Genomic DNA, 72089 nt, shown 5'->3' with positions numbered 1-72089 from the left:
GCTACGAATGTCGTGAGCCCACAAAATCTCAGGAAGATCTTCTACATCCTCTCAAGCACGTTTGTTGATGATCCAGAGCATTCGAAGAATCGACAGACATCGATCGAAGGAGTTCGATCAGCATCGACCGTCAAAAGAGCTCTACAATGAGCTAGCACTCGTGAGGAGTCGATCAGACCAGGAGCTTTATGTGGACGATCCACAGAGGTCAGACATACTGTGTGGCTGCATCGCAATGATCAGACTCTCCTGACGGTGATCAAATTACGGTAATCTACTACCCGCACAAGGTATTGTGTTCTGAACACATTACAGTAAAGTATTTACTGTTTGAATTTGAAATTCAAATTTAAATGAATGCATGCTATATATCATATTTAGATCCTAGTGTAGGATAAATTTATGTTAATTAATTAGATTAATTAATATTTTTCCACTGTAAAATCATAATTTTGAAAAAATTTTAAAATTACCATTTTACCCCTGCACTAAATTATCCCCACAAATGGTATCAGAGCGGGTTCTCAGATATGATATATATATTTGCATGCATAGATTAAGTTATAATCTAAAAGTTTAAATTTAAAATTTAAAATTTAAAATTTAAAATTTGAATTTTGAAAGTTGTTTGAAATTCAAAATTCAAAAATTTGAAATTCAAAATTTAAAATTTCAATTTTAAAATTTGAAATTCAAAAATTTGAAATTCAAAATTTGAAATTTGAAATTTGGTTGAAATTTTAAATTTAAAATTCAAAATTTGAAATTCAAAATTTAAAAATTTAAAATTTGAAATTTATTTGAAATTTGAAATTCAAAATTTAAAATTTAAAATTTGAAATTTGAAATTTAAATTTTGAAATTGGTATATTTAGATATACTTGATCCAAGTAGCAAGTAATCAAACTGGGTTGGTTGCCATGGCCGTCCGGTCATAGGAGAAAAGTAGGGTTTAAAGGCCCTCTCCTCCCATTCGATGGGGTCTCCTATGGCAGTAGGGGTGCCGCTGCAATTATATCCCATGCAGATGAAGCAGCAAAAAGAATTAATTATAAAGATTCTATTGTAAAATTTATCATGAATGTGTTAGATTAGATCTAAAGGAATATTCATGATTTATTTTGATTGAGTTATTTTCTGTTATGTAATTAGCAATAGGATTGCTATTTATGAAATGTACTGATCTATTTGTGAAATGAGTCAACATATTTGGTGAACAGAAAATAAAACCTTTCAAATTTGAAAATTATTTTTGAAATGCCAAACCCTGACCCATCAGTCCAAATACTTAATTAAAAGAATTAAGTGTTGTCTAGTAGGTCTAGAATTATGAATTAAGATCTAAGACAATTGCATAAACTTATGGGCCAATGGGTTAGATGGATTAGGTCCATAATTGGGTTAGACCTAAGGTTAGCTTAAAGAAATGGATTAAATTAGAGTAATTGATCAAATCTAATCAAAAGTTGAATTAGATTAGGTCAAGGATACTCTAGACTCAACTCCAATAGTTGTAGTTGAATGGGTCCATGTCTTTAACTAGACCAAGATGGACTTAATTCATGGCTACACGGTGGAACCCTATTTACTAAGTTGATCAAATTAAAACTAATAAATCGGTTGGTGTCTAAGGTAAGTTTGATAGTTTGACCAGTGGTTTTTAAGCGGGAGCTACTCGCAGTGATTCGATCTCTGACGAGTTAATGGCTTATCCCCACCACTGATCTCACTTACCTGGCCAACTTGGTGAATTAGATTTTGATTAGATCACTTGGTGATTAGAGCTCACCCATGTCATTAGGTAAATCAGTTTGACTGATTTAGGTGCTCCTGATGCCAGCTTTAATTAAATCTTTTTTTTTAATCTGACTTGGTGAAGTCAGTGGGAGGATTGAAATTGGCTGGATATTTTCTTCTCATCTATCCTTTAATAAAATCTTCAAAAATTATTAGGTCCCTAAAAATGATTAAGTTATATTAATAACTAAGTCATAGCCTCCCATTAAGTGAGTGATAATGAGTCCATTAGTTTAATAATCATTGAAGGCCCAAAGGCCTGGTGCTTATTGACTAATAGAATTATCATTCATAATATGATAATTTGGTTTGAGTCTTTCTGATGGTGGTCAGGTTGGCCGGCTAAAGTCGAGCCTAATCATTTATTGGTCCGATTCACCAAATCAAATCATGTTAATGGTTGGACCTAATCAGATCTTTTCAGTGGAGGCCAAAGCCTACTGATTAGGTTCTGGAACAAAATCAATTACTAGAAGTTGTTTAGAGAAACAACTGGTTATGAACCTACCCATAGATGCACATGGGTTGACCAACCAAAGTTGGGCTCGTGTGTAGTTTGTGTGGATTCTAGTACCCACTAAGGAATTAAAGTAATTCCTCGAATTGGAGGTTGAGGCTACCAGTTCGTAAAAATACCAGGAGAAACTTTAGACAAAAGTCTAAGTCTTTAGTATTAATAATTTATGTACTAATATAGGTCTGGTTTTTCTTTATGCAGCTATGGCCACTATCCTGTCGCTCCGATCATTATTAGATAATGACAAGCTCATGGGACCTAATTTTGATAGCTGGTATCGAAAATTAAAAATCATCTTTGAGTATGAGCGGATCCTTTATGTAGTAACGGATCCGGCACCTGAGGAGCCAGTCCTGAATGCTAGAGGGACGGTCCGAGACACTTACCAGAAGTGGCTCAATGATCGCACCAACATCTGGTGCATAATGCTGGCGGTAATGAATGATGAGTTCAGTCACAGGTTCGAGAATGCCCAGCCACAGGAGATGCTTCAAATGTTGAACGACTCTTTTGGCATGCCTGATGATGTTGAAAGGCACAAAACTAGTTGTGCCATTTTCAATGCTCGGATGAGGGATGGAGCCTCAGTCACTAATCATGTACTGTACATGATCGAAATGATTGAGTGCTTAAGTAAACTGGGCTTTCCCTTACACGAGCAGCTCAGTAAGGATGCGATCCTTAATTCTCTGCCCAAGTCCTACCTTCCCTTCCTTACTCATTTTCGAATGACAAAGCCTGCAGTGAACTACCACGGCTTGTTGGGGTTGCTGCAGAACTTTGAGAAGGATCACCAGCTCCATAAGGAGTCAGTGAATGTTGTGGGAGGATCTTCTTCTGATCGTCGACCCTTTAAGAAAGGGAAGAAGAACAAGAAGAAGAAGAATAAGAAGGTGCAGCTGCATGTTGGAACGTCTGCACAGGGTCAGATCAAGAAGCGCAAGCCTGACCAGAGTCAGGCGGAGTGCTACTTTTGCAAGAAGCAGGGGCATTGGAAGAGGAACTATCCTCTATACATTGCCTCCCTGGACCCAAACAGGACGAAGAAGAAGCAAGGTACTTATATGATACCACCTTGCAACTTTTCCATTTGTGATAGTACTGTCTGGATATTGGATACCGAAAGCCCTTATCATATTTGCAATTCGATGCAGGGTCTGCAGGTCAGTAGGAGATTGATGAAGACGAGAGATTCCTGAACGTTGGAGATGGAAGCAAAGTTTCAGTTCTAGCATTAGAATTATGAACCTTGTAATCAATTCTCAAAACATAATTCTGAGTGAATGTCACTATTGTCCAAGCTTTTTATTAAATATTACTTCTGTAGGCCTTTTGGCCATGAACAGTTATCAATTTTTAATAAAAAAAAATATTTGCAATATCATTTTGAATGGTGTTACAATATTTGTTGGACAACTTAATAATAAAATTTACTTTCTATCACAACCTGTTAATGTGGTTCAAACCTCCAGTAAATGCCCTAGAATAGATAATGTGTCAGAAGTCTACCTTTGGCACTATAGGCTAGGTCATATCAATAAGAACAGGATAAACAGATTGGCTCAAGAAAGAATTCTTGAAGTAGGTGATTGTGAATCACTTCCAACCTCTGAGTCCTATCTTCTTGGTAAAATGACCAAGTCACCTTTTACTGGAAAAGGTGAGTGAGCCAGTGAACTCTTGGCTCTGGTACATTCTAATGTATGTGGACCCATGAGCTCAAGTGCAAGAGGTGAATATTTCTACTTCATAACCTTCACAGACGATCTATCAAGGTATGGGTATGTCTATTTAATGAAGCATAAGTCGGAGTCGTTTGAAATGTTCAAACTATTCCGAAATGAGGTAGAAAAATAAACTGGAAGGTGTATTAAAACTCTTCGATCTAATCGAGGAGGTGAATACCTTTCCAATGATTTTCTGACATATCTTGGGGAGAATGGGATTCTCTCTCAGTTGACACCTCCGGGAACACCACAGCATAATGGTGTGTCGGAAAGGAGGAATCGGACCTTGTTGGATATGGTTCGATCCATGATGGAGTTTGCTGGTCTGTCGATCTCCCTCTAGGGATATGCACTCGAATCAACTTGTTACCTTCTAAATAGAGTTTCGAGTAAGTCTGTAACTAAAAGCCATATGAGATATGGATAGGACGTAAGCCAGTACTCTCGCACCTTAGGATTTGGGGGTGTCCGGCTTATGTTAAACGTTTAATTACGAACAAGCTAGGACCTAGGTCTGACAAGTGTAATTTTATAGAGTATCCAAAAGAGATCAAAGGGTATTACTTCTACCTAGCTGATGAGCAAAAAGTATTTGTCAGCCTTAAGACAATCTTTTTGGAAAAGGAGTTCCTTGATGAAGGGACTGTTGCCTCTAAGATCGAACTTGACGAAGTTCGGCAGGTGGAAAAACTGACACAATTGTTGAACCTGAACCAGATTTGATTAGATCAGATCCGGAGCCCATTGTTCAAGCACTCTTAAGGCAATCTGGTAGAGTACCACGTCAATCGGATAGATACTATGGTTTCTTGGTCCGAGATGACGATCCTATCGAACTTGATGAAAACGATGAGGATCCGATCACCTACATGGATGCAATGCAGAGACCCAACTTTGAGAAATGGCTAGAAGCCATGAAATCCGAAATGGAGTCCATGAAGGTCAACGATGTGCGAACATTGGTTGACCCACTCGAAGGAGTAAAATCCATAGGGTGTAAGTGGGTCTTCAAGAGGAAGAGAGGCGCAGATGGAAAGGTGAAAACCTATAAAGCCCATCTGGTTGCCAAGGGATATCGTCAACGTTATGGTATAGACTATGACGAGATGTTTTCTCCTGTGGTAATACTCAAATCCATTCAGATTATGCTTGCGATAGCTGCCCATCTGGACTATGAAATCTGGTAGATGGATGTGAAGACAGCTTTCCTAAATGGAGAGCTGGATGAAGAGGTGTATATGATACAACCTGAAGGATTCACATCCACAGATGAGTCTAAGGTGTGCAGGCTACAGAGGTCCATTTATGGACTTAAGCAGGCATCACGGAGTTGGAACATACATTTTGATAAGACGATCAAAATGTATGGCTTCGTTAAGAACAGAGAAGAGCCCTGCATTTATAAGTGGGCTAATGGTCCAGTAGTAGTATTTCTTGTATTGTATGTGGATGATATTCTCTTAATCGGAAATGATGTCCCTACATTATAGGGAATAAAGATTTGGTTGTCGTCACAGTTCTCCATGAAGGATCTGGGAGAAGCTTCCTACATCCTAAGGATGAGGATCTATAGGGATAGATCTAAAAAGTTGCTTAGTTTATCACAGTCCACGTACATTGATACTATGCTGAAGAGATTTAGCATGGATAATTCCAAGAAAGGCTATCTTCCGATAGGCCATAAAATTTCTCTCTCGAAAAGGGATTGTCCGACAACACCGCAAAAGAGAGAGCGTATGGGTAGGATTCTATATGCTTCGACAGTAGGATCTATCATGTACGTCATGACATGTATATGATCAGATGTGGCATACTCACTAGGGGTAGTGAGTAGATACCAATTTGATCCAGGGGAGAATCACTGGAAGGTTGTTAAAATCATCTCGAAGTATTTAAGAAATACTAAGGACCAGTGGCTTGTTTATGGTGAATCGGACTTAAGACTTATAGAGTTTACAGACTCTAGTTTCCAGTCTGATCACGATGACAGCAAAAGTGTGTCGGGATTTATTTTTACCCTTAATGGTGGGGCTATCTGCTGGAAAGGTTTCAAGCAGCACACTGTGGCTGATTCAGTTTGCGAGGTAGAGTATGTCGCTGCATCAGATGCTGCCAAAGAAGTGGTGTGGCTGAGAAAATTCATCATCGAGCTCGGAGTAGCACCCTCCATTGTTGGTCCAGTTCTGCTCTACTGTGACAGCTCTGGAGTCATTGCTCAGGCGAAGGAACCAAAGGCACACCAGCGGATGAAGCATATTCTGCACCGCTACCATCTCATCCGAGAAATTACGGATTGAGGTGACGTCGATCTTTAGAAGATCGACGAAAAGGAGAACCTGGCCGACCCATTCACTAAAGCCATTGCGGTGAAGGAGTTCAATAACTACAAGTTGAAGATGGGTGTTAGATACTGCACCAATTGGCTTTAGGCCAAGTGGGAGATTGTTGGAAATAGTATCCCAAAGCCAATCGTCAGCCTGTTAACGGTTGTGCTCATTTTTGTATATGTACATGAATTATGAATTAATAAAAATTATTTTGGCACTTTTCATCACAAAATATTTCATCTTCTAATGAACTCCTATGTTGTGGTGAAGTCCTTAGGACTATTTAGACTCGACAAAGGAGGATTTGTTGTTTAGTCCTTAAATCTGTTCGCGACCAAATGATACGTTGTTACCAAGGATGACAACGTTTATCAAACATAGGTCGTTGTGTGCCATATAGGTTGGTTGTCCTCTTAACCAATGAGTGTGGAGACACTGGTATGGAATACAAGTGAGATGTAAGGGTACATCTGCACTAAACGTGACCGACTCCGGAGTTTTTTCTGCTGTCAAGATTTACTCCGATGGAATATGGGTATAAATATCCCTCCGACCTGAGACCGTCACGGTGAATTGCAAACAACTCGCTGCACTTACGCACTGGACTCCCTGAATTTCTAATTCAGTGATGGAAGGCTGCTGGGTGTAGTCAAGTACTTGACTTGTCGGTGCGTGTGACAAGATGGGATTGACCACTCCAGTTTAGGAGCTGTGTATAGTCGTGTTTCAATTTAGCAAAACCTTGGCCAGGGTAGTCCTTGTGAGGAGTCACAGGACTGTTTGAGTTAAGCATGATTCGGATGATCTAATCAGGGTTGACAGTTTAACCCTGAGTCATCCTAAACACAGGGGTCAAAAGGATGAATTATACAATAACCATATTCATGTAGGTTTCGAGTGTTGTGATTATGACTCTTCAACCTATCCGGATGTCGGGTACTATTGCTAGATGGTCACTTCGATTAGTACAGGAATTGGTTCCTGTGCTACCGACTTAGGTTCGAACCTGCGGGGTCACACACATTAGAGGTTCCTATCTGATCTGATGGCTGATGTAGAATCTTACATGTTTGGGACTCAGTGATCGAGAATCAGGATTCTCTGATCATGAGTTCCACACATTATGGGTAATAGGGACAAGAGTCCCACTGGTTGGGACTTTTCGATCAGGGTTACATATCGATAAATTTTGATGCCTGATTGTCCATCGGATTTGGACTCAGTATTTATGAGAGGTTTAATTAGTGATTTGATCACTAATTAACTCAATTTGATTGAGTAATTATTTTTGGATCAAGTCCAATTGAATTGGATTCAGTTGGGTTTGACCCGATTAGGTTAAGAGTTGACCTAATCGTCGAGATGGTTTGGTCCCTGATTTGATCAGGGGTTGGGATTAGTCAATTCTTGATTTGATTAGAATTTTATTGAGTCTAATTAAACCTAATTTAGTTGGGTTTAAATTAGTCTAATTGGACCTAAATTATTTGGTTCAATTAGGTTGGTTTAAATAATTAAACCACCTTGACCCAATCTCCATGCGCCACCTCACTTCCATTGCACCCATTTGAATTCATGAGAAGGAACTTCTCATGAATTATTTCCTCACGCCAAGCCCTCTCCATGCCCCACTTTAATGTACCATATGAATGGATAAGGATAATTGGTTGGCCATTCAAATTCAAAATAAAGTTTGAATTTGAATGGGCAATCAATCTTTGCACCTTATCTTTTTTTTATGCCCCATTTATTACATGAGAAAAGATTTCTCATGAAATCTCTCCATGCATAATTTAAGCCACGCCTCACGTCTTTAGTGGATAAGGGATGAGTTGGTGTCCATTTGAATTCAAAATTTGATTTGAATTCAAATGTGCAATTACTCATCTTTATCCTTTCTTTTGGATAAGACATTTGATGTTGTTATAAAAGGAGGAGAAGAGTGGGGCGTGCAATAAGTAGAAGATTTTTAGAGAAAAATTTTGAGGTGTGAAAAGTCTTGTGCATGAGAAGGAAGTCCATATCCTTCCAAGAGAAAAAGAAAGAAAAGAAAGAAAAGTGGGTGCAAGGTTTTCGATGAGTTCCCTAGAGTTTTAGCCTGAGGTTCGGGAAGAGAGAAAGTGAGCTACGAGTGTCGTGAGCCCACAAAATCTCAGGAAGATCTTCTACATCCTCTCAACACATCTATTGATGATCCAAAGCATCCAAAGAATCGACAGACATCGATTGAAGGAGTTCGATCAGCATCGATCGTCAAAAGGGTTCTACAACGAGCTAGCATTTGTGAGGAGTCGATCAGACCGGGAGCTCCGTGTGGATGATCCGCGGAGGCCAGATACACTGTGTAGCTATATCACAATGATCAAACTCTCCCGACGGTGATCAGATTACGGCGATCTACTACCCGCACAAAGATATTGTGTTTTGGACATATTACATAAAGTGTTTACTGTTTGAATTTGAAATTTAAAGTTAAATGAATGCATGCTATATATCATATTTAGATCCTAGTGTAGGGTAAATTTATATTAAGTAATTAGATTAATTAATATTTTTCTGCTGTAAAATCATAATTTTGAAAAAGTTTTAAAATTACCATTTTAACCCTGCACTGAATTATCCCCACAATACTGTGCTGATCCTCCTTCGATGGTCGATCAGATGCCTCCTTCTTCTTGATTTGGACTCTTCCAAAGATGAGAAGTTGGAGAAGGAGCTTTAGATGTGAGACACTCTCAGAAAACTCACAGATAGAGGAAGGAAAGAGGTGAACACAGCAACCCTAGAAGAAGACCCTCTTCTTCTCCTCATTGCTCAAACCCAGACACAGTTTTGTGTCTATTATATCTCCACACCCCAACACTCTTTCTTTCTGATTTTCACATGCCTCAAAGGTCTCTTAATGCTCTATAATCACAAAAATTTTAAGAAGAAATTCATCTTAAATAATAAGATATGAAGAATACTTGTCTAGGTCAAATATCTAGTCAAGAAAAATCCAAACAGGGCATGACAAGTGGTGCCCAACTCTTGGGTGCCTACTCTTTTTTTTTCTACCATGGACTACCAGCAAAGGGTGAATAATATGTACCATAAAACCATGAAAATCTCAAAAAAAATTTGGATAAAATCAGTGCCATAAGGAAAGAGTTTTGGTTTCCTAAAATTCTATCTCATAGAATTTGAAATCCAAACTAATTTCTACTCCGACTTGGTCCACCAACCATATTCCATGTAAGAGAGAAAGAGAGAAAAGCTTTAGGCATGTGTGAAGGCTTGGGAGAGAAGGTTTTGTCACATAAAATAAGAGAGAGTGGGCATAGGGGGCTAAGGTGGCGCAAGGTGGAATTCTAGTCTTACTAGGATTCAATCTATGACTTGTTCAAATTTGGTTTCTCAAATCAAATCATACCAAAACCAAATCAACCTAATTAAAATAGGTCATAACCCAATTAAATACCTAATTTAATCAGATTAAATTAGATTTAAATCTGATTTAATTTTTTAATTGAATTAAAAATTAGGTTGACCCAAGTCCTAATTGAATTAAGACTAGTTTTTTCTTACACTTGGCTTATCCAATAAATCAATTGCACTTGATCCAATCAAGACCAAACTAAATCTAATTAAATAATATTTAATTAGACTTAATCTTAGCCTATTGGCTTAGTCAAATTAAGTCAATTAGCAATTAAATTGCTAATCGATCCTCCTGCAACACTTGTACTAGGTTAAATGTCAATCGTATTGATCGTTCAACCCTAGAATAATTCTTAATCATTGATCAACCATCCGATCAGATCATGAACTCTAATGTGAGTGACCTCATAGATTCGAATCTAAATTGCTAAAATAGTAATAAATTTTTATACCAATCAAAGTGACCATCTAGCAATGGTATCCGACGGTCGGATAGGTCGAATGTATAGAACAACATCCTTAGAACCCATACGGATATAGTTTTCATATAATTCATCCCTTGACCAAAATGCTCATAGGACACCTCAGAGTTCAACTGTCAACTCTGATCAGGTTGTCCACATTATATTTCAAAATATCAAATCCATCTGATGGATTATCCTAGCCAAGATTTTGCTAAATTGAAACATAGCGACTCATTCTTCTCCAACACTTGAAGTGGTCAATCCCATCTCGATCACACTCTGACTTTGCAAGTACTTGACTGTGCCCAAAAGCCTTCCATCACTGAATTAGAAATTCAGTTAGTCCAGTACCAAAGCACAGTGAGTTGCTTGCAAGTCACTGAGGCAATCTCAGGTCTAAGGGATACTTATACCTATATCCCATCAGAGACATTCTCGACAGCAAAATGCTCTGGAGTTGATCACGTTCAATGACGATGTACCCTTACATCTCATCTGTATGCCATATCAATGTCTCCACACTTCTTGGTTAAGAGGACAACCAACCCATATGGCCTACAGCGATCTATGCTCGATAGAAGCTGTCGTCCTTATTAACAACCTATCATTTGGTCGTGAACAGTTTTAAGGACTAATTGATAAATCCTCTCTTTATCGAACCTAAATAGTCTTAAGGACTTCATCACAACAATGGAGTTTATTAGAAGATAAAAACTTATGATGAAGATGCCAAAAAATATATTTTATTTATTAACAAATCAATTACAATACAAGGTTGCTCAACCGTCAACAGTTTGATGATTGGCTTTTGGGATATATTTTTCAACAACTCTCACTTGTCCTAAAGCCACTCGGTACAGTATCTAATACCCATCTTCGACTTATGGTTGTTGAACTCTTTTATCGCGAGGGCTTTAGTGAAGGGGTCGGCCAGGTTCTCCTTTCCATCGATCTTTTGAAGGTCGACGTCACCTCGATCCACGATCTCCCAGACCAGATGGAAGCGGTGCAAAATGTGCTTCGTTTGCTGGTGTGCTTTGGATTCCTTCGTCTGAGCAATGGCACCAGTGCTGTCACAGGAGAGTAGGATCGAACCATCGATGGAGGGTGCTACTCCGAACTCGGTGATGAATTTTCTCAACCACACAGCTTCCTTCGCGGCATCCGATGCTGCGATGTACTCCACCTCACAAACAGAGTCTACCACAGTATGCTGCTTGGAACTCTTCCAGCAAATGGCTCTATCATTCAGAGTAAAGATTAACCCGACACGCTTCTACTGTCATCATGGTCAGATTGAAAGCTGAAGTTTGTGAACCCCACAAGTTTCAGATCTGACTCGCCATAAACCAACCATTGGTCTTTAGTATTTTTCAAATACTTAAGGATGGCTTTAACCACTTTTCAGTGATTTTCTCCAGGATCATATTAATATCTACTCACTACTCCTAGTGAGTTGCCACATCTGCCTTGTACATATCATGGCGTACATGATAGATCCCACGATCAAAGCATATAGGACTCTACTCATACGCTCTCTCTTCAGGAGTTGTCGGACAATCCTTCTTAGAGAGAAATTTTATGGGCTATCGGTAGATAGCCCTTCTTGGAATTCTCCATGCTGAACCTCTTCAGCACAGTGTCTATGTACGTGGACTGGGATAACCTAAGCATCTTTTTAAATCTATCCCTATAGATCTTCATCCCTAGGATGTAGGATGCTTCACCGAAATCCTTCATGGAGAACTATGATGACAACCAAACTTTTATTCCCTGTAGTGCGGGGATGTCATTCCCGATTAAGAGAATATCATCCACGTACAAGACAAGGAATACCACAACTAGACAATTAGCCCATTTATAGATGCAAGGCTCTTCTCCGTTCTTAATGAAGCCATACATTTTGATCATCTTATCAAAATGCATGTTCCAACTCCGAGAAGCATACTTCAATTTATAAATGGATCTCTAAAACTTGCACACCCTGAACTCATCTGTGGATGTAAACCCCTTAGGTTGTATCATATACACCTCTTCGATCAACTCTCCATTCAGGATTCAACTGCTAGATCTCATAATCCAGATGGACAGCTATTACAAGCATTATCCGAATAGATTTGAGTATTGCCACAGGGGAGAACATCTTGTTATGGTCAATACCATAATGTTGACGATACCCCTTGGCAACCAGATGGACTTTATAGGTCTCTACCTTTCTGTCTACGCCCCTCTTCCTTTTGAAGACCCATTTACCCCCAATGGATTTAACCCCTTCAGATGGGTCAACTAATGTCCATACATCGTTGACCTTCATGGACTCCATTTCGAATTTCATGAATTCAAGCCATTTCTCAGAATTAGATCTCTGTATTACATCCATATAGGTGATCAGATCCTCATCGTTCTCATCGAGTTGGATGAGATCACCGTCTCGGACCAAGAAATTATAGTATCTGTCCGACTGACGTGGTACTCTATCGGATTGCCTTAATGGTGCAAGTACATTGGGCTCCGGATCTAATCTAATCAAATCCGACTCAGATTCAGCTATTGGTGTTGATCCTTCTACTTGTTGAACTTCATCAAGTTCAACCTTAGAGGCAACGGTTCCTTCACCAAGAAACTCTTTTTCTAAAATGGTTGCTTTATGACTGACGAACATCTTTTTGTTCATCAGCATGGTAGAAAAAATATCCTTTGGTCTCTTTGGGGTACCCTATGAATGTGCATTTGTCAGACCTAGGTTCAAGTTTATCTGTAACTAACCGTTTGACATAGGTCGGGCACCCCCAGACCCTAAGGTATGAATGTGCTTGCTTACGCCCTGTCCATATCTCATATGGAGTTTTAATTACAGACTTACTTGGAACCCTATTTAACAGATAACAGGCTGATTCGAGTGCATATCTCCAGAAGAATATCGACAAGCTGGCAAAACCCATCATGGAGCGGACCATGTCTAACAGAGTCCGATTTCTCCTTTCAGATACACCATTATGCTGTGGTGTTCCTGGAGGAGTCCATTGGGAGAGAATCTCCCAGATATATGAGAAACTCACCAGAAAAGTATTCTCCTCCTCAGTCAGACTGAAGAGTTTTAATACTCTTTCCAGTTTGTTTTTCTACTTCACTTCAGAATCATTTGAATATTTTAAATGAATCCGACTTATATTTTATCAGATAGACATATCCATATCTGGATAGATCATCTGTGAAAGTGATAAAGTAGAAATATCTACCTCTAGCACTTGTGCTCATGAGCCCGCATACATCAGTATGTACTAGGCCCAAGAGCTCAGTAGCTCTCTCACCTTTTTCAGTAAAAGGTGACTTGATCATTTTACCAAGAAGATAGGACTCGCAGGTTGGAAGTGATTCACAATCACTGACTTCGAGGATTCCCTCTTGAGTCAACCTGTTTATCCTGTTCTTGTTTATATAACCTAGCCTACAGTGCCATAAGTAGATATCTGATACACTATCTAATCTAGGGTGCTTGCCTGTAGAATAGACTACGTTAACAGGTTGTGATAACATATACACACCATTGTTCAAATGTCTACAAAAAATAATAACACCATTCATAATGATATTATAAACTTGTTTCTTTATTGAAATTTCATAATCATTTTTTGTCAGAAGGCTTACAGAAATAATATTTAAAAAGAAACTAAGACAAAAATGTCAATCATTAAGAATAATGGTATGGGACTCAAATACAAGTTTTAAGATTCTTAATGCTAAACTGAAACTAGTCTTCCATCTCCAACATTCAGGAACCTCTCATCTTGCTCGAATCTCCTACTGACCTGCAACCCTTGCAACAAATTACAAATATAGTAAGGACTACCGGTATCCAATACCTAGTCAGTTATATCATAAATAGAGAAATTACAAGGAGTTATCATATAAATACCTTATCCAGCAACAGCTTGCTTCTTTCTCTGCCTGTTCGGATCTAGGGAGGCAATGTACTAAGGACAGTTCCTCTTCTAGTGCCCCTGCTTCTTGCAAAAGAAGCATTCAGCTTGACTCTTATCAGACTTGATCTTTCTAATCTGATCCTGCACTTATGTCCCAACCTGAACTAGCACCTTCTTCACTTTCTTCTTCTTATTCTTCTTCCCTTTCTTAAAGGGGCGAGAACCAGAAGACGAACCTCCCACTAAGTTCACCGACTCCTTGTAGAGTTGGTGATCCTTCTCAAAGTTCTGAAGCAACCCCAGTAACTCATGGTAGTTTACTTCAGGCTTTTCATTCTATAATGAGTGAGGAATAGAAGATAAAACTTAGGCAGCGAGTTCAGTATTGCATCTTTCCCAAGCTGCTCATACAAGGGATGTAGTGAATTTTCAGTGCAGGGGTAAAATAGTAATTTTATAACTTTTCAAAATTATAATTTTACAGTAAAAATTATTAATTAATCTAATTAATTAATATCTATTAATCCTACACAAGGATCTAAATATGATATATATGGCATGCATTTAAATTTAAAATTTAAACTTCTACGGTAAACGTTTTACTGTTATGTGTTCAGAATACATTACCTTCCTGCAGGTAGTCGATCACTGTAGTCCAATTATCGTTAGAATGGTCTGATCATTGCAATGTAGTCACACAGTATGTCTGGCCTCTGTAGATCATCCACACAAAGCTTTCGATCTGATCGACTCCTCACGAATGCTAGTTCGTTGCAGAATCCTTTCGACGGCTGATGCTGATTGAACTCCTTCGATCGGTGTCTGCCGACTTTTCAGATACTCCAGATCATCAGCAGAGATACTTGAGAGGTTGATGAAGCTCTTCCTAAAATTTGGTGGGCTCAAGACACTCATAGCTCACTTTCTCACTTCCCGAATCCTAGGCAGAAACCCTAAGGTACTCACAGAAAATCCTACGCCCACTTTCTTTCTTTTCTTTTCTCTCAAAATTTTTTTGAACTTCTAATCTCACGCACAAGGCCTTCTCACACAACCTTCTCTCTCAAATAAAATTGTGTGCATGCCCCACCTTCTCTTTCCTTTTAAAACAGTGCAAGATCGCATCTTCACCGTGTGAGAGGATAAAGCTAGGTGGTTGCTCACTTAAATTCAAATCGAATTTGAATTCAAATGCCAATCAACTTATCCTTATCCACTCAAGGCGTAAGAAGGGAGGGGTGTGGGATTCTTTGTGCATGGAGAGTTTACATGAGAAACTTTTTCTCGTGTGGAGGAAGTGGTGCACAAGTGGATAAGGTGGCGCATGGGATTAGTTGTCCATTCAAATTCAAACTTCATTTGAATTTGAATGTCCAACCAACCATCTTTATCCAATCAGATTGCACACATAGGAGGGGTGTGGGAAGGCTTCTGCATGGAAGAAAATTCACAGAACTTGTTTCTCGTGAATTCAAATAGGCGTAGGTGAGGTGAGGTGGCGCAGGGAGATAAGTCAAGGTGGTTTCAAACCTAATTGAACCAACCTTATCAAAATAGGTTAGGTACAATTAGACTAAGTTAAATCTAATATAATTAGGTTTAATTAGGCTCAATAAAATCCAATCAAATCAAAAATTGACTAAGCCCAACCCCTGATCGATCAGGGATCAAACCACCTCGACGATTAGATCAACTCTTAACCTAATCGGATCAAACCCAATTGAATCCAATTCAATTGGACTTGATCCAAAAATAATTACTCAATCAAATTGAGTTAATTAGTAATCAAATCACTAATTAAACCTCTTATAAATACTGAGTCCAAATCCAATGGACAATCAAGCATCAAAGTCTATCGATATGAAACCATGATCGAAGAGTCCCAAATCAGTGGGACTCTTGACCCCGGTACCCAAAATATGTGAAACTCATGATCAGAGAATCCTGATTCTCAATCACAGAGTCACCAAGCATAAGGACTCTGAAGGAACCAGATCTATGGTTTCAGGATTAGATCTTGAAGCTTTTTCAAGATCATACAGCGGAAGACTAAAATAAATCAAAATTTATTTTCTAAAACTAAAGAATTCCTAGATCTAAGATCTTATTACATGATTATTATATAGCATTAAATCAGAAATTAAAATATATATATACAGTATGAACTACATGTTGATCATATCAACATATTTTTATACTACATCTAATGTATGTACTAAATAATAGATCAGATCTATTACCTTACAAGTTAGATGTTCTAACCTCACCGATCCGGGCTTCAGGATGATGTTGCAAGCCGCATATGCGTCCGACCTCTAGGAGTCATCCACACGAGCCCACGAATCTCGATCAGAAGTCCTACTTCAGAAAATCAGCACAATATGCTAGTACTGCGCTGATCCTTCTTTGATGGTTGATCAGGTGCCTCCTTCTTCTTAATTTGGACTCTTCTAAAGATGAAAAGTAGAAGGAGGAGTTTTAGATCTGAGACGCTCTCAGAAAACTCAAGAGGGAGGGAGAAAAGATATGAAAACAAATAACCTTAGAAGAAGACCCTCTTCTTCTTCTCGTTTCTCTCTCTAGACACCCTATCTTGTGTCTATTATATCTCCACGATCCAAAGGTCTTTCTCTCTAATTTTTGGATGGCCCAAAGGTCTCTAAAATCTCTATCTTTTTCAAAAATTTTATAAAGAAACTCATTTTATACAGAGAGATATGATAGAGTCCTTGTCTAGGTCAAATACCTAGTCAAGGCTTATCCAAACATAGCAAGATAAGGGGCGCCCAACTCTTGAGCACCTCCTCCTTATTTTCATGCATAGATCACCAGCAAAATGTACACAATATGTACCCTAAAAATTGTGAAAATTCTAAAAAAAAATTGGATAAATTTGATGCAAAATTGAAAGAATTTTGGATTTCTAAAACTCTATCTCAAAGAATTTGAAATCCAAACTTATTCCTCTTTGATTTGATCCAAACCACCTTCCATGTAAGAAAGAAGAGAGGAAATCTTTTGTGAACATGGGAGAGACCTGGAAGAGGGCTTTTGTCACAAAAAATAAGAGGAGATTGGCATTGAATGAGAGAGAGAGCGTGGGGAAGGCTTATGTGGCGCAAGATGGAATCCTAGTCTTACTAGGATTCTATCTTATGACTTGTTTTAATTTGGTTTCTCAAATCAAATCAAACCAAAATTAGATCAACCCAATTAAAATAGGTCTTAACCCAATTAAAAACTTAAAATTTAATTTAATCAGATTAAATTAGATTTAAATCTAATTTAATTTTCTAATCAAATTAGAAATTAGATTGACCCAAGTCCTAGTTGAACTAGGACTAGTTTTTTCTTGCACTTGGCTTATCCAATAAATCAATTGAACTTGATCCAATCAAGCCCAAACTAAATTTAATTAAATAATATTTAATTAGACTTAATCTCAGCCCATTGGCTTAATCAAATTAAGTCAATTAGCAATCGAATTGCTAATCGATCCTCCTGCAACACTTGCACTGGATTAAATGTCAATCGTATTGATCATTTAACCCTAGAACGATTCTTAATCGATGATCAACCATCCGATCGGATCATGAACTCTGATGTGTGTGACCTCATAGGTCCGGACCTAAGTCGGTAGCACAGAAATAAATTTCTGTACCAATTGAAGTGACAATCTAGCAATGGTACCCGACGACCGGATAGGTCAAATGTGTGGAACAACATCCTTAGAACCCATGCGGATATAGTTTTCATATAATTCATCCCCTTGACCAAAAAGATCATAAGACACCTCAGAGTTCAACTGTCAACTCTGATCAGGTTGTCCATATTATATTTCAAAATATCAAATCCATCAGATGGATTATCCTGGCCAAGATTTTGCTAAATTGAAATACAGCGACTCATTCTTCTCCAACTCTTGGAGTGGTCAATCCCATCTCGATCACACTCTGACTTCGCAAGTACTTGACTGTGCCCAGAAGCCTTCCGTCCCTAAATTAGAAATTCAGTTAGTCCAGTACCAAAGCACAGTGAGTTGCTTGCAAGTCACTGAGGTGATCTCAGGTCTAAAGGATACTTATACCTATATCCCATCAGAGACATTCTCGACAGCAGAATACTCTGGAGTTGGTCACGTTCCATGATGATATACTAGTACATCTCACCTGTATGTCATATCAGTATCTCCACACTCTTTGGTTAAGAGGACAACCAACCCATATGGCCTACAGCGACCTATGCTCGATAGAAGCTGTCATCCTTATTAACAGCCTATCATTTGGTTGTGAACTATTTTAAGGACTAATCGATAAATCCTCTCTTTATCGAATCTAAATAGTCCTAAGGACTTCATCATAACAACGGAGTTCATTTGAAGATGAAAGCTTATGATGAAAATGCCAAATATATTTTATTTATTAACAAATCAATTACAATACTTGATTGCTCAACCGTCAACAGCTTGACGATTGACTTTTTGGGACACATTTCCCAACAACTTCCACTTGTCCTAAAGCCACTCGGCATAGTATCTAATACCCATCTTCGACTTGTGGTTGTCAAACTTCTTTATCGCCAGGGCTTTAGTGAAGGGGTCGGCCAGGTTCTCCTTTTCATCGATCTTCTGAAAGTCGACATCACCTCGATCCACGATCTCTAGGACCAGGTGGAAGCGGTGCCAGATGTGCTTCATCCGCTGATATGCTTTGGATTCCTTCACCTGAGCTATGGCACCAGTGCTGTCACAGTAGAGCAGGACTGGACCATCGATGGAGGGTGCTACTCCGAGCTCGTTGATGAATTTTCTCAGTCACACAGCTTCCTTCGCGGCATCCGATGCTGCGATGTACTCCGCTTCACAAATAGAGTCCGCCACAGTATGCTGCCTGGAACTCTTTCAGCAGATGACTCCACCATTCAGAGTAAAGATATAACCCGACATGCTCCTGCTGTCATCATGGTCAGATTGAAAGCTAGAGTCTGTGAACCCCACAAGTTTCAGATCTGACTCGTCATAAACCAACCATTGGTCCTTAGTATTTCTCAAATACTTAAGGATGGCTTTAACCACTTTCCAGTGATTTTCTCCAGGATCAGATTGGTATCTACTCACTACTCCTAGTGATAGATCCCACGGCTGAAGCATATGGGACTCTACTCATATGTTCTCTCTCTTCAGGAGTTGTCGGACAATCCTTCTTAGAGAGAAAAATTCCATGGCCTATCGGTAGACAGCCCTTCTTGGAATTCTCCATGCTGAACCTCTTCAGCACAGTGTCTATGTACATGGACTGGGATAACCCAAGCATCTTTTTAGATCTATCCCTATAGTCTTCATCCCTAAGATGTAGGATGCTTCACCCAAGTTCTTCGTGGAAAACTGTGATGACAACCAAACTTTTATTCCCTGTAGTGCGAGGATGTCATTTTCGATTAAGAGAATGTCATCCACGTATAAGATAAGGAATACCACAACTGGACCATTTGCCCATTTATAGATGCAGGGCTCTTCTCCATTCTTAATGAAGCCATACGTTTTGATCACCTTATCAAAACGCATGTTCCAACTTCGAGAAGCTTGCTTCAATCCATAAATGGATCTCTAAAGCTCGCACACCTTGGACTCATCTGTGGATGTAAACCCCTCAGGTTGTATCATATTCACCTCTTCGATCAGCTCTCTATTCAGGAAAGCTGTCTTTACATCCATCTGCCAGATCTCATAATCCAGATGGACAGCTATTACAAGCATTATCCGAATGGATTTGAGCATTGCCACAGGAAAAAATGTCTCATCATAGTCAATACCATAACGTTGACGATACCCCTTGGCAACCAGATGGGCTTTATAGGTCTCCACCTTTTCGTCTGCGCCCCTCTTCCTTTTGAAGATCCATTTACACCCAATGGGTTTAACCCCTTCAGGTGGGTCAACCAATGTCCATACATCATTGACTTTCATGGACTCCATTTCGAATTTCATGGCTTCAAGCCATTTCTCAGAATCAGGTCTCTGCATTGCATCCATATAGGTGATTGGATCCTCATTATTCTCATCAAGTTCGATGGGATCACCATCCCGGACCAAGAAACCGTAGTATTTGTCCGGCTGATACGGTACTCTACCGGATCGCCTTAATGGTGCAGGTACATTGAGCTCTGGATCTGATCTAATCATATTCGACCCAGGTTCAGCTATTGGTGTCAGTCCTTCTACCTGTTGAACTTCATCAAGTTCAACCTTAGAGGCAACGGTTCCTTCACCAAGGAACTCTTTTTCTAAAAAAATTGCCTTAAGACTGACGAACACCTTTTGTTCATCAGTATGGTAGAAAAAATATCCTTTTGTCTCTTTGGGGTACCCTATGAATGAGCATTTGTCAGACCTAGGTCCAAGTTTGTCTGTGACTAATCGTTTGACATAAGCCGAGCACCCCCAGACCCTAAAGTGTGAAAGTGCTGGCTTACGTCCTGTCCATATCTCACATGGAGTCTTAATTACAGACTTACTTGGAACCCTATTTAACAGATAACAGGCCAATTCAAGTGCATATCCTCAGAAGGATATCGGCAAGCTAGCAAAACCCATCATGGATCGGACCATGTCTAACAAGTCCGATTCCTCCTTTTAGACACACCATTATGCTGTGGTGTTCCTGAAGGAGTCCATTGGGAGAGAATCTCATTCTCTCCTAGATATGTGAGAAACTCACTAGAAAGGTATTCTCCTCCTTGATCAGATCGAAGAGTTTTAATACTCTTCCCAGTTTATTTTTCTACTTCACTTCAGAATCGTTTGAACATTTCAAATGAATCCGACTTATGTTTCATCAGATAGACATATCCATATCGGGATAGGTCATCCGTGAAAGTTATGAAGTAGAAATATCCACCTCTAGCACTGGTGCTCATGGGCCCGCATACATCAGTATGTATTAGGCCCAAGAGCTCAGTAGCTCTCTCACCTTTTCCAGTAAAAGATGACTTGATCATTTTACCAAGAAGACAAAACTCACAGGTTGGAAGTGATTCACAATCACTGACTTCGAGGATTCCCTCTTGAGTCAACCTGTTTATTCTGTTCTTGTTTATATGACCTAGCCAACAGTGCCATAAGTAGATAACTGACACACTATCTAATCTAAGGTGCTTGCCAGTAGAATAGACTCTTATCGGGCTTGATCTTTCTGGTCTGGCCCTGCACTGATGTCCCAGCTTGAACATGCACCTTCTTCACTTTCTTCTTCTTGTTCTTCTTCCCTTTCTTAAAAGGTCGAGAATCAGAAGACGAACCTCCCACTAAATTCACCGACTCCTTGTGAAATTGGTGATCCTTCTCAAAGTTCTGAAACAACCCCAGTAACCCGTGGTAGTTCTCTTCAGGCTTTGTCATTCTATAATGAGTGAGGAATGGGAGATAAGACTTGGGCAGCGAGTTCAGTATTGCATCTTTTCCAAGCTGCTCATGCAAGGGAAAGCAGAGCTTGCTCAATCGTTCCATCAGCTCGATCATGTACAATACATGATCAGTGACAGAGACACCATCCCGTATTTTGGCGTTGAAGATGGCACAACTAGTCTTGTGCCTCTCCACGTCATCGGGTGTGCCAAAGGCATCCTCCAACACTTGAAGCATGTCCTTTGGCTGAGCCATCTCGAATCTGCGATTGAACTCGTCGCTCATGGCAGCCAGCATGATACAGCGCACTGTGATCCGTCACTGAGCCACTTCTGGTAAGTGTCTCTGACTATTCCACGTGCATTGACAGCTGGCTCCTCAGGTGCAGGATCCATTATCACATATAGGATCCGTTCATGTTCCAGGACTATCTTCAACTTTTGGTACCAGCTACCGAAGTTGGGTCCTACCAACTTATCATTGTCCAACAATGATCGGAGCGATAGGAAAGTGGCCATATTTGCACAAAGGAGAACCATAACCTAATTAGTAATTGATTTATTAAACCTAAAGATTTGGACTTTAATCAAAAGGTTTCTCCCACTATTTTATTCGAATTGGTAGCCTCTACCTCCAATTCGAGGAATTATCCTAATTCCTTAGTGGGTACTAGAATCCACTTAGACTGCACACAAGCCCAACTTTGGTTGGCCAACCCATGTACATCTAAGGGTAGGTTCATAACCAATTATTTCTTTAAACAATTTTTAGTAATTTTAATTTTGCCCCAGAAACCTAATCAGTAGGCTTTGGCCTCCACTGTAAGGATCCGGTTAGGTCCAACCATTAACATGATCATACTTGGTGTATCTAACCAACGAATGATTAAGTCCAACTTTGGTTGGCTCACCTAACCACCATTAGAGAGACACTTTCAAGTCATCATATGATGAGTGATAATTTCATTAGTCAATAAGTACCAGGCCTTTGGGTCTGCAATGATTATTGAGTTAATGGACTCATTATCAAACACCTTAATAAGAGGTTATGACTCAGTTATCTCCATAACTTTGTCATTTTAAGGACCTAATAATTTTAGAGGATTTAAATAATTTAGAGGATGAGGTCAGATGAACCAGCTTATCATGATCCTCCCACTGACTTCACCAAGTCAGCTTAAGGGAGACCATTAAAAGGGCTGGTCTAGGAGCACCTAAATCAGTCACACTGATTTACCTAGCTGACATGGGTCAGCTCGAATAGTCAAGTGATCCGATCAAAACATAATTTCACCAAGAGGTCAGGTAAGTTCGATCAGTTGGAAGGTCTGCCAAAGCTTGCCTTAGACACCATCAGAAATGGCTAGGTAAGCGGGCTCCCAATTAAAAACCACCGGTCTGGTTTACCTTAGACACCAACTGGTTTAATTAGTTTTGATTAGATCAACCTAACAGTTTGTGCTAGACCGCTTAGCCAAGAATCAAGTCCATTTGGTTCTCGTTAAAGACATGGACTTGACCAACTACAACTATTGTAATTGATCGAGAGAATCCTTGACCTAATCTAAGAGACAACAATTGATTAGATTTAGTCAATTCTCTAATTAAGTCCATCTTTAGTCTAACCATAGGTCTAACCCAATTAATGGACCTAATTCCCACTAACCCATTAACCCAATGTGTTATGGTTTGTGTCTTAGGTTCTTCAATTCACAATCCTAGAACCTAATCAAACAACTTCTTAATTCTTAATTAGGTTTTGGGCTGAGGGTTGGGTTCGACTTTTCAAAAAATAATTTTTATATTTATAAAATAATTTTACAATATGATTCTACCAACCATATTGCATGTTTGGTTCTTAATCAAGATACAAGTGAAATAAACATGAAACTACTTTAGATCTAATCTAAACAGGTTCATGTAATTGAAAAAATTTCAACTTTAAATAATTTCTTTGCACAAAAATTATTAATAAAGAGATTTTATTTCAGATTTAAATACCTTTTAAATCTAATAAATCATAAATTTAATGTAGATCATATCTAACAAATTTATGATTAAAGATAGATCTACACAAACTAGGACAACCTTTGCACTGTAAGGGGTAAACCTTACAGCAGGACAACCTTGCAATTTGTGATTGATCTAAAATTTTAATTTCAAATTTAATAATCAGATTATAAATTAAATCTAAACTAAGAAATAATCTAAGCATGTATAAATAATCATGTAATAAAGAACCTGGCTCTGATACCAATTGAAGAAACCAGATCTAGGGTTTCAGGGTTGATCTTGAAACTTTTTCAAGATCATACAGCGGAAGACTAAAATAAATCAAAATTTATTTTTTAAAATCAGAGAATCTCTAGATATAAGATTCTATTACATGATTATTACATAGTATTAAATCAAAAATTAAAATATATATATACAGCATGAACTACATGTTGATCATATCAACATGTTTCTATACTACATCTAATGTATGTATTAAACAATAGATCAGATCTATTACCTTGCAAGTTAGACGTTCTAACCTCGCTGATCCGGACTTGAGGATGATGTTTTAAACTGCACATGCATCCGGTCTCTAGGAGTCATCCACACAAGCCCACGAATCTCGATCAGAAGTCCTGCTTCAGAAAATCAGCACAGTATGCTAGTACTGCGCTGATCCTTCTTTGATGGTTGATCAGGTGCCTCCTTCTTCTTGATTTAGACTCTTCCAAAGATAGAAAGTAGGAGGAGGAGTTTCAGATCTGAGATGCTCTCAGGAAACTCAAGATGGAGGGAGGAAAGATATGAAAACAAACAACCCTAGAAGAAGACCCTCTTCTTCTTCTCATTTCTCTCTCTAGACACCCTATCTTGTGTCTATTATATCTCCACGACCCAAAGGTCTTTCTCTCTGATTTTTGGATAGCACAAAGGTCTCTCAAATCTCTATCTTCTTCAAAACTTTTATGAAGAAACTCATTTTATACAGAGAGATATGATAGAGTCCTTGTCTAGGTCAAATACCTAGTCAAGGCTTATCCAAACATGGCAAGATAAGGGGCGCCCAACTCTTGAGCACCTCCTCCTTATTTTTGTGCATGGATCACTAGAAAATGGTACACAATATGTACCCTAAAAATTATAAAAATTTTGAAAAAGAATTGGATAAATTTGGTGCAAAATTGAATGAGTTTTGGATTTCTAAAACTCTATCTCATAGAACTCGAAATCCAAACTTATTCCTCTTTGATTTGATCCAAACCACCTTCCATGTAAGAAAGAAGAGAGGAAACCTTTTGTGAATGTGGGAGAGACCTGGGAGAGGGTTTTTGTCACACAAAATAAGAGGGTATTGGCATTGAATGAGAGAGAGGGCGTGGGGAAGGCTTATGCGGCGCAAGGTGGAATCCTAGTCTTACTAGGATTCTATCTTATGACTTGTTTTAATTTGGTTTCTCAAACCAAATCAAACCAAAATTATATCAACCCAATTCAAATAGATCTTAACCCAATTAAGAATCTAATTTAATCAAATTAAATTAAATTTAGATCTGATTTAATTTTTTATTCAAATTAGAAATTAGATTGACCCAAGTCCTAGTTGAACTAGGACTAGTTTTTCCTTGCACTTGGCTTATCCAATAAACTAATTGGACTTGATCCAATCAAGCCCAAACTAAATCTAATTAAATCATATTTAAGTAGACTTAATCTCAGTCCATTGGCTTAATCAAATTAAGCCAATTAGCAATCGAATTGCTAATCGATCCTCCTACAACACTTGCACTGGGTTAAATGTCAATCGTATTGATCATTTAGCCCTAGAACGATTCTTAATCATTGATCAACCATCCGATCGGATCATAAACTCTGATGTGTATGACCTCATAGGTTCAACCTAAGTCAGTAGTATAGAAATAAATTTCTGTACCAATCGAAGTGACCATCTAGCAATGGTACCCGACGATCGGATAGGTCGAATGTTTAGAACAACATCCTTAGAACCCATGCGGATATAGTTTTTATATAATTCATCCCCTTGACCAAAATGATCATAGGACATCCCAGAGTTCAACTGTCAACTCTGATCAGGTTGTCCACATTGTATTTCAAAATATCAAATCCATCTGATGGATTACCCTGGCCAAGGTTTTGCTAAATTGAAATACAGCGACTCATTCTTCTCCAACTCTTGGAGTGGTCAATCCCATCTCGATCACACTCTGACTTTGCAAGTACTTGACTGTGCCCAGAAGCCTTCCGTCTCTGAATTAGAAATTCAGTTAGTCCAGTACCAAAGCACAGTGAGTTGCTTGCAAGTCATTGAGGCGATCTCAGGTCTAAGGGACACTTATACCTATATCCCATCAGAGACATTCTCGACAGCAGAATACTCTGGAGTTGGTCATGTTCAATGATGATGTACCAGTACATCTCACCTGTATGCCATACTAGTGTCTCCACACTCTTTGGTTAAGAAGACAACCAACCCATATGGCCTACAGCGATCTATGCTTGATAGAAGCTGTCGTCGTTATTAACAGCCTATCATTTGGTCGTGAACTGTTTTAAGGACTAATTGATAAATCCTCTCTTTATGAATCTAAATAGTTCTAAGGACTTCATCATTACAAAGAAGTTCATTTGAAGATGAAAGCTCATGATAAAAATATCAAATATATTTTATTTATTAACAAATTAATTACAATACTTGGTTGCTCAACCGTCAACAGCATGATGATTGGCTTTTTGGGACATATTTCCCAACAGACTCTTGGTCGAAGAGTCTCAGTCCAGTGAGACTCTTCACCAGCCATCAGATCAGATAGGAACCTCTAATGTATGTGACTCCGCAGGTTTGAACCTAAGCCGGTAGCACAGGAATCAATTCCTGTACTAATCAAAGTGACCATCTAGCAATGGTACCTGACATCCAGATAGGTCGAATAGTCACAATCGCAATATTCAGAACCTACGCGAATATGGTTACTGTATAATTTATCTCTTTTGATCCCTGTGTATAGAATGACTCAGGGTTAAACTGTCAACCCAGATTAGATCATCCGAATCGTGCTTAACTCAAATAGTCTTGTGACTCCTCACTAGGACTACCCTGGTCAAGATTTTGCTAAATTAAAACATGACTGTACACAGCTCTTGAACTGGAGTGGTCAATCCCATCTTGACACAAGCATTGACAAGTCAAGTACTTGACTACACCCAGTAGCCTTCCGTCACTGAATTAGAAATTCAGGTAGTCCAGTGCCTAAGTGCAGTGAGTTGCTTGGAAGTCACCGTGGTGGTCTCAGATCGGAGGGACAGTTATACCCATATCCCATCGGAGCAAATTTTGACAGTAGAATAAGCTCCGAAGTCAGTCACGTTCAGTGCAGATGTACCCTTACATCTCACCTGTATGCCATACCAGTGTCTCTACACTCCTTGGTTAAGAGGACAACTAACCCAGATGACACACAATGACCTATGCTTGATAAACGTTGTTGTCCTTAGTAACAACGTATCATTTGGTCGCGAACTGGTTTAAAGACTAAACGACAAATCCTCCTTTGTCGAGTCTAAATCGTCCTAAGGACTTCACCACAACACTGGAGTTCATTAGAAGATGAAACAATTTATGATGAAAAATATCAAAATAACTTTTATTCATTTATTTATAATTCATAAACTAATACAAGAAAGAGCACAACCATCAACAAGCTGACGATTGGCTTTGGAACACTATTCCCAACAATCTCTCACTTGGTCTAAAGCCAATCGGTGCAGTATCTAATACCCATCTTCGACTTGAAGTCATCGAACTCCTTCACCGCAATGGCTTTAGTGAATGGGTCGGCCAGATTCTTCTTTCCATCGATCTTCTGAAGGTCGACGTCACCTCGATCCATGATTTTTCGAATGAGATGATAGCGATGCAGAATATGCTTCGTCCGCTGGTGTGCCTTCAGTTCTTTCGCCTGAGCAATGGCTCCAGAGCTGTCACAATAGAGCAGAATTGGACCAACAAGGGAGGGTGCTACTCCAAGCTCGATGATGAATTTCCTCAACCACACCACTTCTTTGACAGCATCTGATGCAACGACATACTCTGCCTCGCAAATTGAATCAGCCACAGTGTGCTGCTTGGAACTCTTCCAGCAGACAGCCCCACCATTAAGGGTAAAAAAAAATCCCGACACACTCTTGCTGTCATCATGATCAGACTGAAAACTAGAGTCTGTAAATCCTGTAAGTCTCAAGTCTGATTCACCATAAACAAGCCACTGATCCTTAGTATTTCTTAAATACTTCAGGATGGTTATAACAACCTTCCAGTGATTCTTCCCTAGATCAGATTGGTATCTACTCACTACCCCTAGTGAGTATCCCACATCTGGTCGTGTACATGTCATGGCGTACATGATAGATCTCACTGTCGAAGCATATAGAATTCTACCCATATGCTCTCTCTCTTGAGGTGTTGTCGGACAATCCCTCTTCGAGAGAGAAATTTCATGGCCTATCGGTAGATAGCCTTTCTTGAAATTCTCAATGCTGAACTTCTTCAGCATAGTATCAATGTACGTGGACTGGGATAAGACAAGCAACTTTTTAGATCTATCCCTATAGATCTTCATCCCTAGGATGTAGAAAGCTTCTGCCAGATCCTTCATGGAGAACTGTGACGATAGCCAAATCTTTATTCCTTGTAATGCAGGGATATCATTTTCGATTAAGAGAATGTCATCCACATACAATACAAGAAATACCACTACTGGACCATTAGCCCACTTATAAATGCAGGGCTCTTCTCCGTTCTTAACGAAACCATACATTTTGATCGTCCTATCAAAATGTATGTTCCAACTCCGGGATGCCTGCTTAAGTCCATAAATGGACCTCTGTAGCCTGCACACCTTAGACTCATCTGTGGATGTGAACCCTTCAGGTTGTATCATATACACCTCTTCGCCTAGCTCTCTATTTAGGAAAGCTGTCTTCACATCCATCTGCCAGATTTCATAGTCCAGATGGGCAGCTATCGCAAGCATAATCCGAATGGATTTGAGCATTGCCACAGGAGAAAACATCTCGTCATAGTCTATACCATAACGTTGACGATATCCCTTGGCAACCAGACGGGCTTTATAGGTCTCCACCTTTCCGTCTGCGCCCCTCTTTTTCTTGAAGACCCACTTACATATTGGGAATAGAGTCCCAAAGTCAATCGTCAGCCTGTTGATGGTTGTGCTTATTTTTTGTATATGTACATGAATTACGAATTAATAAAAATTATTTTGGTATTTTTCATCACAAAATATTTCATCTTCTAATGAACTCCAATGTTTTGGTGAAGTGCTTAGGACTATTTAGACTCGACAAAGGAGGATTTGTCGTTTAGTCCTTAAATCTATTCACGACCAAATGATACGTTGTTACTAAGGACAACAACGTTTATCAAGCATAGGTCCTTGTGTGCCATATGGGTTGGTTGTCCTCTTAACCAAGGAGTGTAGAGACACTGATATGGCATACAGGTGAGATGTAAGGGTACATCTGCACTGAACGTGACTGACTTCGGAGCTTATTCTACTGTCAAAATTTGCTCCGATGGGATATGGGTATAACTGTCCCTCCGATCTGAGACCACCACGGTGACTTCCAAGCAACTCACTGCACTTAGGCACTGGACTACCTAAATTTCTAATTCAGTGACGGAAGGCTGCTGGGTGTAGTCAAGTACTTGACTTGTCGGTGCGTGTGTCAAGATGGGATTGACCACTCCAGTTTAGAAGCTGTGTATAGTCGTGTTTCAATTTAGCAAAATCTTGGTCAGGATAGTCCTTGTGAGGAGTCACAGGACTGTTTGAGTTGAGCACGATTCAGATGATCTGATCAGGATTAACAGTTTAACCCTGAGTCGTCCTAAACACAGGGGTCAAAAGGATGAATTATACAATAACCATATTCATGTAGGTTCTGAGTGTTGCGATTGCAACTCTTCGATCTATCCGAACGTCGGGTACCATTGCTAGATGGTTACTTCGATTAGTACAGGAATTGATTCACGTGCTACCGGCTTAGGTTCGAACCTGCGGGGTCACACACATTAGAGATTTCTATCTGATCTGATGGCTGATGTAGAATCCTACATATTTGGAACTCAATGATCGAGAATCAGGATTCTCTGATCATGAGTTCCACACATTTTGGGTACCGGGATCAAGAGTCCCATCGGTTGGGACTTTTCGATCAGGGTTACATATCGATGAATTCTGATGCCCGATTGCCCATCGAATTTGGACTCAGTATTTATGAGAGATTTAATTAGTGATTTGATTGCTGATTAACTCAATTTGATTGAGTAATTATTTTTGGATCAAGTCCAATTGAATTGAATTTAGTTGGGTTTGACCCGATTAGGTTAAGAGTTGACCTAATTGTCAAGATGGTTTGGTCCCTGATTTGATCAGGGGTTAGGCTTAGTCAATTCCTGATTTGATTAGGATTTTATTGAGCCAAATAAAGTTTAATTTAGTTAGATTTAAATTAGTCTAATTGGACCTAACTTATTTGGTTCAATTAGGTTGGTTTAAATAATTAAACCACCTTGACCCAATCTCCATGCGCCACCTCACTTCCATTGTACCCATTTGAATTCATGAGAAGAAACTTCTCATAAATTATTTTCTCATGCCAAGCCCTCTCTACGCCCCACTTTAATGTGCCATATGAATGGATAAGGATGATTGGTTGGCCATTCAAATTCAAAATAAAGTTTGAATTTGAATGGGCAATCAATCTTTGCACCTTATCCCTTTTTTTATGTCTCATTTATTACATAAGAAAAGATTTCTCATGAAATCACTCCGTGCATAATTTAAGCCACGCCTCACGCCTTTAGTAGATAAGGAATGAGTTGGTGTCCATTTGAATTCAAAATTTGATTGGAATTCAAATGTGCAATTACTCATCTTTATCCTTTCTTTTGGATAAGACTTTTGACGTTGTTATAAAAGGAGGTGAAGAGTGGGGCATGCATGAAGAAGATTTTTGGAGAAAAATTCTAAGGCATGAAAAGTCTTGTGCATGAGAAGGAAGTCCATATCCTTTCAAGAGAAGAAGAAAGAAAAGAAAGAAAAGTGGGTGCAAGGTTTTCGATGAGTTCCCAAGAGTTTTAGCCTGGGGTTCGGGAAGTGAGAAAGTGAGCTACGAGTGTCGTGAGCTTATAAAATTTTAGAAAGATCTTCAACATCCTCTCAAGCACATCTGTTAACGATCTGGAGCATCCGAAGAATCGACAGATATCGATCGAAGGAGTTCGATCAGTATCGGCCGTCAAAAGGACTCTACAAGTGAGGAGTCGATCAGATCGGGAGCTTCGTGTGGACGATCCGCAGAGGTCAGACATACTGTGTGGCTACATCACGATGATCAAAATCTTCCAACGATGATCACATTGTGATGATCTACTACCCGCACAAAGGTATTATGTTCTGAACACATTACAGTAAAGTGTTTACTGTTTGAATTTGAAATTCAAATTTAAATGAATACATGCTATATATCATATTTAGATCCTAGTGTAGGATAAATTTATGTTAATTAATTAGATTAATTAATATTTTTCTATTATAAAATTATAATTTTGAAAAAGTTTTAAAATTATCATTTTACCCCTGCACTAAATTTTTCCCACAAATGGTATCAGAGCGGGTTCTTAGATATGATATATATATTTGCATGCGTAGATTAAGTTGTAAATTGACTAAATATTTCCCACAAATGTATCAGTGGGAGGATTGAAATTGGCTGAATATTTTCTTCTCATCTATCCTTTAATAAAATCCTCAAAAATTATTAGGTCCCTAAAAATGATTAAGTTATATTGATAACTAAGTCATAGCCTCCCATTAAGTGAGTGATAATGAGTCCACTAGTTTAATAATCATTGGAGGCCCAAAGGCCTGGTGCTTATTGACTAATGAAATTATCATTCATAATATGATAATTTGATTTGAGTCTTTCTGATGGTGGTCAGATTGGCCGGCCAAAGTCGGGTCTGATCATTTATTGGTCCGATTCACCAAATCAAATCATGTTAATGGTTGGACCTAATCAGATCTTTTCAGTGGAGGCCAAAGCCTACTAATTAGGTTCTGGGGCAAAATCAATTACTAGAAGTTATTTAGAGAAACAACTGGTTATAAACCTACCCATAGATGCACATGAGTTGTTCAACCAAAGTTGGGCTCGTGTGTAGTTTGTGTGGATTCTTGTATCCACTAAGAAATTAAAGTAATTTCTCGAATTGAAGGTTGAGGCTACCAGTTCGTAAAAATACTGGAGAAACTTTAGACTAAAATCTAAGTCTTTAGTATTTATAATTTATGTACTAATAGAGGTCTGATTTTTCTTGATGCAGCTATGGCCACTACCCTGTCGCTCCGATCATTATTAGATAATGACAAGCTCATGGACCTAATTTCGATAGCTGGTATCGAAAATTAAAAATCATCCTTGAGCATGAGCGGATCCTTTATGTAGTAACGGATCTGGCACCTGAGGAGCCAGTTCCGAACGTTAGAGGGACGATCCGAGACACTTATCAAAAGTGGCTCAACGATCGCACCACTGTTCGATGCATAATGCTAGCAGCAATGAGTGATGAGTTCAGCCGTAGGTTCAAGAATATCCAGTCTCAGGAGATGCTTCAATTGTTGAACGACTCCTTCGGCACGCCTGACGATGTTGAAAGGCACAAAACTAGTTGTGCCATTTTAAATACCCGAATGAGGGATGGAGCCTCAGTCACTGATCATGTACTGTACATGATCGAAATGATTGAGCACCTAAGTAAACTGGGTTTTCCCTTGCACGAGCAGCTCAGTAAGGATGCGATCCTTAATTCATTGCCCAAGTCCTTCCGCCCCTTCCTTACTCATTTTCGGATGACAAAGCCTGCAGTGAACTACCACGGCTTGTTAGGGTTGCTGCAGAACTTTGAGAAGGTTTACCAGCACCATAAGGAGTCGGTGAATATGGTGGGAGGGTCTTCTTCTGATCGTCGATCCTTTAAGAAAGGGAAGAAGAAGAACAAGAAGAAGAAGAATAAGAAGGTGCAACTGCATGCTGGGACGTCTGCACAGGGTCAGACCAAGAAGCGCAAGCCCGATCAGAGCCAGGCGGAGAGCTTCTTTTGTAAGAAGCAGGGGCACTGGAAGAGGAACTATCCTCTATACATTGCCTCCTTGGACCCGAATAGGTCGAAGAAGAAGCAAGGTACTTATATGATAACACCTGGCAACTTTTTCATTTGTGATACTACTGCCTGGGTATTGTATACCGGAAGTCCTTATCATATTTGCAATTCGATGCAGGGTCTGCAGGTCAGTAGGAGATTTGATGAAGGCGAGAGGTTTCTGAATGTTGGAGATTGAAGCAAAGTTTCAGTTCTAGCATTAAGAATCATGAACCTTGTAATCAATTTTCGAAACATAATTCTGAGTGAATGTCACTATTGTCCAAGCTTTTTATTAAATATTATTTCTGTAGGCCTTTTGGCCATGAACGGTTATCAATTTTTAATAAAAGAAAATATTTGCAATATCATTTTGAATGGTGTTACAATGTTTGTTGGACAACTTAATAATGAAATTTACTTTCTATCACAACCTGTTAATGTGGTTCAAACCTCCGGTAAACACCCTAGAATAGATAATGTGTCAGAAGTCTACCTTTGGCACTGTAGGCTAGGTCATATCAATAAGAACAGGATAAATAGGTTGGCTCAAGAAAGAATTCTTGAAGTAGGTGATTGTGAATCACTTCTAATCTTGAGTCCTGTCTTCTTGATAAAATGACCAAGTCACCTTTTACTGGAAAAGGTGAGCGAGCCAGTGAACTCTTGGCTCTGGTACATTCTGATGTATGTGGACCCATGAGCTCAAATGCAAGAGGTGGATATTTCTACTTCATAACCTTCACAAACGACCTATCGAGGTATGGGTATGTCTATTTAATGAAGCATAAGTCGGAGTCGTTTGAAATGTTCAAACTATTCTGAAATGAAGTAGGAAAACAAACTGAAAAGTGTATTAAAACTCTTCGATCTGATCGAGGAGGTGAATACCTTTTCAATAATTTTCTGATATATCTTGGAGAGAATGGGATTCTCTTTCAGTGGACACCTCCTGGAACACCACAGCATAATGGTGTGTCTGAAAGGAGGAATCGGACCTTGTTGGACATGGTTCGATCAATGATGGGGTTTGCTGGTCTGTCGATCTCTCTCTTGGGATATGCGCTCGAATCGACTTGTTACCTTCTAAATAGAGATCCGAGTAAGTCTGTAACCAAAACACCATATGAGATATGGATAGGACGTAAGCCAGTACTCTCGCACCTTAGGGTTTAGGGGTTTTCGGCTTATGGTAAACATTTAATTACGGACAAGCTTGGACCTAGGTCTGACAAGTGTAATTTTATAGGGTACCCAAAAGAGACCAAAGGGTATTACTTCTACCTAGGTGATGAGCAAAAAGTATTTGTCAGCCTTAAGGTAATCTTTTTGGAAAAGGAGTTCCTTGGTGAAGGAACTGTTGCCTCTAAGATTGAACTTGACGAAGTTCGACAGGTGAAAAAATCGACACAAGTTGCTGAACCTGAATCGGATTTGATTAGATCAGATCCGGAGCCCATTATTCAAGCATCCTTAAAGCGATCTGGTAGAGTACCACGTCAACCGGACAGATACTATGATTTCTTAATCCGGGATGACGATCCTATCGAACTTGATGAAAACGATGAGGATCCGATCACCTACATGGATGCAATGCAGAGATCCGACTTTGAGAAATGGTAAGAAGCCATGAAATCCGAAATGGAGTCCATGAAGGTCAATGATGTGTGGACATTGGTTGACCCATCTGAAGGAATAAAACCCATAGGGTGTAAGTGGGTCTTCAAGAGGAAGAGAGGCGCAGACGGAAAGGAGGAAACCTATAAAGCCCGTCTGGTTGCCAAGGGATATCATCAACGTTATGGTATAGACTATGACGAGACATTTTCTCCTGTGGTAATGCTCAAATCCATTCAGATTATACTTACGATAGCTGCCCATCTGGACTATGAAATCTGGCAGATGGATGTGAAGACAGCTTTCCTAAATGGAGAGCTGGATGAAGAGGTGTATATGATACAACCTGAAGGATTCACATCCACAGATGAGTATAAGGTGTGCAGGCTACAGAGGTCCATTTATGGACTTAAGCAGGCATCACGGAGTTGGAACATACATTTTGATAAGACGATCAAGACGTATGGCTTCATTAAGAACGGAGAAGAGCCATGCATTTATAAGTGGGCTAATGGTCCAGTAGTAGTATTTCTTATATTGTATATAGATGACATTCTCTTAATCGGGAATGATGTCCCTGCATTATAGGGAATAAAGATTTGGCTGTTGTCATAGTTCTCCATGAAGGATCTGGGAGAAGCTTCCTACATCCTAGGGATGAGGATCTATAGGAATAGATCTAAAAGGTTGCTTGGTTTATCTCAGTCCACGTACATTGATACTATGCTGAAGAGGTTCAGCATGGAGAATTCCAAGAAAGGCAATCTTCCCATAGGCCATGAAATTTCTCTCTCGAAGAGGGATTGTCCGACAACACCTCAAGAGAGAGAGCGTATGGGTAGGATTCCATATGCTTCGGCAGTGGGATCTATCATGTACGTCATGACATGTACACGATCAGATGTGGCATACTCACTAAGGGTAGTGAGTAGATATCAATCTGATCCAGGGGAGAATCACTGGAAGGTTGTTAAAACCATCCTGAAGTATTTAAGAAATACTAAAATCCAGTAGCTTGTTTATGGTGAATCGGACTTGAGACTTATCGGGTTTACAGACTCTAATTTTCAGTCTGATCACGATGACAGCAAAAGTGTGTCGGAATTTATTTTTACCCTTAATGGTGGGCCAATCTGCTGAAAAAGTTTCAAACAGCACACAGTGGCTGATTCAGTTTGCGAGGTGGAGTATGTCGCTGCATCAGATGCTGCAAAAGAAGTGGTGTGGCTGAGGAAATACATCATCGAGCTCGGAGTAGCACCCTCTCTTGTTGGTCCAGTTCTGCTCTACTGTGACAGCTCTGGAACCATTGCTCAGGCGAAGGAACCAAAGGCACACTAGCGGACGAAGCATATTCTGCGTCGCTAATATCTCATTCGAAAAATTATGGATCGAGATGATGTCGATCTTCAGAAGATCGATGAGAAGGAGAACCTGGCCGACCCATTCACTAAAGCCATTGCGGTGAAAGAGTTCGACAACTACAAGTCGAAGATGGGTATTAGATACCGCACTGATTGGCTTTAGGCCAAGTGGGAGATTGTTGGGAATAGTATCCCAAAGCCAATCGTCAGTCTGTTGACGGTTGTGCTCATTTTTTGTATATGTACATGAATTATGAATTAATAAAAATTATTTTAGTATTTTTCACCACAAAATATTTCATCTTCTAATGAACTCCTATGTTGGGGTGAAGTCCTTAGGACTATTTAGACTCGACAAAGGAGGATTTATCGTTTAGTCCTTAAATCTATTCGCGACCAAATGATATGTTGTTACCAAGGATGATAACGTTTATCAAGAATAGGTTGTTGTGTGCCATATAGGTTGGTTGTCCTCTTAACCAATGAGTGTGGAGACACTGGTATGGCATACAGGTGAGATGTAAGGGTACATCTGCACTGAACGTGACCGACTCCAGAGCTTTTTCTGCTGTCAAGAATTGCTCCGATGGAATATGGGTATAAATATCCCTCCGACCTGAGACCGCCACGGTGACTTGCAAGCAACTCACTGCACTTAGGCACTGGACTACCTGAATTTCTAATTCAGTGACGGAAGGCTGCTGGGTGTCGTCAAGTACTTGACTTGTCGGTGCGTGTGTCAAGATGGGATTGACCACTTCAGTTTAGGAGTTGTGTACAATCATGTTTCAATTTAACAAAACCTTGGCCAGGGTAGTCCTTGTGAGGAGTCACAGGACTATTTGAGTTGAGCACGATTCGGATGATCTGATCAGGGTTGACAGTTTAACCCTGAGTCATCCTAAACACAGGGGTCAAAAGGATGAATTATACAGTAACCATATTCATATAGGTTCTGAGTGTTACGATTGCGACTCTTCATCTTATCCGGATATCGGGTACCATTGCTAGATGGTCACTTCGATTAGTACAGGAATTGGTTCCTGTGCTACCGGCTTAGGTTCGAACCTGCGGGGTCACACACATTAGAGGTTCCTATCTGAACTGATGGCTAATGTAGAATTCTATATGTTTGGGACTCAGTGATCGAGAATCAGGATTCTCTGATCATGAGTTCCACACATTATGGGTACCGAGGTCAAGAGTCCCACTGGTTGGGATTTTTCGATCAGGGTTACATATCGATGAATTCTGATGCCCATTTGCCCATCGAATTTGGGCTCAGTATTTATGAGAGGTTTAATTAGTGATTTGATCACTAATTAACTCAATTTGATTGAGTAATTATTTTTGGATCAAGTCCAATTGAATTGGATTCAGTTGGGTTTGACCCGATTAGGTTAAGAGTTGACCTAATCATCGAGATGGTTTGGTCCCTGATTTGATCAGGGGTTGGGCTTAGTCAATTTTGATTTGATTAAGATTTTATTGAGCCTAATTAAGTCTAATTTAGTTGGGTTTAAATTAGTCTAATTGGACCTAACTTATTTGGTTCAATTAGGTTGGTTTAAATAATTAAACCACCTTGACCCAATCTCCATGCGCCACCTCACTTCCATTGCACCCATTTGAATTCATGAGAAGAAACTTCTCATAAATTTTTTCCTCACGCCAACCCTCTCCACGCTCCATTTTAATGTGCTATATGAATGGATAACGATGATTGGTTGGCCATTCAAATTCAAAATAAAGTTTGAATTTGAATGGGCAATCAATCTTTGTACCTTATCCCTTGTTTTATGCTCCATTTATTACATGAGAAAAAGTTTCTCATGAAATCACTCCATGCATAATTTAAGCCACGCCTCACGCCTTTAGTGGATAAGGGATGAGTTTGTATCCATTTGAATTCAAAATTTGATTTGAATTTAAATGTGCAATTACTCATCTTTATCCTTTCTTTTGGATAAGACTATTGACGTTGTTATAAAAGGAGGTGAAGAGTGGGGCGTGCATGAAGAAGATTTTTGAAGAAAAATTCTGGGACGTGAAAAGTCTTGTGCATGAGAAGGAAGTCCATATCCTTTCAAGAGAAGAAGAAAGAAAAGAAAGAAAAGTGGGTGCAAGGTTTCTGATGAGTTCCCTAGAGTTTTAGCCCGGGGTTCGGAAAGTGAGAAAGTGAGCTACGAGTGTTGTGAGCCCATAAAATTTTAGAAAGATCTTCAACATCCTCTCAAGCATGTCTGTTGACAATCCAGAGCATCCGAAGAATCGACAGACATCGATCAAAGGAGTTGATCAGTATCGACCGTCAAAAGGGCTCTACAACGAGCTAGCACTCGTGAGGAGTCGATCAAATCGGAAGCTTCGTGTGGACGATCCGCAGAGATCAAACATACTGTGTGGCTGCATCGTGATGATCAGAATCTTCCAACGATGATCACATTGTGATGATCTACTACCCGCACAAAGGTATTGTGTTATGAACACATTACAGTAAAGTATTTACTGTTTGAATTTGAAATTCAAATTTAAATGAATGCATGCTATATATCATATTTAGATCCTAGTGTAGGATAAATTCATGTTAATTAATTAAATTAATTAATATTTTTCCACTGTAAAATAGTAATTTTAAAAAAATTTTAAAATTACCATTTTACCCCTGCACTGAATTTTCCCATAAATGGTATCAAAGCGGATCCTTATATATGATATATATATTTACATGCATAGATTAAGTTGTAATCTAAAAGTTTGAATTTAAAATTTGAAATTCAAAATTTGAAATTTGAATTTTGAAAGTTGTTCGAAATTCAAAATTCAAAAATTTGAAATTTAAAATTTGAATTTTGAATTTTGAAATTTGAAATTCGAAATTCAAAATTTAAAAATTTGAAATTAAAATTTGAAATTTGAAATTTGGTTAAAATTTCAAATTTGAAATTCAAAATTTAAAATTCAAAAATTGAAATTCAAAAATTAAAATTCAAAAATTTAAAAATTTGAAATTTATTTGAAATTTAAAATTCAAAATTTAAAATTTAAATTTTGAAATTGGTATATTTAGATATACTTGATCCAAGTAGCAAGTAATCGAATTAGGTTGGTTGCCATGGCCATCCGGTCATAGGAGAAAAGTAGGGTTTAAATGCCCTCTCCTCCCATTTGATGGGGTCTCCTATGGCGGTAGGGGTGCCGCTGCAATTATATCCCATGCAGATGAAGCAGTGAAAGAAATTAATTATAAAAGTTTAATTATAAAATTTATCATGAATGTATTAGATAAGATCTAAAAGAATATTCATGATTTATTTTGATTGAGTTATTTTCTATTATGTAATTAGCAATAGGATTGCTATTTATGAAATGTGCTGATCTATTTGTGAAATGAGTCAACATAGTTGGTGAACAAAAATAAAACCTTTCAAATTTGAAAATTATTTTCGAAATGCCAAATCCTAACCCATCAGCCCAAATACTTAATTAAAAGAATTAAGTGTTGTCTAGTAGGTCTAGAATTGTGAATTAAGACCTAAGACAATTGCATAAACTTGTGAGTCAATGGGTTAGATGGATTAGGTTCATAATTGGGTTAGACCTAAGGTTAGCTTAAAGAAATGGACTAAATTAGAGTAATTGATCAAATCTAATCAAAAGTTGAATTAGATTAGGTCAAAGATACTCTAGACTCAACTCCAATAGTTGTAGTTGAATGGGTCCATGTCTTTAACTAGACCAAGATGGACTTAATTCATGGCTACGTGGTGGAACCCTATTTACTAAGTTGATAAAATTAAAACTAATAAACCGGTAGGTGTCTAAGATAAGTTTGGCAGTTTGACCAGTGATTTTTAAGCGGGAGCTACTCGCAGTGATTCGATCTCTGACGAGTTAATGGCTTATCCCCACCACTAATCTCACTTACCTGGCCAACCTGGTGAATTAGATTTTGATTAGATCACTTGGTGATTAGGACTCACCCATGTCATTAGATAAATCAGTTTGACTGATTTAGGTGCTCCTAATGCCAGCTTTAATTAAATCCTTTTTTAATCTGACTTGGTGAAGTCAGTGGGAGGATTGAAATTGGTTGAATATTTTCTTCTCATCTATCCTTTAATAAAATCCTCAAAAATTATTAGGTCCCTAAAAATGATTAAGTTATATTGATAACTAAGTCATAGCCTCCCATTAAGTGAGTGATAATGAGTCCATTAGTATAATAATCATTAGAGGCCCAAAGGCCTGGTGCTTATTGACTAATAGAATTATCATTCATAATATGATAATTTGGTTTGAGTCTTTCTGATGGTGGTCAACTTGGCCGGCCAAAGTCGGGCCTGATCATTTATTGGTCCGATTCACCAAATCAAATCATGTTAATGGTTGGACCTAACTAGATCTTTTCAGTGGAGGCCAAAGCCTACTGATTAGGTTCTGGGACAAAATCAATTACTAGAAGTTGTTTAGAGAAACAACTGGTTATGAACCTACCCATAGATGCACATTGGTTGACCAACCAAAGTTGGCCTCGTCTGTAGTTTGTGTGGATTCTAGTACCCACTAAGGAATTAAAGTAATTCCTCGAATTGGAGGTTAGGCTACCAGTTCGTAAAAATACTAAGAGAAACTTTAGACTAAAGTCCAAGTCTTTAGTATTTATAATTTATGTACTAATAGAGGTCTGATTTTTCTTTATGCAGCTATGGCCACTACCCTGTCGCTCCGATCATTATTAGATAATGACAAGCTCATGGGACCTAATTTCGATAGCTGGTATCGAAAATTAAAAATCATCCTTGAGCATGAGCGGATCCTTTATGTAGTAACGGATCTGACACCTGAGGAGCCAGCCCCGAACGTTAGAGGGACGGTCCGAGATACTTATCAGAAGTGGCTCAACGATCGCACCACCATTCGGTGCATAATGCTGGCGGCAATAATGATGAGTTTAGCCACAGGTTCGAGAATGCCCAGCCCAAGAGATGCTTCAATTGTTGAACGACTCCTTTGGCATGCCTGACGACGTTAAAGGCACAAAACTAGTTGTGCCATTTTAATGCTCGGATGAGGGATGGAGCCTCAGTCACTGATCATGTACTGTATATGATCGAAATGATTGAGCTCCTAAGTAAACTGGCTTTCCCTTGCACGAGTAGCTCGATAAGGATGTGATCCTTAATTCATTGCCCAAGTCCTTCCTCCCCTTCCTTACTAATTTTCGGATGACAAAGCCTGCAGTGAACTTCCACGGCTTGTTGGGGTTGCTGTAGAACTTTGAGAAGGATCACCAGCTCCATAAGGAGTCGGTGAATGTTGTGGGAGGGTCTTCTTCTAGTCGTCGACCCTTTAAGAAAGGGAAGAAGAAGAACAAGAAGAAGAAGAATAAGAAGGTGCAGCTGCATGCTGGGACGTCTGCATAGGGTCAGACCAAGAAGCGCAAGCCCGACCAGAGCCAGGTGGAGTGCTTCTTTTGTAAAAAGCAGGGGCACTAGAAGAGGAACTATCCTCTATACATTGCCTCCCTGGACCCGAACAGGCCAAAGAAGAAGCAAGGTACTTATATGATAATACCTTGCAACTTTACCATTTGTGATACTACTACCTGGGTATTGGATACCGGAAGCCCTTATCATATTTGCAATTCGATACAGGGTCTGCAGGTCAGTAGGAGATTTGATGAAGGCGAGAGATTCCTGAACGTTGGAGAGGGAAGCAAAGTTCCAGTTCTAGCATTAGGAATCATGAACTTTGTAATCAATTCTCGACACGTAATTCTGAGTGAATGTCACTATTGTCTAAGCTTTTTATTAAATATTATTTCTGTAGGCCTTTTGGCCATGAACGGTTATCAATTTTTAATAAAAAAAATATTTGTAATATCATTTTGAATGGTGTTACAATATTTGTTGGATAATTTAATAATGAAATTTACTTTCTATCACAACCTGTTAATGTGGTTCAAACATCCGGTAAATACCCTAGAATAGATAATGTGTCAGAAGTCTACCTTTGGCACTGTAGGTTAGGTCATATCAATAAGAACGGATAAACAGGTTGGCTCAAGAAGGAATCCTTGAAGTCGGTGATTGTGAATCACTTCCAACCTGTGAGTCCTGTCTTCTTGGTAAAATGACCAAGTCACCTTTTACTGGAAAAGGTGAGTGAGCCAGTGAACTCTTGGCTCTGGTACATTCTGATGTATGTGGACCCATGAGCTCAAGTGTAAGAGGTGGATATTTCTACTTCATAACCTTCACAGACGATCTATCAAGGTATGGGTATGTCTATTTAATGAAGCATAAGTCGGAGTCATTTGAAATGTTCAAACTATTCCGAAATGAGGTAGAAAAATAAACTGAAAAGTGTATTAAAACTCTTCGATCTGATCGAGGAGGTAAATACTTTTCCAATGATTTTCTGACATATCTTGGGGAGAATGAGATTCTCTCTCAATGGACACCTCCTGGAACACCACAGCATAATGGTATATCTGAAAGGAGGAATCGAACCTTGTTGGACATGGTTCGATCCATGATGGGGTTTGCTGGTCTGTCGATCTTCCTCTGGGGATATGCGTTCGAATCGACTTGTTACCTTCTAAATAGAGTTCCGAGTAAGTCTGTAACCAAAACGCCATATGAGATATGAATAGGACGTAAGCCAGTACTCTCGCACCTTAGGGTTTGGGGGTGTCCGGCTTATGTTAAACATTTAATTACGGATAAGCTAGGACCTAGGTCTGACAAGTGTAATTTTATAAGGTACCCAAAAGAGATCAAAGGGTATTACTTCTACCTAGCTGATGAGCAAAAAGTATTTGTCAGCCTTAAGGCAATCTTTTTGGAAAAAGAGTTTCTTGGTGAAGGGACTGTTGCCTCTAAAGTCGAACTTAATGAAGTTCGATAGGTGAAAAAACCAACACAAGTTGCTGAACCTGAACCGAATTTGATTAGATCAGATCCGAAGCCCATTGTTTAAGCACCCTTAAGGCGATCTGGTAGAGTACCACATCAACCGGACAGATACTATGGTTTCTTGGTCCGAGATGACGATCCTATCAAACTTGATGAAAACGATGAGGATCCGATCACCTACATAGATGCAATGCAGAGACCCGGCTCTAAGAAATGGCTAGAGGCCATGAAATCCAAAATGGAGTCCATGAAGGTCAATGATGTGTGGACATTGGTTGACCCACCCGAAGGAGTAAAACCCATAGGGTGTAAATGGATCTTCAAGATGAAGAGAGGTGCAGACGGAAAGGTGGAAACCTATAAAGCCCGTCTGGTTGCCAAGGGATATCATCAACGTTATGGTATAGACTATGATGAGACGTTTTCTCCTGTGGCAATGCTCAAATCCATTCAGATTATGCTTGCGATAGCTGCCCATCTGGACTATGAAATCTGACAGATAGATGTGAAGACAGCTTTCCTAAACGGAGAGCAGGATGAAGAGGTGTATATGATACAACCTGAAGGATTCACATCCACAGATGAGTCTAAGGTGTGCAGGCTACAGAGGTCCATTTATGGACTTAAGCAGGCATCACGGAGTTGGAACATACATTTTGATAAGATGATCAAGACGTATGGCTTCGTTAAGAACGGAGAAGAGTCCTGCATTTATAAGTGGGCTAATGGTCCAGTAGTAGTATTTCTTGTATTGTATGTGGATGACATTCTCTTAATCGGGAATGATGTCCCTGTATTACAGGGAATAAAGATTTGACTGTCGTCACAGTTCTCCATGAAGGATCTGGGAGAAGCTTCTTATATCCTAGAGATGAGATCTATAGGGATAGATCTAAAAGGTTGCTTGGTTTATCACAGTCCACATACATTGATACTATACTGAAGAGGTTCAGCATGGAGAATTCCAAGAAAGGCTATCTTCCGATAGGCCATGAAATTTCTCTCTCGAAGAGAGATTGTCCGACAACACCTCAAGAGAGAGAGTGTATGGGTAGGATTCCATATGCTTCGACAGTGGGATCTATCATGTACGCCATGACATGTACACGAAAGATGTGGCATACTCACTAGAGATAGTGAGTAGATACCAATCTGATCCAGGAGAGAATCACTGGAAGGTTGTTAAAACCATCCTGAATATTTAAGAAATACTAAGGACCAGTGGCTTGTTTATGGTGAATCGAACTTGATACTTATAGGGTTTACAGACTCTAGTTTTCAGTCTGACCACGATGACAGCAAAAGTATGTCAGAATTTATTTTTACCCTTAATGGTGGGGATGTCTGTTGGAAAAGTTTCAAGCAGCACACAATGGCTGATTCAGTTTGCGAGGTGGAGTATGTCGCTGCATCAGATGCTGCCAAAGAAACGATGTGGCTGAGAAAATTCATCACCGAGTTCGGAGTAGCACCCTTCCTTGTTGGTCCAGTTTTGCTTTACTGTGACAGCTCTGGAGCCATTGCTCACGCGAAGGAACTAAAGGCACACCAGCGGACGAAGCATATTCTGCACAGCTACCATCTCATCCGAAAAATTATGGATCAAGATGACGTCAATCTTCAGAAGATCGACGGGAAGGAGAACCTGACCGACCCATTCACTAAAGCCATTGCGGTGAAAGAGTTCGACAACTACAAGTCGAAGATGGTTATTAGATACTGCACCGATTGGCTTTAGGCAAAGTGGGAGATTGTTGGGAATAGTGTCCCAAAGCCAATCTTCAGCCTGTTGACGGTTGTGCTCATTTTTTGTATATGTACATGAATTATGAATTAATAAAAATTATTTTGATATTTTTCATCACAAAATATTTCATCTTCTAATGAACTCCTATGTTGTGGTGAAGTCCTTAGGACTATTTAGACTCGACAAAGGAGGATTTGTCGTTGAGTCCTTAAATCTGTTCGCGATCAAATGATACGTTGTTACCAAGGACGATAACGTTTATCAAGCATAGGTCATTGTGTGCCATATAGGTTGGTTGTCCTCTTAACCAATGAGTGTGAAGACACTGGTATGGTATACAGGTGAGATGTAAGGGTACATCTGCACTGAATGTGACCGACTATGGAGCTTTTTCTACTGTCAAGATTTGCTCCGATGGAATATGAGAATAAATGTCCCTCCGATCTGAGACCGCCACGGTGACTTGCAAGCAACTCACTACACTTAGGCACTGGACTACCTGAATTTCTAATTCAGTGACGGAAGGCTGCTGGGTGTGGTCAAGTACTTGACTTGTCGGTGCGTGTATCAAGATGGGATTGACCACTCCAGTTTAGGAGCCGTGTACAGTCATGTTTCAATTTAGCAAAACCTTGGCCAGGGTAGTCCTTGTGAGGAGTCACAGGACTATTTGAGTTTAGCACGATTCGGATGATCTGATCAGGGCTGACAGTTTAACCCTGAGTCGTCCTAAACACAGGGATCAAAAGGATGAATTATACAGTAACCATATTCATGTAGATTCTGAGTGTTGCGATTGCGACTCTTCAACCTATCCGGACGTCGGGTACCATTGCTAGATGGTCACTTTGATTAGTACAGGAATTGGTTCCTGTGCTACCGGCTTAGGTTCGAACCTGCTGGGTCACACACATTAGAGATTCCTATCTGATCTGATGGCTGATGTAGAATCCTACATGTTTGGGACTCAATGATTGAGAATCAGGATTCTCTGATCATGAGTTCCACACATTATGGGTACTGGGGTTAAGAGTCCCACTGGTTGGAATTTTTCAATCAGGGTTACATATCGATGAATTCTGATGCCCGATTGCCCATCGGATTTGGACTCAGTATTTATGAGAGTTTAATTAGTGATTTGATCGCTAATTAACTCAATTTGATTGAGTAATTATTTTTGGATCAAGTTCAATTGAATTGGATTCAGTTGGGTTTGACCCGATTAGGTTAAGAGTTGACCTAATCGTCGAGATGGTTTGGTCCCTGATTTGATCAGGGGTTGGGCTTAGTCAATTGCTGATTTGATTAAAATTTTACTGAGCCTAATTAAGTCTAATTTAGTTGAGTTTAAATTAGTCTAATTGGACCTAAATTATTTGGTTCAATTAGGTTGGTTTAAATAATTAAACCACCTTGACCCAATCTCCATGCGCCACCTCACTTCCAATGCACCCATTTGAATTCATGAGAAGGAACTTCTCATGAATTATTTTCTCACACCAAGCCCTCTCCATACCCCACTTTAATGTGCCATATGATTGGATAAGGATGATTGGTTGGCCATTCAAATTCAAAATAAAGTTTGAATTTGAATGGGCAATCAATCTTTGTACCTTATCCCTTTTTTTTTACGCCCCATTTATTACATGAGAAAAGATTTCTCATGAAATCACTCCATGCATAATTTAAGCCATGCCTCACACCTTTAGTGGATAAGGGATGAGTTGGTGTTCATTTGAATTCAAAATTTGATTGGAACTCAAATGTGCAATTACTCATCTTTATCCTTTTCTTTTGGATAAGACGTTTGACATGGTTATAAAAGGAGGAGAAGAGTGGGGCGTGCAAGAAGAAGATTTTTAAAGTAAAATTTTGGGGCGTGAGAAGTCTTGTGTGTGAGAAGGAAGTCCATATCCTTCCAAGAGAAAAAGAAAGAAAAGTGGGTGCAAGGTTTCCGGTGAGTTCCCAAGAGTTTTAGCCTGGGGTTCGGAAGAGGAAAAGTGAGCTACAAGTATCGTGAGCCCACAAAATCTCAGGAAGATCTTTAACATCCTTTCAAGCACGTCTGTTGACGATCCAGAGTATCCGAAGAATCGACAGACATCGATCGAAGGAGTTTGATCAGTATCGACCGTCAAAAGAGCTCTATAATGAGCTAGTACTCGTGAGGAGTCGATTAGATTAGGAGCTTCGTGTAGACGATCCGCAGAGGCCAGACACGCTGTTGTTGCGAAAATTTAGTGCAGGGGCAAAATAATAATTTTAAAACTTTTTCAAAATTATTATTTTATAGTGAAATTATTAATTAATCTTATTAATTAATACTAATTAACCCTACACTAGGATCTAAATATGATACAACAGCATGCATTTAAATTTGAAATTCAAATTTGAATCAGTAAACCTTTTACAGTATTGTGTTCAGAACACATCACCTTTTGCGGGTAGTCGATCACTGCAATCTTATCATTGTCGGGGGGCTCTGATCGTCACGTCACAGCTACACAAATGTCTGGCCTCTACGGATCATCCACACGAAGCTCCCGTCTGATCAGCTCCTCACGAATGCTAGTTCGTGATTTCACCCTTTTGATGGCAAATGTTGATCGAACTCCTTCGATCAATGTGTACCGACTCCTCGGATGCTCCAGATCATTTGCACGGTTGCTTGAGAGGCTGATGGATCTCTTCCTGAAATTTGATGGACTCATGACACTCGTGGCACACCAATCTCACTTCCCAAACCCTAGGTAGAAACCCTAGGATACACACTAGAAATCCTATGCTCAATTTTCTTTCTTTTCTTTCTTCTTCTCTCGGAAGGTTTTGGACCTTCACCTTGCGCACAAACTTTTCTCATGCCCCAAAGTTTTTCTCCTAAAATTTCTACGCACGTCCCACCTTTCTCCTCTTTTTAAAACAACATCGAACGTGTCTTATCCACGTGAGAGGATAAAGATAAGTGGTTGCACATTTGAATTCAAATCAAATTTGAATTCAAATGCAAAACCAACTCATCCCTATCCACTTGTGCATGAGAAGAGAAGGGGCATGAGTTATTTTGTGCATGGAGAGTTTACACAAGAAATATTTTCTCGTGTAAAATATGGGGCGCACAAGATAAGACCATGGTGCATGGATTAGTTGGTTGCTCATTCAAATTCAAACTTTCTTTTGAATTTGAATGGCCAACCAACTTATTTTTATCCAGATTTTTGGCACACAAGGGTGGGCATGGGATGGCTTCTGCATGGAGAAAATTTATGAGAAGTTGCTTCTCGTGAATTTAAATATGCACAGAAGAAGTGAGGTGGCGCAGGGAGAAAAGTCAAGGTAGTTTGAACCTAATTGAGCCAACCTAATCTAAATAGGTTAAGCACAATTAGAATAAATTAAATTTAACTTAATTAGGCTTAATTAGGCTCAATAAAATCCTAATTAAATCAGGAATTAACTAAGTCTAACCCCTGATCAAATCAGGGACTAAACCACCTTAGCGATTAGGTCAACATTTAACCTAATCGGGTCAATCCAAACTGAATCCAATTCAATTGGACTTGATCCAAAAATAATTACTCCATCAAATTGAGTTAATTAGTGATCAAATCACTAATTAAATCTCTCATAAATACTGAGTCCAAATTCGATGGACAATCAGGCATCAGAGACCATCGATATGAAACCTTGATCAAAGAGTTCAAATTTCAAATTCAAAATTTAAAATTCAAAATTTTGACTCCGGTATCCAAAATGTGTAGAACTCATGATCAGAGAATCCTAATTCTCAATCACAGAGTCTCAGACACATAAGACTCATAATCAGCCATCTGATCAGAAAGGAACCACTAATGTGTGTGACCCCGCAGGTTCGAACCTAAGCCGGTAACACAGAAACCAATTCCTGTACTAATCGAAGTGACCATCTAATAATGGTACCCGATGACCGGATAGGTCGAATAATCGCAATCGCAACATTCAGAACCTACATGAATATGGTTACCGAATAATTCATCCCTTTTGACCCCTGTGTTTAGGACGACTCAGGGTTAAACTGTCAACCCTGATGATATCATCCGAATCGTACTCAACTCAATTAGTCCTGTGACTCCTCACTAGGACTACCCTGGCCAAGGTTTTGCTAAATTGAAACACGACTGTACACAACTCTTAAACTGGAGTGGTCAATCCCATCTTGACACACGCACCGACAAGTCAAGTACTTGACTACACCCAGCAGCCTTCTGTCATTGAATTAGAAATTTAGGTAGTCCAGTGACTAAGTGCAGTGAGTTGCTTGCAAGTCACCGTGGCGGTCTCAGGTCGGAGGGACATTTATATCCATATCCCATCGGAGCAAATTTTGACAGCAGAAATAGCTCCGGAGTTGGTCACGTTCAGTGCAGATATACCATTACATCTCACCTGTATGCCATACCAGTGTCTCCACACTCTTTGGTTAGGAGGACAACCAACCCATATGGCACACAACGACCTATGCTCGATAAATGTTGTCGTCCTTGGTAACAACGTATCATTTGGTCGTGAACATGTTTAAGGACTAAGCGACAAATCCTCCTTTGTCGAGTCTAAATAGTCCTAAGGACTTCACCACAACACAGGAGTTCATTAGAAGATGAAACATTTGTGATGAAAAAATATCAAAATAACTTTTATTTATTTATAATTCATGTACTAATACAAAAGGAGCACAACCGTCAACAGGCTGACGATTGGCTTTGGGACACTATTTCCAACAATCTCCCACTTGGCCTAAAGCCTATCGGTGCAGTATCTAATACCCATCTTCAACTTATAGTCGTTGAACTCCTTCACCACAATAGCTTTAGTGAATGGGTCGGCCAGGTTCTCCTTCCTGTCGATCTTCTGAAGGTCGACGTCACCTCGATCCACGATCTTTCGGATGAGATGGTAGTGGTGCAGAATATGCTTCGTCCGCTGGTGTGCCTTTGGTTCCTTCGCCTGAGCAATGGCTCCAGAGCTGTCGCAATAGAGCAGAACTGGACCAACAAGGGAGGATGCTACTCCGAGCTCGATGATGAATTTTCTCAGCCACACCGCTTCTTTGGCAGCATTTGATGCAGCAATATACTCAGCCTCGCATACTGAATCAGCCACAGTGTGCTGCTTGAAACTCTTACAGCAGACAGCCCCACCATTAAGGGTAAAAATAAATCCTGACACACTCTTGCTATCATCGCGATCAGACTGGAAACTAGAGTGTGTAAACCCTATAAGTCTCAAGTCCGATTCACCATATATAAGCCACTGATCCTTAGTATTTCTTAAATACTTCAGGATGGTTTTAACAACCTTCCAGTGATTCTCTCCTGGATCAGATTGGTATCTACTTACTACCCCTAGTGAGTATGCCACATCTGGTCGTGTATATGTCATGGCGTACATGATAGATCCCACTATCGAAGCATATGGAATCCTACCCATACGCTCTCTCTCTTGAGGTGTTGTCGGACAATCCCTCTTCGAGAGAGAAATTCTATGGCCTATCGGTAGATAGCCTTTCTTGGAATTTTCCATGCTGAACCTTTTCAGCATAGTATCAATGTACGTGGACTGGGATAAGCCAAGCAACTTTTTGGATCTATCCCTATAGATCCTCATCCCTAGGATGTAGGAAGCTTCTCCCAGATCCTTCATGGAGAACTGTGACGATAGCCAAATCTTTATTCCCTATAATGCAGGGACATCATTCCCGATTAAGAGAATGTCATCCACATACAATACAAGAAATACTACTACTGGACTATTAGCCCACTTATAAATGCAGGGCTCTTCTCCGTTCTTAACGAAGCCATACGTTTTGATCGTCCTATCAAAACGTATGTTCAAACTCCGAGATGCCTGCTTAAGTCCATAAATGGACCTCTGTAGCTTGCACACCTTAGACTCATCTGTGGATGTGAACCCTTCAGGTTGTATCATATACACCTCTTCGTCCAGCTCTCCGTTTAGGAAAGCTGTCTTCACATCCATCTGCCAGATTTCATAGTCCAGATGGGCAGCTATCGCAAGCATAATCCGAATGGATTTGAGCATTGCCACAGGAGAAAACGTCTCGTCATAGTCTATACCATAACGTTGACGATATCCCTTGGCAACCAGACGGGCTTTATAGGTCTCCACCTTTCCGTCTGCGCCCCTCTTCCTTTTGAAGACCCACTTACACCCTATGGGTTTTACCCTTCGGGTGGGTCAACCAATGTCCACACATCATTGACCTTCATGGACTCCATTTCGGATTTCATGGCCTCTAGCCATTTCTCAGAGTCAGGTCTCTGCATTGCATCCATGTAGGTGATCGGATCCTCATCATTTTCATCAAGTTCGACAGGATCACCATCCCGGACCAAGAAACCATAGTATCTGTCCGGTTGATGTGGTACTCTATCAGACCGCCTTAAGGGTGCATAATCAATGGGCTCCGAATCTGATCTAATCAAATTCGATTCAGGTTCAGTAACATGTGTCGATTTTTCCACCTGTCGAACTTCGTCAAGTTCGACCTTAGAGGCAATAGTTTTTTTCACTAAGGAACTCCTTTTCTAAAAAAATTGCCTTAAGGCTGACAAACACCTTTTGCTCATCAGCAAGGTAGAAATAATACCCTTTGGTCTCTTTTGGGTACCCTATAAAATTATACTTGTCAGACCTAGGTCCAAGCTTGTCTGTAATTAAATGTTTAACATAAGCCGGACACCCCCAAACCCTAAGGTGCGAGAGTACTGGCTTACGTCCTATCCATATCTCATATGGCGTTTTGGCTACAACTTACTCGGAACTCTATTTAGAAGGTAACAAGCCGATTCGAGCGCATATCCCCAGAGGAAGATCGGCAGACCAGCAAATCCCATCATGGATCGAACCATGTCTAACAGGGTCCGATTCCTCCTTTCAGACACACCATTATGCTGTGGTGTTCCAGGAGGAGTCTACTGAGAGAGAATTCATTCTCCCCTAATACGTCAGAAACTCATTGAAAGGTATTCACCTCCTCGATCAGATCGAAGATTTTAATACACTTCCTAGTTTATTTTTCTACCTCATTTCGGAATAGTTTGAACATTTCAAATGATTCCGACTTATGCTTCATTAAATAGACATACTCATACCTAGATTGGTCGTCTGTGAAGGTTATGAAGTAGAAAAATCCACCTCTTGCACTTGAGCTCATGGGTCCACATACATCAGAATGTACCAAACCTAAGAGTTCACTAGCTCGCTCACCTTTTCCATAAAAGGTGACTTGGTATCTTCCCAAGAAGACAGGACTCACAGGTTGGAAGTGATTCACAATCACTAACTTCAAGAATTCCTTCTTGAGCCAACCTGTTTATCCTGTTCTTATTGATATGACCTAGCCTACAGTGCCAAAGGTAGACTTCTGACACATTATCTATTCTAGAGCGTTTACCGAAGTTTTGAACCACATTAACAGGTTGTGATAGTAAGTAAATTCTATTATTTAATTATCCAACAAATATTGTAACACCATTCAAAATGATATTGCAAATATTTTCTTTTATTAAAAAATCATAACCGTACATGGCCAAAAGGCCTACAGAAATAATATTTAATAAAAAACTTGGACAACAGTGACATTCACTCAGAATTACATTACGAGAATTGATTACAAGACTCATGATTCCTAAAGCTAGAACTGAAACTTTGCTTCCATCTCCAACGTTCAGGAACCTCTCGCCTTCATCAAATCTCCTACTGACCTGCAGACCCTGCATCGAATTACAAATATGATAAGGGCTTCCGGTATCCAATACCCAGGCAGTAGTATCATAAATCGAAAAGTTGCAAGGAGTTATCATATAATTATCTTGCTTCTTCTTTGGCCTGTTCGGGTCCAGGGAGGCAATGTATTGAGGACAGTTCCTCTTCCAATGCCCCTGCTTCTTACAAAAGAAGCACTCTGCCTGGCTCTTGTCGTGCTTGCGCTTCTTGATCTGACCCTGTGCTACTGTCCCAGCATGAGATTGCACCTTCTTATTTTTCTTCTTCTTGTTCTTCTTCCCCTTCCCAAAGGGTTGACGATGAGAAGAAGACCCTCCCACTACATTCACTGACTCCTTATGGAGTCGGTGATCCTTCTCAAAGTTCTGCAGCAACCCCAACAATCCGTGGTAGTTTACTACAGGCTTTGTCATTCAAAAATGAGTAAGGAATGGGAGGAAGGACTTGGGCAAGGAATTAAGGATCGCATCCTTACCGAGCTGCTCGTGCAGAGGAAAGCCCAATTTGCTTAGGCGCTCAATCATCTCGATCATGTACAGTACATGATAGTGACTGAGGCCCCATCCCTCATTCGAGCATTGAAAATGGCATAACTAGTTTTGTGCCTTTCAACGTCGTCAGTGTGCCAAAGGAGTCGTTCAACATTTGAAGCATCTCCTGTGGCTGGGCGTTCTCAAACCTTCGGCTGAACTCGTCATTCATTGCTGCCAGCATAATACATCGAATGGTGGTGCGGTCATTGAGCCACTTCAAGTATGTGTCTCGGATCGCCTTACTAGCATTCGGAGCTGGCTCCTCAGGTGCTGGATCCGTTACTACATAAAGAATCCGCTCATGCTCAAGGACGATTTTCAATTTTCGATACCAGCTATCGAAATTGGATCCCATGAGCTTGTCATTATCTAATAATGATCGGAGCGACAGGGTAGTGGCCATAGCTGCATAAAGGAAAACGAGACCTCTATTAGTACATAAATTAATACTAAAGACTTGGACTTTAGTCTAAAGTTTTCCCAATATTTTTACGAACTGGTAGCCTCATCCTCCAATTCGAGGAATTACTTTAATTCCTTAATGGGTACTAGAATCCACACAGACTACACACGAGCCCAACTTTGGTTGGTCAACCCATGTGCATCTATGGGTAGGTTCTTAACCAGTTGTTTCTCTAAACAACTTCTAGTAATTGATTTTGCCCCAGAACCTAATCAGTAGGCTTTGGCCTCCACTGAAAAGATCTGGTTAGGTCCAACCATTAACATGACTTAATTTAGTGAATCGGACCAATAAATGATCAGGTCCGACTTTGGTCGGCCAACCTAACCACCATCAGAAAGACTCAATCAAATTATCATATTATGAATAATAATTCCATTAGCCAATGAGCACCAGGCCTTTGGGCCTCCAATGATCATTGAACTAATGGACTCATTATCATTCACTTAATGGGAGGCTATGACTTAGTTATCATTATAACTTAATCATTTTAGGGACCTAATAATTTTGAGGATTTTATTAAAGAATAGTAGAGAAGAAATCATCCAACCAATTTCAATCCTCCCACTGACTTCACCAAGTCAGATTAAAAAAGGATTTAATTAAAGCTGGCATTAGGAGCACCTAAATCAGTCACACTGATTTACCTAATGACATGGGTGAGCTCTAATCACCAAGTGATCTAATCAAAATCTAACTTACCAGATTGGCCAGGTAAGTGAGATCAGTGGTGGGGATTTGCCATTAACTTGTCAATGATCGAATCAATGCGAGTAGCTCCCGCTTAAGAACCACTGGTCAAAACTGCCGAACTTACCTTAGACACCAACCGGTTCATTAGTTTTAATTTTGATCAACTTAGTAAATAGGGCTCCACCACGTAGCCATGAATTAAGTCTATCTTGGTCTAGTTAAAGACATGGACCCATTCAACTACAACTATTGAAGTTGAGTTTAGAGTATCCTTGACCTAATCTAATTCAACTTTTGATTAGATTTGATCAATTACTCCATTTAGTCCATTTTTTAAGCTAACCTTAGGTCTAACCCAATTATGGACCTAATTCATCTAACCCATTGACCCACAAGTTTATGCAATTGTCTTAGGTCTTAATTCACAATTCTAGATCTACTAGACAACACTTAATTCTTTTAATTAAGTACTTGGGCTGATGGGTCAGGGTTTGGCATTTCGAAAATAATTTTCAAATTTTAAAAGATTTTATTTTTTTTATTCACCAAATGTGTTGACTCATTTCACAAACGGGTCAGCACAATTTATAAACAGCAATCCTATTGCTCATTTCATAACAGAAATAACTCAAAATAAATCATAAATTTTCTTTTAGATCTAATCTAACACATTCATGATAAATTTTATAATTAAGTCCTTTCGCTGCTTCATCGGCATGGGATATAATTGCATCGGCACCCCTACCGCCATAGGAGACCCCATCGAATGGGAAGAGAGGGCCTTTAAACCCTACTTTTCTCTTATGACCGGACGGCCATGGCAACCAACCCAATTAGATTACTTGCTACTTGGATCAAGTATACCTAAATATACCAATTTCAAAATTTAAATTTTGAATTTTAAATTTTAAATTTTAAATTTTAAATTTTAAATTTCAAATTTGAGATTTCAATCAAATTTCAAATTTCCAATCTTTGAATTTTAAATTTTGAATTTAAAATTTCAAATTTCAAATTTCGAATTTCAAATTTCAAATTTGAGATTTCAACCAAATTTGAAACTTCTAACAAATTTTAAATTTCAAATTTCAAATTTTAAATTTTTTGAATTTCGAATTTTGAATTTTGAATTTTAAATTTAAACTTATAGATTATACCTTAATCTATGCATGCATATGTATATCATATTCTAGAACCATGCTCTGATACCATTTATTGCGAAAATTTAGTGCAGGGGCAAAATGGTAATTTTAAAACTTTTTCACAATTATTATTTTATAGTAAAATTATTAATTAATCTCATTAATTAATACTAATTAACCCTACACTAAGATCTAAATATGATACAACAGCATACATTTAAATTTGAAATTCAAATTTGAATCAGTAAACCTTTTACAGTATTGGGTTCAGAACACATCACCTTTTGCGGATAGTCGATCACCGCAATCTGATCACCGTCGGGGAGCTCTGATTGTCACGTCACAGTCACATAAATGTCTGGCCTCTACGGATCATCCACACGAAGCTCCCGTCTGATCAGCTCCTCACGAATGCTAGTTCGTGATTTCATCCTTTTGATGGCAGATGTTGATCGAACTCCTTCGATCAATGTGTGCTGACTCCTCGGATGCTCCAGATTGTTTGCACAATTGCTTGAGAGGCTGATGGATCTCTCTCTAAAATTTGGTGGACTCACGACACTCGTGGCACACCAATCTCACTTCCCAAACCCTAGGTAGAAACCCTAGGGTACACACTAGAAACCCTGCGCTCAATTTTCTTTCTTTTCTTTCTTCTCCTCTCGGAAGGTTTTGGACCTTCACCTTGCGTACAAACTTTCCTCATACCCCAAAGTTTCTCTCCTAAAATTTTTACGCATGTCCCACCTTTCTCCTCTTTTTAAAACAATGTCGAACGTGTCTTATCCGCGTGAGAGGATAAAGATAAGTGGTTGCACATTTAAATTCAAATCAAATTTGAATTCAAATGCAAAACCAACTCATCCCTATCCACTTGTGCATGAGAAGAGAAGGGGCGTGAGTTGTTTTGTGCATGGAGAGTTTACACGAAAAACATTTTCTCATATAAAATATGGGGCGCACAAGATAAGACCATGGCGCATGGATTAGTTGGTTGCTCATTCAAATTCAAACTTTCTTTTGAATTTGAATGGCCAACCAACTTATTTTTATCCAGATATTTGGCGCACATGGGTGGGTGTGGGATGGCTTCTGCGTGGAGAAAATTCAAGAGAAGTTGCTTCTCGTGAATTTAAATATGCACAGAAGAAGTGAGGTGGCGCAGGGAGAAAAGTCAAGGTGGTTTGAACCTAATTGAGCCAACCTAATCTAAATAGGTTAAGCACAATTAGAATAAATTAAATCCAACTTAATTAGGCTTAATTAGGCTCAATAAAATCCTAATTAAATCAGAATTAACTAAATTTAACCCCTAATCAAATCAGGGACTAAACCACCTTAGCGATTAGGTCAACATTTAACCTAATCGGGTCAATCCAAACTGAATCCAATTCAATTGGACTTGATCCAAAAATAATTACTCAATCAAATTAAGTTAATTAGCGATCAAATCACTAATTAAATCTCTCATAAATATTGAATCTAAATATGATGGACAATCAGGCATCAGAAACCATCGATATGAAACCTTGATCAAAGAGTTCAAATTTCAAATTCAAAATTTAAAATTCAAAATTTTGATCCCGGTACCCAAAATGTATGAAACTCATGATCAGAGAATCCTAATTCTCAATCATAGAGTTCCATACACATAAGACTCATAATCAGCCATCTGATCAGAAAAGAACCACTAATGTGTGTGACCCCGCAGGTTCGAACCTAAGTCGGTAGCACAGGAACCAATTCCTGTACTAATCAAAGTGACCATCTAGCAATGGTATCCGACGACCGGATAGGTCGAATAATCACAATCGCAATATTCAGAACCTACATGAATATGGTTACCATATAATTCATCCCTTTTGACCCCTGTGTTTAGGATGACTCAGGGTTAAACTGTCAACCCTGATGATATCATCCGAATCGTGCTCAACTCAATTAGTCCTGTGACTTCTCACTAGGACTACCCTGGCCAAGGTTTTGCTAAATTGAAACACGACTGTACACAGCTCCTAAACTGGAATGGTCAATCCCATCTTGACACACGCACCGACAAGTCAAGTACTTAACTACACCCAGCAGCCTTCCATCATTGAATTAGAAATTCAGGTAGTCCAGTGTCTAAGTGCAGTGAGTTGCTTGCAAGTCACCGTGGCGGTCTCAGATCGGAGGGACATTTATACCCATATCCCATCGGAGCAAATCTTGACAGCAGAAATAGCTCCGGAGTTGGTCACGTTCAGTGCAGATATACCATTACATCTTATCTGTATGCCATACCAGTATCTCCACACTCTTTGATTATGAGGACAACCAACTCATATGGCACACAACGACCTATGCTCGATAAACGTTGTCGTCCTTGGTAACAACGTATCATTTGGTCACGAACATGTTTAAGGACTAAGCGACAAATCCTCCTTTGTCGAGTCTAAATAGTCCTAAGGACTTCACCACAACACAGGAGTTCATTAGAAGATGAAATATTTGTGATGAAAAAATACCAAAATAATTTTTATTTATTTATAATTCATGTACTAATACAAAAGGAGCACAACCGTCAACAGGCTGACGATTGGCTTTGGGACACTATTCCCAACAACTGTATGGCTTCATCACAATGATCAGACTCTCCCGATGGTGATCAGATTACGGCGATCTACTACCCGCATAAAGGTATTGTGTTCTGAACACATTACAGTAAAGTGTTTACTGTTTGAATTTGAAATTCAAATTTAAATGAATGCATGCTATATATCATATTTAGATCCTAGTGTAGGATAAATTCATGTTAATTAATTAGATTAATTAATATTTTTTCGCTGTAAAATCATAATTTTGAAAAAGTTTTAAAATTATCATTTTACCCCAGCACTGAATTTTCTCACACCAGATCCAAGAGTTCACTGGCTCGCTCACCTTTTCTAGTAAAAGGTGACTTGGTCATCTTCTCAAGAAGATAGGACTCACAGATTTGAAGTGATTCACAATCACCAACTTCAAGAATTTCTTCTTGAGCCAACTTGTTTATCTTTTCTTATTGATATGACCTAGCCTATAGTGCCAAAGATAGACTTCTGACATATTCTCCATTCTAGGGTATTTACCGGAGGTTTGAACCACATTAACAGGCTGTGATAGTAAGTAAATTCTATTATTTAGTTGTCCAACAAATATTGTAACACCATTCAAAATGATATTGCAAATATTTTTTTTATTAAAAATTCATAACTGTACATGGCCAAAAGGCCTACAGAAATAATATTTAATAAAAAACTTGGACAATAGTGACATCACTCAGAATTACATTACGAAAATTGATTACAAGGTTCATGATTCCTAAAGCTAGAACTGGAAGTTTGCTTCCATCTCCAACGTTCAGGAACCTCTCGCCTTCATCAAATCTCCTACTGACCTGCAGACCCTGCATCAAATTACAGATATGATAAGGGCTTCCGATATCCAATACCCAGGCAGTAGTATCACAAATGAAAAAATTGCAAGGTGTTATCATATAATTACCTTACTTCTTCTTCAGCCTGTTCGGGTCCAGGAGGCAATGTATAGAGGACAGTTCCTCTTCCAATGCCCCTGCTTTTTACAAAAGAAGCACTCCGCCAGGCTCTGGTCAGACTTGCGCTTCTTGGTCTGACCCTGTGCAGACGTCCCAGCATGCAGCTGCACCTTCTTATTCTTCTTCTTCTTGTTCTTCTTCTTCTCTTTCTTAAAGGGTCGACGACCAGAAGAAGACACTCCCACAATATTCATCGACTCCTTATGGAGCTGGTGATCCTTCTCAAAGTTCTGCAGCAACTCCAACAAGCCGTGGTAGTTCACTGCAGGCTTTGTCATCCGAAAATTAGTAAGGAAGGGGAGGAAGGACTTGGGCAATGAATTAAGGATCACATCCTTATCGAGCTGCTCGTGCAAGGGAAAGCCCAGTTTACTTAGGAGCTCAATCATTTTGATCATGTACAGTACATGATCAGTGACTGAGGCTCCATCCCTCATCCGAGCATTGAAAATGGCACAACTAGTTTTGTGCCTTTCAACGTCGTCAGGCATGCCAAAGGAGTCGTTCAACAATTGAAGCATCTCCTGGGGCTGGACATTCTCGAACCTGCGGCTAAACTCATCATTCATGCCGCCAGCATTATGCATCGAACGGTGGTGCGATCGTTGAGCCACTTCTGATAAGTGTCTCAGATCGTCCCTCTAACGTTCGGGGCTGGCTCCTCAGGTGTCAGATCCGTTACTACATAAAGTATCCGCTCATGCTCAAGGATGATTTTTAATTTTCGATACCAGCTATCGAAATTAGGTCCCATGAGCTTGTCATTATCTAATAATGATCGGAGCGACAGGGTAGTAGCCATAGCTGCATAAAGAAAAACCAGACCTCTATTAGTACATAAATTATAAATACTAAAGACTTGGACTTTAGTCTAAAGTTTCTCCTAGTATTTTTACGAACTGGTAGCCTCAACCTCCAATTCGAGGAATTACTTTAATTCCTTAGTGGGTACTAGAATCCACACAGACCACACACGAGTCCAACTTTGGTTGGTCAACCCATGTGCATCTATGGGTAGGTTCATAACCAGTTGTTTCTCTAAATAACTTTTAGTAATTAATTTATGCCCCAGAACCTAATTAGTAGGCTTTGGCCTCTACTGAAAAGATCTGGTTAGGTCAACCATTAACATGACTTTATTTGGTGAATCAGACCAATAAATGATCAGGCCCGACTTTGACCGGCCAACCTGACCACCATCAGAAAGACTCAACCAAATAATCATATTATGAATGATAATTCCATTAGTCAATAAGCACTAGGCCTTTGGGCCTCCAGTGATTATTAAACTAATGGACTCATTATCACTCACTTAATGGGAGGCTATGACTTAGTTATCACTCTAACTTAATCATTTTTGAAGACCTAATAATTTTTGAGAATTTTATTAAAGGATAGAAAAGAAGAAATTTATCAGTCAATTTCAATCCTGCCACTGACTTCACCAAGTCAGATTAAAAAGAATTTAATTAAAGCCGGCATTAGGAGCACTTAAATCAGTCACACTGATTTACCTAATAACATGGGTGATCCCTAATCACCAAGTGATCTAATCAAAACCTAACTCACTAGGTTAGCCAGGTAAGTGAGATCAGTGGTGAGGATATGCCATTAACTCGTCAGAGGTCGAATCAATGCGAGTAGCTCTCACTTAAAAACCACTAGTCAGACTGCCAAACTTACCTTAGATACCAACCGGTTCATTAGTTTTAATTTGATCAAAATAGTAAATAGGATTTCACCACGTAGCCATGAATTAAGTCCATCTTGGTCTAGTTAAAGATATGGACCCATTCAACTACAACTATTGGAGTTGAATCTAGAGTGTCCTTGACCTAATTTAATTCAACTTTTGATTAGATTTGACCAATTACTCTAATTTAGTCTATTTCTTTAAGCTAACCTTAGGTCTAACCCAATTATGGACCTAATCCATCTAACCCATTAACCCACAAGTTTATGCAATTGTCTTAGGTCTTAATTCACAATTCTAGACCAACTAGACAACATTTAATTCTTTTAATTAAGTATTTGGACTGATGGATCAGGATTTGATATTTTAAAAATAATTTTTAAATTTAAAAAGTTTTATTTTCTGTTCACCAAATGTGTTGACTCATTTCACAAACAGATCAGCATATTTCATAAACAGCAATCCTATTGCTAATTACATAACAAAAAATAACTCAATCTAAATAAATCATGAATATTTCTTTAGATCTAATCTAACACATTCATGATAAATTTTATAATTGAATCTTTACAATTAAGTCCTTTCGCTGCTTCGTCTGTATGGGATATAATCGTATCGGCACCCCTATTGCCATAGGAGAACTCTATCGAATGGGAGGAGAGAGTCTTTAAACCCTACTTTTCTCCTATGACCGGACGACCATGGCAACCAACCCAATTAGACTACTTACTACTTGGATCAAGTATATCTAAAATATACCAATTTCAAAATTTAAATTTCAAATTTTAATTTTTAAATTTCAAATTTTAAATAAATTTCAAATTTTAAATTTTAAATTTTTTAAATTTCAAATTTTGAATTTTAAATTTTAAATTTTAAATTTAAATTTTGAATTTTTTGAATTTTAAATTTCAAATTTTGAATTTTAAAATTTTAAATTTTGAATTTCAAATTTCAAAATTCAAATTTCAAATTTTGAATTTCAAATTTTTGAATTTTGAATTTCGAATAACTTTCAAAATTCAAATTTCAAATTTTGAATTCCAAATTTTAAATTTAAACTTTTAGATTACAACTTAATCTATGCATGCAAATATATATATCATATCTAAGAATCCACTCTGATACCATTTGTGGAAAAAATTCAGTGTAGGGGTAAAATGGTAATTTTAAATTTTTTTTAAAATTATTATTTTTACAGTAAAAATTATTAATTAATTTAATTAATTAATAAAAATTTATCCTACACTAGAATCTAAATATGATATATAGCATGCATGCATTTAGATTTGAAATTCGAATTTGATCAGTAAACACTTTACTGTAATGTGTTCAGAACACAATATCTTTGTGCAGATAGTAGATCGCCACAATCTGATTACCATCAGGAGAGTCTGATCATCGTGATGTAGTCACACAGTGTGTCTGACCTCTATGGATCATCCACACGAAGCTCCCGATCTGATCGACTCCTCATGAGTGTTAGCTCGTTGTAGAGCCCTTTCAACGGTCGATGCTGATCGAACTCCTTCGATCGATGTTTGTCGATTCTTTGGATGCTCTGGATCGTCAGCAGACGTGCTTGAGAGGATGTTGAAGATCTTCCTAAAATTTGGTGGGCACACAACACTCGTAGCTCACCTTCCCACTTCCCGAACTCCAGGCTGAAACCCTGAAGAACTCACTAAAACCCTGCACATATTTTTTCTTTCTTTTCTTTCTTTTTCTCTCGAAAGGATATAGACTTTCACCTTGCACACAAGGATTTCTCACACCCAGATTTTCTCTTCAAAATTTTTCTTGCACACGCCCCACTTTTCTCCTCCTTTTAAAATAATGTCAAACATCTTATCCACGTGAGAGGATAAAGATGAGTAATTGCATATTTGAATTCAAATCAAATTTTGAATTCAAATGGAAATCAATTTATCCCTATCCACTAAGAGCGTGAGAAGAGGAAGGCGTGGCTTAATTTGTGCATGAGTGATTTCATGAGAAATATTTTTTCGTGTAATAACTGGGGCGCTAAAAAAGGATAAGGTCAAGGCGCTAAGATTGGTTGCTCATTCAAATTCAAACTTTGTTTTGAATTTGAATGGCCAACCAATCATCCTTATCCACTCATTTGGCATATTAAAGTAGGGTGTGAGGAGGGCTTTGCGTGAGAAAAAATTCATGAGAACTTCCTTCTCGTGAAATCAAATGGGCGCAGTGGAAGTGAGGTGGCGCAGGGAGAATGGGTCAAGATGGTTTCATTATTTAAACCAACCTAATTGAACCAAATAAGTTAGGCCCAATTAGACTAATTTAAATCCAACTTAATTAGGCTTAATTAGGCTCAATAAAATCTTAATCAAATCAAAAATTGATTAAGCCCAACCCCTGATCAAATTAGGGACCAAACCATCTCGATGATTAGGTCAACTCTTAACCTAATCGGGTCAAACCCAACTGAATCCAATTCAATTGGACTTGATTTAAAAATAATTACTCAATCAAATTGAGTTAATTAGTGATCAAATCACTAATTAAACTTCTCATAAATATTGAATCCAAATTCGATGGGTAATCAGACATCAGAATTCATCGATATGTAACCCTGATCGAAGAGTCCTAAACCAGTGGGACTCTTGATTCCGGTACCCAAAATGTGTGGCATTCGTGATCAGAGAATCCTGATTCTCGATCATAGAATCTCAGACATGAAGGACTCTTCACCAGCTATCAGATTAGATAGGAACCTCTAATGTGTGTGACCCCACAGGTTCGAACCTAAGCCGGTAGCACAGGAACCAATTCCTGTACTAATCGAAGTGACCATCTAGCAATAGTACCCGACGATCGGATAGGTCGAATGGTCGCAATCGCAATACTCAGAACCTACGTGAATATGGTTACTGTATAATTCATCCTTTTGACCTCTGTGTTTAGGATGACTCAGGATTAAACTGTCAACCCTGATTAGATCATCCGAATCATGCTCAACTCAAACAGTCTTGTGACTCCTCATAAAGACTATCCTGACCAAGATTTTGCTAAATTAAAATACGACTGTACACAGCTTCTAAACTGGAGTGGTCAATCCCATCTTGACACACACACCGATAAGTCAAGTACTTGACTACACCCAGCAACCTTCCGTCACTAAATTAGAAATTCAGGTAGTCCAGTACCTAAGTGCAGTGAGTTGCTTGCAAGTCACCGTGGCGGTCTCAGATTGAAGGGATATTTATACCCATATTCCATCGGAGCAAATCTTGACAGCAGAAATAGCTCCGGAGTCGGTCACGTTCAGTGTAGATGTATCCTTACATCTCACCTGTATGCCATACCAGTGTCCCCACACTCATTGGTTAAGAGGACAACCAACCTATATGGCACACAACGACCTATGCTTGATAAACGTTGTCGTCCTTGATAACAACATATCATTTGGTCGCGAACAGATTTAAGGACTAAACGATAAATCCTCCTTTGTCGAGTCTAAATAGTCTTAAAGACTTCACCACAACATAGGAGTTCATTAGAAGATGAAATATTTTGTGATGAAAAATATCAAAATAATTTTTATTAATTCATAATTCATGTACATATACAAAAATGAGCACAACCGTCAACAGACTGACGATTGATTTTGGGATACTATTCCCAATAATAGGTCCAAACCTAAGTCGGTAGCACAGTAATAAATTTCTGTACCAATCGAAGTGACCATCTAGCAATGGTATCCGACGGTCGAATAGGTCGAATGTGTAGAACAACATCCTTAGAACCCATATGGATATAGTTTCCATATAATTCATCCCCTTGATCAAAATACTCATAGGACACCTCAGAGTTCAAGGGTCAACTCTGATCAGATTGTCCACATTATATTTCAAAATATCAAATCTATCTAATGGATTATCCTAGCCAAGATTTTGCTAAATTGAAATATAGTGACTCATTCTTCTCCAACTCTTGAAGTGGTCAGTCCCATCTCGATCATACTCTGACTTTGCAAGTACTTGACTGTGCCCAGAAGCCTTCCATCACTGAATTAGAAATTCAGTTAGTCCAGTACCAAAGCATAGTGAGTTGCTTGCAAGTCACTGAGGCGATCTCAGGTCTGAGAGACACTTATACCTATATCCCATCAGAGACATTCTTGACAGCAGAATGCTCTGGAGTTGGTCACGTTTAATGACGATGTACCCTTACATCTCATCTATATGCCATACTAGTGTCTCCACACTCCTTGGTTAAGAGGACAATCAACCCATGTGGCCTACAGCGACTTATGCTCGATAGAAGCCGTCATCCTTATTAACAGCCTACATTTGGTTGTGAACAGTTTTAAGGACTAATCGATAAATCCTCTCTTTATCGAATCTAAATAGTCCTAAGGACTTCATCACAACAACGGAGTTCATTAGAAGATGAAAACTTATGATGAAGATGCCAAAAAATATATTTTATCTATTAATAAATTAATTACAATACAAGATTGCTTAACCGTCAACAGATTGACGATTGGCTTTTGGAACATATTTTCCAACAGTAGATTGGTCGATGAATTCGGTTCTCATCCTCCTGAACGAGCACTGAACTAATTGCTTCTGTCGAAGTTGCCAAGTAGAGATACAATGTCTCTCCGACTCTTGATTTTGTGAGCAAAGGTGGAGAAGCCAAGTATTGTTTCAAGTCTTTGAAGGATTGTTAGCATTCATCTGACCATAAGAAATCCTTCGTCTGCCGCAAAGTTTTGAAGAATGGCAAGTATCTCTCAACCGACCTAAAAATAAATTGGCTGAGCATGGCAATCCTTCCATTGAGTTACTATATCTTTTTCTTTGAAATCGGGTGCTTCATATCGATGATGGATTTTGTTGCTCCTAGATTGATTTTGATGATTACAAAGCAGATTGAAGGGATACAAACAATTGAAAAAGTCCTTATGCTCTTCAAGGGCAAAATCATAATTTTACTAAAATCCTGATTTGATAGTACCATTTGGTAGAACAAATGATTTGAAATCTATTGGTGAAAATTTTATTGTGTTTGGACTTATATTTTTGAAGTTATGAAGGTTTGAAGTGCATGAGTCGACTCATGAGTCAACTCATGACACTATGAGCTGAATGGCACGCAAAAAATTCCCATGGCACGCTGGATTTTTGACTTGGCACGACCTGTGAGTCGACTCATGAGTCGACCCACAAGGCATGAGTCGACTCATGAGTCGACCTCTGCTGATTTGAGCCTAAAAATCCAGAAATCAGACTTCTGGTCTGTTGCAACAGAAGTCGACTCATGAGTCGACTCCTGAAGCATGAGTCGACTCATGAGTCGACCCCTGCGACGGGAAATGTCAGCAACGGCTATTTTTTTGCCCGTTTTAATTGCCTTTTATGCTTCCTAAAAATCCTCTAACGGCTCTTTATCTGCCTAAATTATTTTCTCTTGCTACTAATGCCATAAAATGCTTAAAATGGTGAAAGGAAATTGCAGATTAAATAGCAGATCAAATTGTAAAGAAAAGGTGTGGAAATCGGGAGATCAAACGTGAGATCAAAAGAGAAGAGAGGATCCGAAATCTGAGATCAACGAAATATTCAAGAAGAAGAGAGAGGATCCACAATATTCAAGAGAGTTTGTGAAAAAGAAAAGCAAGAGCATTCAAAGAGAGAATCTTTCAAGTCGATTGTTTTCAACCTTGATCTAGAGATCGTTCAAAGCTTTCAAGAGATCTTCAATCAACAATCAACCTCTTCTCAAGCGTTCAACCGTTCATTCATCTTGAGAAAATCTGAAAAAGGGGTTCTTCATTTGAGTAAAGTTTTTATTGTTATATTTGCTCATTTAAGGAGCTGTTATTGTATTCATCTGTGCTCTAAATATTCTTACTCTTTGTGAGTTTTTGCTCTTATTTTTGGAGGATTTCCAAAACAAGGAAAGGTTGATCCGAACCTGAAATCGGAGTGTTTTGGGTTTGCTTGTACCCGGGAAACAAGTGTTCTAGCTTGGGATAGCTAGGGTCGGAGTTTCCGACGTCTTGTATTCTAGCTTGGGATAGCTAGTGTCGGAGTTTCCGACGTTTTGTATTCGGGTTGAATACAAAGGATAGTGGATTGAAATTCCCAAGTGGGATCTTGGGGAGTGGATGTAGGTGCAAGGTTAGCACCGAACCACTATAAATCCTTGTGTTTGTGGTGTGCTTTATTGCTTTATCTTATTTCTTTATTATATCCTTGCAATACTGCTTTAGGTAATTAATATTGATTTAAAGCCATTGTTTTGTTCTTCATAAATTATCTGTTGGGCTTAAAATTTTTAGAAACCCAATTCACCCCCCCTCTTGGGTTGCATAGCTGGGCAACAAGTGGTATCAGAGCCAGTGCTCTAGCCCTTCTTTGATCTAACAATCAAAGAGCCAAAGATCTATGGCAACCCATGTTGGAACTTCTCTAGCTGAGGGGCAATCAACAAACCGACCTCCACTTTTCAATGGGTCTAATTACACCTATTGGAAAGCTCGGATAAAGATTTTCATACAAGCACTCGACTATGATATGTGGAGTATCATAGTGAATGGTCCTCACACACCCACCAAGATTATAGATGGTGAGGAGTCAACTAAACCCGAGAAAGAATGGGATGAGGTTGACAAGAAATTGGCACAATTAAATGCCAAAGCTATGAATGTTCTTTATTGTGCACTAGATGCTAGTGAATTTAATCGCATTTCTACTTGTGCATCTGCTAAAGAAATATGGAATAGGTTAGAAGTCACCCATGAGGGAACAAATCAAGTAAAAGAGTCTAAAATAAACATGCTTGTACATAAATATGAATTGTTCAAAATAGAGCATGATGAGTCCATAACTGCTATGTTTACTCGTTTTACTGATATAATCAATGGTTTAAAGAGTCTTGGCAAATCTTATACTAACAGTGAATTGTAAGGAAGATTCTCAGGTCACTGCCAAGAACTTGGGAAGCCAAGGTGACTGCCATCCAAGAAGCAAAGGACTTGAACACTCTACCTCTAGAAGAGCTTCTTGGATCCTTGATGACTCATGAACTTAGCATGATGCAACATCAAGAGGATGAAATCAAAAAGAAAAGAACCATTGCCCTCAAATCCACAACTTCACCTGATTATGAAACAGATGATTCTGAAGATAAAGATCAGGATGAGGAGATGGCTCTCATCACCCGAAAATTCAAGAAGTTTCTAAGAAAAAGGAAACAGGGGATGAGAAAGAAATTTACAAAAGGGGATCAAAGCATAGAAAAGGAGAAAGATCAAACCCCTATATGCTATGAGTGCAAGAAGCCAGGACATTTCAGATCCGAATGTCCTCAATTGAAGAAAGGTCCAAAGAAATTCAAAAAGAAGGCAATGATGGCGACCTGGAGTGCGAGTGATGACTCAAGCTCCGACGAGGAAACCTCAACCGAACAAGCCAATCTGTGCCTGATGGCACATGAAAATGAGGTAACTTCTGAATCCACTAGTGAATTTACTTTTGAAGAATTGCATGAAGCTTTCTATGATTCAATTGATGAATTAAAGAAACTAGGGAAGAAAAACAAAGAGCTGAAATTGGAAAATCAGTCCTTAGTGAAACAAGCTGAAATTCTTTCAATTGAAAAATTCACATTGATTCAAGAAAATCAAAACTTTAAGGATGAAATTAACAGGCTGAAATCTATGGTAGATAAGTTCACCTTAAGTTCAAACAAGCTAAATATGATCCTTGATAATCAGAAAGCTATATATGATAAGGCTGGACTTGGTTACAAACCCCTGAAGAAACAAAAATTTTTGAAGGATATTTATGCAAATTATTCAAACAAAAAGCCTACAAATATTACTTGTTTTAAATGTGGAAGAATAGGACATAAATCATACACATGTCTTATTAACAAATATGCAAACACAAAGAAAATATGGGTTCCAAAAGGAACCATTCTGACTAACCTGAAAGGACCCAAGAAAGCTTGGGTACCTAAGACAGAAACTTGATCTGTGCTTGCAGGTGTGTCTAGCATCCCAAGAAGGAAACAGAAAATGGTATCTTGACAGCGGATGCTCGAGACACATGACTGGTGATGAATCACAATTCATCACGCTTGATGCTAAGGATGGAGGGATGGTCACCTTTGGAGATAATGGCAAAGGAAAGATCATCGGGATAGGTAACATTGGTATCACTCCCTCCAAATACATTGAGAATGTTTTACTTGTTAAAGGTTTAAAGCATAACTTACTCAGCATTAGTCAATTCTGTGATAAAGGTATAAAGTAAGTTTTGAATCATCTGTATGCATTGTGACGAGTCCTATTAACGATGGCATTAAATTTATAGGACATAGGCATGGCAATGTTTATATGGTAGACTTGAATGATTTAACTAAATTAGACATGCAATGCCTAGTTTCCTTAAATGCTAAAATAAATGAGACTAGTTGGCTGTGGCATCGTAGACTTGCACATATTAGCATGCATTCTCTTTCAAAATTAATCAAAAAGGATTTAGTTCTCGGTTTGCCAAAATTAAATTTTGAAAAGGATAGAATTTGTGATGCATGCCAATTAGGTAAACAAACTAGAGTATCATTTAAATCCAAAAACACTATTTCAACTTCTAGACCTTTAGAGCTCTTACATATGGATTTATTTGGACCAACTAAAACCACTAGTCTAGGAGAAAACGATATGGATTTGTAATAATTGATGATTACTCTCGTTTTACTTGGGTTTTCTTTTTAGCTCACAAAAATGAAACTTTTCAAATTTTCACGAAATTTCATCGAAAAGTCACTAATGAAAAAGGGTTTTCAATTCAAAATATTAGAAGTGATCATGGAACAGAATTTGAAAATCATGACTTTGAAAATTTTTGTGATGAAATGGAATTGGCCACAACTTCTCTGCTCCTAGGACACCCCAACAGAATGGGGTAGTTGAAAGGAAAAATAGAACCTTAGAAGAAATGGCCCGTACCATGCTCTGTGAAAGTAACCTTCCAAAATATTTTTGGGCGGAAGCTATTAACACAGCATGTTACATTTTAAATCGTGCTTTAATAAGAAATTTTTAAAGAAAACCCCCTATGAACTTTGGAAAGGAAGAAAACCAAATATTGCCTATTTTCATGTTTTTGGTTGCCGATGTTTTGTATTAAATAATGGCAAAGAAAAACTTGGTAAATTTGATGCAAAATCAGATGAAGCAATCCTTCTAGGTTACTCCTCCACTAGTAAAGCATTTAGAGTGTTCAACAAAAGAACCTTAGTAGTTGAGGAGTCCATACATGTTGTCTTTGATGAATCTAATGATCATCCTTCAAGGAAGAATGAGGGTGTTGATGATGCAGATCCACTAATAGAAGGTATGAAGGAGATCACTCTGAAAGATTAGCAACTCCAGAAGACAAGGATCAAGAAGATGAACAAAATGAGAAAGGTGAAGAAATTCAAGAACAACCTCAAGGTACAAATGACTTACCCAAGGAATGGAGGTATGTTCACAACCACCCTAAGGAATTAATTATCGGTGATCCTATGCATGGGGTAAAAACACGTTCTTCACTTAGAGATGTACTTAATCATTGTGCTTTTGTATCTCAACTTGAACCTAAAACTTTTGAAGAAGCTGAAAATGATCATAACTGGATTAATGCTATGCAAGAAGAACTCAGTCAATTTGAAAGAAATAATGTTTGGACCTTAGTGAAAAGACCTAAAGATTATTCAATAATTGGCACAAAATGGGTCTTTAGAAACAAATTAGATGAGCATGGAAATGTAATTAGAAATAAAGCAAGACTGGTTGCTAAGGGATATAATCAAGAAGAAGGAATTGATTTTGATGAAACCTTTGCACCTGTTGCTAGATTAGAAGCCATTAGACTTCTACTTGCTTATGCTTGCTTTATGAAATTCAAACTATTTCAAATGGATGTTAAAAGTGCATTTTTAAATGGATATATTTCTGAAGAAGTATATGTAGAACAACCCCCTGGATTTGAAAATCATGCTTTTCCCAATCATGTCTTTAGATTAAATAAAGCTTTATATGGTCTAAAACAAGCACCTAGAGCATGGTATGAAAGGCTAAGCAAATTTCTACTAAATAATGGTTTCTCAAGAGGCAATGTGGATACAACTCTATTTATTAAAAGAAACCAAAATGATATGCTAATTATACAAATTTATGTTGATGACATAATTTTTGGGTCTACTAATGAATCCCTTTGTCAAGACTTTGCTAAGCTTATGTAGGGAGAGTTCGAGATGAGCATGATGGGAGAACTCACCTTCTTCCTCGGACTCCAAATCAAACAATCAAAAGAGGAATCTCCATCACCCAAAGCAAGTACACCAAGGAACTACTCAAAAGATTTGGAATGGAGAACTGCAAACCAATTGGCACACCAATGAGTCCCTCATGTAAGCTTGACAAGGATGATGAAGGTAAAAGCGTAGACTTAAAATACTATAGAGGTATGATTGGCTCATTATTATATTTAACTGCAAGTAGGCCTGATATCATGTTTAGTGTTTGCTTATGTGCAAGATATCAATCTAATCCTAAGGAATCTCATTTGAATGCTGTTAAAAGAATCCTTAGATACTTAAATGGTACACAAACTATAGGGTTATGGTACTCTAAGGACTCACAAATTAATTTGTTAGGATATTCTGATGCTGATTTTGCTGGATGTAAATTAGATAGAAAAAGCACAAGTGGAACTTGCCAATTTCTTGGAGTTAACCTAATCTCATGGTTTAGCAAGAAACAAAATTCGGTGGCACTGTCTACGGCTGAGGCCGAATACATTGCAGCCGGAAGTTGTTGTGCTCAAATCTTGTGGATTAAGCAACAACTCGAAGATTTTGGAATCAAACTTAATGAAACACCAATAAAATGTGATAATACAAGTGCTATAAATCTATCTAAAAATCCAATACAACACTCAAGATCTAAACATATTGAGATAAGACATCATTTCATAAGAGAACATGTTCAAAACAAAAATATAATTCTTGAATATGTTTGCACTGAAAATCAATTAGCCGATATCTTTACAAAGGCCCTTAGTGAGGATAGATTCTGTGAAATTAGGAGAAATCTAGGAATTCTAGATCCATTTGCCTAAACTTCTCTTAATTATTATCAAATATTCTTAGAGCTCAATTTCCAACAACTATCCTGGTTCCAAAAGCTCAGTTTTATCACTCTAAAAACTTATCATTGAGCAAAATTCATTCTCCCAAAATTTTGAATTTTTTTGGAATTTATTTGCATTTTTCCTGATTTTCTGAACTTCATGAGTCGACCCCCATGAGTCGACTCAATGGCAAACTTGTAAATTCCACCAACTTCCATCGGGTTCATTGTTTTTAAAACGGGAAACCTTGTTTATGAGACGACTCATCTTCTCGTCGTCTTCCTTCCGAAAGCCGTCCTCTCCAACTCTTTTTGCTCCAAATCCAAGGATCAATTCTGAGGCAATTCTCCCTCCTCCTCTCCACCAAAAATCGCCTCCTTGAAAAGGATTTTTCTGTGCTTTCTTGCAGTGATAGGCGCGGGTGGAACGTGCCCTAGAACTTCACCGTTCATTCAAAATCCACTTCTTTTCTCCACCAAAATTCTTCTTTACTCTTTTGTGATCCCTCCTCCACTGAATTCAAGTCTTCTTGTCTGCTACTTTATTGGATATGGCTCCAAAGATGAAACTTCCCCAAAGGAGGAAAT

Source organism: Elaeis guineensis, chromosome 8 (assembly GCF_000442705.2).
Source record: "Elaeis guineensis isolate ETL-2024a chromosome 8, EG11, whole genome shotgun sequence".
In the NCBI taxonomy this organism is placed as follows: Eukaryota; Viridiplantae; Streptophyta; class Magnoliopsida; order Arecales; family Arecaceae; genus Elaeis; species Elaeis guineensis.
This window is presented reverse-complemented; position numbering follows the sequence as displayed.